The sequence below is a fragment of the Anoplopoma fimbria genome, chromosome 4, assembly GCF_027596085.1.
Source record: "Anoplopoma fimbria isolate UVic2021 breed Golden Eagle Sablefish chromosome 4, Afim_UVic_2022, whole genome shotgun sequence".
Lineage (NCBI taxonomy): Eukaryota > Metazoa > Chordata > Actinopteri > Perciformes > Anoplopomatidae > Anoplopoma > Anoplopoma fimbria.
The window spans coordinates 6,784,427-6,854,905 of NC_072452.1; the positions used below are offsets into that span (position 1 = coordinate 6,784,427).

At 43.2% G+C, this 70,479-nt stretch overlaps 6 protein-coding genes across 6 annotated transcripts; 5 read left to right on the forward strand and 1 right to left on the reverse strand.

Annotated features, from left to right (window-relative positions):
- Positions 1 to 323: 323 nt before the first annotated feature.
- On the forward strand, positions 324 to 8,961 carry LOC129090525 (terminal nucleotidyltransferase 5C). Its single transcript, XM_054598173.1, has 5 exons — positions 324 to 548; positions 2,956 to 3,270; positions 3,616 to 3,915; positions 6,404 to 6,951; positions 8,832 to 8,961. Exons 1-5 carry the CDS (start codon positions 324 to 326, stop codon positions 8,959 to 8,961), a joined length of 1,518 nt encoding a protein of 505 aa, XP_054454148.1.
- A 6,531-nt stretch (positions 8,962 to 15,492) lies between these two features.
- LOC129089816 (non-histone chromosomal protein HMG-14A-like) lies at positions 15,493 to 19,063 on the reverse strand. The gene is made up of 6 exons (XM_054597184.1): positions 18,678 to 19,063; positions 17,689 to 17,721; positions 17,471 to 17,500; positions 16,755 to 16,802; positions 16,529 to 16,648; positions 15,493 to 16,420 (listed from the first exon to the last, which is right to left on the reverse strand). The coding sequence occupies exons 1-6, from the start codon at positions 18,690 to 18,692 to the stop codon at positions 16,373 to 16,375; spliced, it is 294 nt and encodes a 97-aa protein (XP_054453159.1). The 5' UTR covers positions 18,693 to 19,063; the 3' UTR covers positions 15,493 to 16,372.
- Positions 19,064 to 19,762: 699 nt separating this feature from the next.
- On the forward strand, positions 19,763 to 29,986 carry sh3bgrl (SH3 domain binding glutamate-rich protein like). The gene is made up of 4 exons (XM_054597180.1): positions 19,763 to 20,031; positions 26,788 to 26,973; positions 28,665 to 28,745; positions 29,137 to 29,986. Exons 1-4 carry the CDS (start codon positions 19,987 to 19,989, stop codon positions 29,170 to 29,172), a joined length of 348 nt encoding a protein of 115 aa, XP_054453155.1. The 5' UTR covers positions 19,763 to 19,986; the 3' UTR covers positions 29,173 to 29,986.
- Positions 29,987 to 31,203: 1,217 nt separating this feature from the next.
- On the forward strand, positions 31,204 to 34,055 carry si:dkey-237j10.2 (uncharacterized protein LOC568721 homolog). Its single transcript, XM_054597178.1, has 2 exons — positions 31,204 to 31,465; positions 31,674 to 34,055. Exons 1-2 carry the CDS (start codon positions 31,297 to 31,299, stop codon positions 32,333 to 32,335), a joined length of 831 nt encoding a protein of 276 aa, XP_054453153.1. The 5' UTR covers positions 31,204 to 31,296; the 3' UTR covers positions 32,336 to 34,055.
- Positions 34,056 to 37,233: 3,178 nt separating this feature from the next.
- Positions 37,234 to 44,193, forward strand: LOC129090526 (sodium/hydrogen exchanger 2-like). Its single transcript, XM_054598174.1, has 13 exons — positions 37,234 to 37,477; positions 38,914 to 39,136; positions 40,396 to 40,636; positions 40,715 to 40,965; positions 41,059 to 41,276; positions 41,401 to 41,597; positions 41,694 to 41,783; positions 42,406 to 42,476; positions 42,679 to 42,813; positions 43,053 to 43,149; positions 43,249 to 43,362; positions 43,703 to 43,766; positions 44,000 to 44,193. The coding sequence occupies exons 1-13, from the start codon at positions 37,234 to 37,236 to the stop codon at positions 44,191 to 44,193; spliced, it is 2,139 nt and encodes a 712-aa protein (XP_054454149.1).
- Positions 44,194 to 44,863: 670 nt separating this feature from the next.
- LOC129089814 (transmembrane protein 182-like) lies at positions 44,864 to 48,794 on the forward strand. The gene is made up of 5 exons (XM_054597181.1): positions 44,864 to 45,031; positions 46,382 to 46,505; positions 46,809 to 46,907; positions 48,107 to 48,244; positions 48,574 to 48,794. The coding sequence occupies exons 1-5, from the start codon at positions 44,864 to 44,866 to the stop codon at positions 48,792 to 48,794; spliced, it is 750 nt and encodes a 249-aa protein (XP_054453156.1).
- The last annotated feature ends 21,685 nt before the right edge of the window (positions 48,795 to 70,479 follow it).

A 70,479-nucleotide genomic window follows, 5' to 3' on the forward strand; every position in this document is an offset into this window, starting at 1 on the left:
CAGTGTTTCACAATAAATGATCCCCAGAAACCAGTCAGCACATTCAGGTTATTTAGTTAAAAGTTCCCTGACTCAGTGCTGTATTTTTATTATTTATTATTTATATTTTAACACACATTGGAGTTGTGTTACACCTGTTAACTCCCCCACACACACACACACACACACACACACACACACACACACACACACACACACACACACACACAACTTCCCCAAAGCCTCATTGTTGTACTTATGTGTGTACACTCACACACACACACACACACACACACACACACACACACACACACACAGTCATGACTGAATGACGGCAGGTCGCTATGGAAACTGCGTTACGCTCCGGGCGGCCGGAGGAGAAAAACAAGAGCGCGAGGACTCGTTCCAGCCTCTTCATTTCAGCACCACGCGAGCTCCTGGACAGCGCCCGGATGAGCTCGCGCACAGACTCCAGCCTCGCATGCCTCTCAACGTGGGGACGGAGCCGCATCAGCACCGAGAGAGACGGACCCACGTGCAGCGGACCTGAAGCTCGGAGGACGCTCGAGGTTTAAGGAGCCTCAGCAACAGGTAACAACCTGCACGTGCAAAGTTGGATCATGCACTTTTTTTTACGTGCACGCGCGGAGTTTAGGTTAATTGCACTCACCTGGTTTCTCAGGAGTGCGCGTGGTTATGAGATTAAAGGAGTCCAGCAGGGCTCTGGATCAGTTCCAGTATATTTAAGAGTAGTATTATAACATCCAGTTATTTGTAGGAAACAACTTCTATTATTATTTTACACACACCTGCTCTGTCAATGCACAGGTTTGGCAGTGACGTTGTACAGAACCGTGACTCATACATCATTTAAACAACATGTATGGTCAGCAGACATCACATTGTATAGGGTAACACAACAAACACTGAGTTATCATGACTGTTGAAGTGTATGGAAGAGAAAAATAAAAGGTATTTTAGATATATAGCACAATATCACTGTATATTAATAATGGAAAAATAAAGAAGAAACAACCAGAGCTGATCTGGCTTCATCTGGAGTTTTCTTTACACAGGTTTTCCTGTAGCCTTGTTATATACCAGAGACATAACCTGACGTTACGGAGCACATCTGTGTGTGTTTGTTGTTAGTTTGGGTCCAGAGCACCATGAGACCCTCCGAAGCCTTTGTGTTGGGTTTTCAGTGGCCGTAGATTATGTGCGAGCTGAGCCGATACGCCTGGATGAGTCACTCAGGCTGCAAGTTTGCAGAAGAGTGCTAAAGGGGAGGGGTGGAGGGGTGGAGGGTGGAGGGTGGGGGGGGGTAATACAGGGACAAGCTGGAAAACAGTCCCGCAGTGTCTCTCTGCCTCATCACATTGTTTCATATGAAAATGTGTCAACACCTGGGACTGTGTTCATTGCCTCTGGATGTATGACGCTCTGCTTTAAGTTCACCTTGTTGAAGTGTAACACTGAGAGACGTCTCCTCCACAACAGATTTTTAGGAGCTTTGTGTTCTCAGACTCAACTTCTTTGTCTTCTGGTAAGCACACTCGGTTCCTTTTTTTAATTTTTATTTTTTTACAGCGAGCAGCACTTTACTCCGTAGCTTCACAGATGCTACGGAGTAAAGTGCTGCTTCAGTAGTTGTTCAATTGTGTGCGACATGGAATAGAAGATTAAAAATCACTCCCGGTAATAGATAGTTTGTGGTTATTACAGAGTATTGCTCTCTGATGTCTGACAAACTGCTCCCAGAAAGCATCCCATTACTGCTCATTAGTATCCCAATGTTTACCCTGCTGGTATTGACAAATCATAGCAATCAGTAGCATTCAGCTGCAGCACTGACTGACATCTATTGATTGAAGCAAACAATAGATCATAATGGGCTGGTGTGAACCACGGAGCACAAGCACTCACTCTCTGAAACACTTCTACATGCGCCCCTCAAACACACACTCAATCATAGAACAGAGACTCTTCTGACTGACTTGGTTAGGCAAATGTTGTTTGGCTTATTGGAAAATATGTCCAGTTTGTAGGAGGTTGATTGATGGAGTCTGGATAGCGATGGTTGGCTGCGTGCGTAACTGCCAGCAGGATTACACACATGAAAGCCAAACAAACATAATTGCCTGATATTAAATTCCACTTTGTTCCATGTTTTTTAACAATTTGCATAGGGGTTATATAAACGCCTGTGTGCACTCACACAAATGTGTGCTGGAGTTTTTGTTTGTAATGAACACAAATCATGTGCTGCACACGTTCAAAAACAGATGTGTGTCTTTAATTAGTGACGTTGGTGTGATTAATGCAGTCTGCTGGTGATGACTCATTCAGCTTAACCCTTGCTCCTCTGGTGGAAACAATCAATAAACAAAGATTTACTCTGCCTTTACAAGTCATTATTATGACTGTTATCATTATGGTAGCATAATAGTAATACATACTATTATTGTTATTGTAATCTTATATTATAAGTACATTTTCATTGTTAATCCATGTGTGTTTTTAAAAGAATCAAATCAAATCTGACTGGCGTGGAGTGCAAAGAGAGGGACAAAATGATGTGATAGAAGTCTTGAGTGGTAAATAATATAATGTGTTTCAGATTCTGTGGTTCCAGTCAAACTCTCCCTCTTAATTTGTTATGATCTGGTTGAGCAGTGGAAAACTATTTATGCAAAGCTTATCTACGTGGACGGCTCCATGTGTCAGCTTGTCAACACAGCAGTTACATTAGCATTGTGGGAAAGCTGTCAGCCAAGCTGTGACTTGCAGACAGCAGACTGACTGGGGAGTGTGCATGTGAGTGGGAGAGAGTGCTAAGTATGTTTGTTTGTGTGGTTGTGTGTGTGTTTGTTTGTGTGTGTGTGTGTTCTGACAGAGAGAGAGTTAAACACATAGCACCATTTGTAAGGGAGTTGTAATAAACTCTCATTGTCGTCGTCCCCCCCCTCCCTCCAGGGCAGCAGCATGTCTGAAACTAAATCCAATCAGCGGTTCCACAGTCTGAACGCTGAGCAGGTGGAGGTCCTACACCAGGTTTTGTCAGAGGCGGTCCCAATCCACGGCCGCGGGAACTTCCCCACGTTGGAGCTGCGTCCTCGAGACATCATCATAGCTGTGCGGGCGAGGCTGCAGCAGCAGGGAATCGCAGTGCGAGATGTCCGTCTGAACGGCTCCACCGCCAGCCACGTTCTCGTCCGAGACAACGGAACGAGCTACAAGGACCTGGACATCATCTTTGGAGTGGAGCTGCCGAGTCAGGAGGAGTTCCAGGTATGATCACTTTACCGCTGGGTTAGGACAAACGAAGCAGGTAAACGTAACAAGAGTAGAGCAATTGAGTTCAATCCTCTGCATTAGCCAGCATTCATTCTGCTGTCGAGCACAGCAGTGAATCTCTACTACCTCTAGGGCGTTGCAGTAATGGCTTTTGTGTTGCTTTATTGATAATGATGTTATTGCAATCCTAATCCAAATTTAATTGTAGAACCTTGTACTGCTTTAAATATGTTTTAGCTGCATTATACAGAAATAGTTCAAAGATATGAGGAACAAAAATGCACTTAGGTTGCAATCATTCGTCGTAGGTGTCATGTTGTTGACCTTTCCTCCTCCCAGGTGATCAAGGAGTCAGTGCTGGGCTGCTTGCTGGACTGCCTACCTGCTGGGGTCAACAGGGAGCGGATCAGCAGTGCCACAATGAAGGAGGCCTACGTCCAGAAAATGGTCAAGGTCTTCAACGAGCACGACCGCTGGAGCCTCATCTCCCTCTCAAACAACAGTGGCAAAAACCTGGAGCTCAAATTTGTGAGCACGCTGAGGCGGCAGTTCGAGTTTAGCGTTGACTCCTTCCAGATCATTCTGGATCGTCTCCTGGAGTCCTACATGCAGCAGGAGTCACAGCACAAACAGAACACTGTCGATCTTAAGGGGCAGCCTGCCTCAGAGAATCAGAATAAAGACTCTTCCTCTCTGCTCAAACAGGCCACTGCTCCAGAAACAGAGAAGTCCTCTGGTAGAGACTTGTCCAGCAAAGAGGGGGCACACATCAGCCAGACACAACAGAGAGATGAGGTGCACGAAAAGGAGTCCCAGACAGAACTCTCACAAGAAACTGAACATTCAGACCAGACAAAACACTCCGAAGTTGAAAAGGACAACCAAGTGAAAACACCTGTGGAGCAGAAAGAAGCGTCTGAAAACAAAGAAACCTTTAATGAGACAGACTTCTCTGACCCGACATCTCCAAACCTTTTGTCAGAAAAGAGACAAGCCTCTGAGAAAGCTGAACCACCAAGTCAGATTGAACTCAGACACGAGCCAGAGCTCTCGGACGAGTCTGAATGCTTGACAAAGGTAGAACAGTCAGAACAAACCCAGACCAGCGATGACCAACAGGCAGCACAGTCAGATCACAAACCGCTCTCCGTCAAGAAAGAACAATCCAACCACACAAAACCTCCCGATGAACTGAAAGGACTCACAGAGCAGACGGGGCACTCCGAACCGCCAGAAACCTCAAACAAAACCCAGACGGAGTCTCTGAACCTGCCAGAAGAATGTCACAGTACAGACTCCTCCGACTGTTTCAGTGAGGATCAGAGGAGCGATGAGGAAGATAAAACACAACATGTATCTCCACATTCAAAGACGGAGACGCAGTTGGCAGATGAAAGACAAGTAGAAACAGACATCGGCGAGCGAGCTGACAGAGAAAATGAATCCGAAAGAAGTGAGATGACAGAAGAGATTTCGGCATCAGAAGCAGAAAACGTAGAAGACACACAGGGTATCGATTGTTCCTGCTCCACCTCTTCCATGTCGCTCACACTTCACAACACAGAGCCCGCCGGCACAGAGGGTGCACTGGAGACTCACAGCACATTACACCCAGATGAAACCCTTAACGCACTTGATGCCGTCAGCCCTCAAGACACTCAGGATATTTTACCTGCACCACCAGGCCTTGTTTCTGACAAAAAGACCTCCTCCTCTCCCTCTTGTAAGGCCTCAGAGAGACTGTCTCACATGGTGATTCTCAAACACTCCTCTCCCAAACCCCCTCGGAGGATGTGTAGGAAGGTAAGTCCCAATGCCAGTCCAGTCTCCGATAGCGAACCTGGCATAGATCCTGGCCTAGATCCAAACCCCTGCCCCAGCCCTGAACCGGAGATAGATTTGAACCAAAAGCCAACAGCTCCAACTTCAGACCCAACAACTACCCCGACATCCAGTATCCCTACTGAAACAAACCCTGGGTCTGAGCCCGACCCTTCCTCTAACCTAGACCTTACCTCAGCTCCTGATCCAGCCCCTGATAAGATCTCCACCTCTGCTGTGGATACCATGTCTGCTTTATCTCAAGAGTCCCCTCAGCTAATCATGGAGAGCTGGTGTGAGTCAGGTCTTCAGAGCCTAAAGGAGACGCCGTCTACACCTGTGGCTCTTGATGAGCAGAGCCAGCCTTCCCCTAGCAAAACCGTCCCCGCACCCGAACAATCAGAGCCTCTTGACTCGGTGGCGGCGGCGGCGGCGCAAGCTTCACAAACCGACGCATCCGGCTCAATCCCCCTAGAACCGCCATTTACCTCAGAAGTTGAGCTCAGTGACGAAGACGAGAACAGGGAACCAGGGAGCAAAAAGGTGGACTCGAATCAGCCAAAGGGCGGCCCACAAGAGACCACCCTTAGTTCACCCTTTTCTCCCAGCCGTGTGAGCCCCACCGTTTCCTGTCTCACCCCTCCTGTGCTGAGTGTTTCCCCTCCCTGCCTCACTCCCTCGCCCCCAGCCTCAGCCCTCCCCCATGTCCGACCCCTCCCTCTCACTGCCTCTCATCCCCGCTGCTGAACACCGTCAGCCCTGCCACCAGCGTTAGCTCTCCACCCCTAAGTTTCAGCCCTACCTCATCCGGCCTCAGCTCCCTCCTTACCTCACCCCTCCTCTCCTTGCCCTCAGCCCTCCTCCACTCTGTCTCAGCCCCCCGTCCCCGTGCCTCAGCCCTCCTCTCCTCTGCCTCACTCCCCCGGTGGAGTCAGAGGACCTTGTACCTCAGGTATCTTCAGACATGGAGCCTTTGATACTGAACACAGGCAGCGAGGAACAGATTGAAGAGTCCTCCCCTCAGCCAGGAATTCCTCCCCTACAGTTGGAGGATAAAAAGGAGCAAGATCATATCTCGTCGTTGCCCGGGGTTGCAGAGCCAGTCTCGTTTCCAATCACCATCCCGAACTCCACCACACATGTGCTGCCTCACTCTTTGTCTGAAGGCCCAGGGGATTCGACCTCTCCAAATGCCGACAAAGCACCCAGCTCTGTGCCTGAGAACAAAGAGGCCCCTAAGGTGACCGCAGTCATGCCTGAACAGAACAACCCTCCTCAGGCTTCTGTCTCGGTCCCTGCTGTCGAGGTCCTGGCAGAGAGCATGTACGGTGACTTTGAGGCGGCCATGGACCACCTGCGCTACCGTCTAATCGCCACCAGGAACCCCGAGGAGATCCGAGGCGGTGGCCTGCTGAAATACAGCAACCTGTTGGTCAGGGACTATCGACCAGCCAGCGAGACTCAGATAAAGACACTGGAGCGCTACATGTGCTCGCGCTTTTTCATCGATTTCCCTGACGTGCAGGAGCAGCAGAGGAAGATCCTGTCCTACTTGAAGAACCACTTTATCGGCGAGGAGAGGAGCAAGTACCAGTACCTGATGACGCTGCGTCGCGTGGTGGATGACAGCACCGTGTGTCTGATGGGGCACGAGCGGCGTCAGACCCTGAACATGATCACGGTGCTGGCCCTGAAGGTTCTGGGAGAGCAGAACATTATCCCCAACACAGACCATGTGACGTGCTTCTACCAGCCCGCCCCGTACCTGGCTGATCACAGTTCCCCCTATTTAGCAGAACCCAGCTACTGCAGCTACTACATCCCCCAGGGGGGATCAACCCTGCTCTACCAACCGTACCCCTTACACCTGCACACACAGACTGGACTGGTCTAAAACACACACATAATCACGCAAAACACACAATCGAAACAAAGGGAAGATGCTTTTCACAAGGAAAGAGCTGGAGAATGGAAATACTGTATAATCCAGGGATAAACTGTTTGGTCTATAATAGACCTATGGGGGTGGGATTGAGTGGGTTTTTACAGTAAACTCCCTGAGTACTCTGTAAGGTTCTAATATGATTATATGTAATTATCTGGGCTTTGTGGGAAAATAATAATTCTTCCGATGTTGTTCAAATTCCAGAAAATGCTTTATGCACTGCATGAGTCATAGCCCTTTGGTCTCCACGGGAAACCAGCTGTGCTGTTGACATTCACACACATGCACGGACACATGCACACGCACACACACACACACACACACACGCACACACACACACACACACACACAAAACTCACACGTCCAGGTTCTTGAATTCTTGTACACTCTTTTCATGTTCTTACTGTGTTGTTCTTAATGGGTTTGTTCAGAATGTGGACCTTGCCTGTGGTTGATATTGTGCATGGATAAATTAGGACTGTTCTCTCACTGCCAAATACTGTGTGACTACTATGCTTCTTAAACTGTTTAATGTATCTTTGTTAATCCTTTACTGAAGGGATGTGTTCCGAAAAAAACAAAACGAAATACTGAGGGACAATTCTACCAGTGTGTACAGTGCTTTCATCAGAACACACACGTACGCTCAACACACACACACACACACACACACACACACACACACACACACACACACACACACACACACACACACACACACACACACACACACACCGTATACTGTACGCACACAGAGTTAGACAATGCATGAGTAGCTAAATATATAGATCACATCCTGAAGTCAAAGCAAAGGCTTTTAATTTATTAAGAATCAATCTATTTTTGCAAGACTTTCCAAGAATATACTCAGTGGTGAACAGACTGGTTAGCTCCGACAGAAAAACGCCAACAACAATGCCTTTGCAATAGACTGTACAGCGTATTGATTACAGTATATCGTGTGCGGATACACTGCATTGTTTTCAGGTCAACTGTGTTAAGATGTAGTGCTTGATTCCTTTCCCCTCGTGGAGTCCTTTCTGTAATCATGTGAAGTACTGTATCATCTAGTGTTGATTTTGTTTAATTCTAAAGTTTACTCTGTGGAGCTGGTCAGGTTACAACCATCTTTGGGTCATCTCCAAACATGGCAGACACAGCTCTGTCCAAAACGAAAGGGACTGCATTGAAACTGGCGTGACATCCTCGAATTCACGCAGTCAGAATCAACATACAAACAAGTCCAGATCCACCTCAAACCTGTTTGAATCCCGGTTCAAAGCCGCGCAACAGCAACTCTGACCAAAGATGGTTTCGGTAGGGAAATCAAGTGCCTCAATGTGAGACATCATCGGCATGTCTTTATCTCACTGCACTGGGGCTGTTAATGGGGTGGGCCTGGGGCTGGGTCGGGTGTGTGTTCAGTTGTTGACCCCTGTTATTGCTGCCCGTTTTGATGTCTTATTTAATGTAGTCCTTTTGTTGTAATTTATTCATGTACGTTTTGATAAAATAAAGGGGAAACTCAACAAACCTTCAGAAATTGAATTCTTTCCAAAGAGACTTTTAAGACAAAAAGAACCACAATACTTTTTTGGTGTCGTTTTTACTCAATTCTCATCCTCACTCCCCCCCCCCCACCCAGCTTACGTCTCCTCCCTATGATTGCGCTCTGCAATGATCCACTTAAGCGTGACCGTCATATCACGCCGGTGCCCAGGAAAGCCACCCAAAGCTGTGAAATTTCTGTCTGCGTGAGGCCTCTCGTCACAAATCACCTGTCCCTCAGATGCGTTTGGACCCAAATGACGCACGGCCGACGCAACACAGCGGCCTCAACGACGTGTAAATGTGAGGGGAGTATGGCGTGGCGAGGTGTGAGACTGAAACGGGAGACGGGGGAGGAGGAGGGGGCCTGAGAGTGTGTGTGTGTGTGTGTGTGTGTGTGTGTGTGTGTGTGTGTGTTCATGATTGCGTGTGCGCTTCAGATGGGAATACATGTGCAGAGGCGGCATCAGGTGGTTCCCTTCTCCACCGGGTAATTGAAGAGGCCTCATATAATGAAACAATAGAGCTCCCTCCTTACTCCCACATTGCCTCCATCCTTTCCTCCCACTTCACCCCACTGATAAGTCATGGCCACAAGGGGAGACCGGGGAGGGGGGGCGTCTATTTCCACAGATGTTGAGAGAGGGGACTCGGGTGATGGCAGGTAGTGGCACGGTCACACATCATCTATTTGCACACACACACACACACACACACACACACACACTGTAGGCTTGCATTTGTGTGCGCAAGCTTGGAAGCGTGTGATCTAATAGGGCCTGTATCAGCGTCTCACAGACCTCTGAGCCACTCTTGTCCACTCGGGGCGGGGGGGTTTCCATAGAGACAGAGACGGGCTGTGCGGTGGGCGCGGGCGGAGAGCATGACGGAAGACAGGGAAGACCCACACAAACCGAAATGAGGGGGTGAGAGATAAAAAAAACAAAGCACAATGGAGAGAGAGAACAAAAAGGAAAGGTGGGTGAAATGAAAGAAAGATAGTGGAGAGGGAGAGAGAGAGAGAGAGATGGATGGATGGATGGATGGAGAGAGCTGAGGGGGAGACATAAAGCAACGGACAGAGAGTGAGATGGGAGGGGAGAGGTGATAGATAAAGCCAAGAGAGAGGAGCAGGGGGGAGTTTATGGGGGAGAGCGTGGGAGGTTGTCAGGCCTTCAGTCACAGGGGAGTCACTGTGAGGCGGCTGCAGTGACGGCAGCAGTGATGCTAGAGAGCACATGCACACGCACCGAGCCCCGCGTGCACACCAACCTTGCTAATGTCCCGCCCACCTGTCCGTCCTCAGAAAAAAAGAGAACATCTCCCGCACATCTGTCCCTTTTGTCTCTCTGTCTCTCACGCGCCCTGGGCCGACACATTTGATCGGACCATCTCCTCCTCAGGATCCCTTTTGTTTACTCGCAAACAAGTGTTTTTATTTGTTCTGATTTCCACACATGCCTCAGCAGTGTGAATGAACACAAAAGCAACAGGTTTCAGGTTAGCAGAGCAACATGTCGCTCAATCTAAAGAGCGAGTCGAGATTATAATGGCTGGCTCCCTTCATCTTGTTGTCCAAATGAATTCCTCCGTCACTTTCTGTCCATTAACAGACCTTTTAAAGTCTAACAAGAGAGTTATGTTTGTTGAAAGATGGGCACCTGCTCTAATAAAAGCACTTATAATAGAATAGAAGCCAGAATCATTCATGAGTGTTTTACGCTCCTTTGCAGACAAGTTTATTCTCTCTATCTGACTATCTGAATAAACACATGATGTCATAAAATGGATCCATAGTATTCGCCATTCATCACTTTTTTTTTTTTACTGCTTTTCTTTTCATTCACAACCTCCTCATCACCCTCCTTAACCCGCACCACCCACGTCCTCCACCTTTCTCCTCACAGCCCCCCCAGCCCCCACCCACTGCGTGCCTCCCACCCACCTGCTTCCTTGACTGCTATGACTCAGTCCTCTACCAGCTGAGGGTACAAGAGGATAAAAAACCCTGGATGATAAACAGCCAGGAAAAGCATTTCAACTCAAAGAAATAGAACAGTTGGCACCGCAAGTGGCTGCTGCATCTTTAGTTTCTTATGCCACCCACCACTCTCACACTCACACACCTCCAATCCCCACTCATCAGAATTACACACAGACTCACACACAAACACACACTGCCTCCACACTGAAACCGAGGAGCTCTTACTTTATCTGCTAAATCATCCTTAACAGCAACATTTGGATTGACATGCGTGGAGTGTTTTCAAAAATAGTTTTTTCACTCCTCTAGATAGAAGTGTGTGTCGTCACGACTCGAGTGACATGGATGGATGATTTTCTTAAAGGCGAACTTGCCAGAGACACGCCACACGCTGAGCCCGGATCAGTAAACCTTGAGGAGCTGAGCCTGTGGATCACAATGCTGTGTTACTCCACCTCACTTCTTCAACCCGTCTGTGCTCTTTTCAGGCTCAGATTGATCCTGATATAGTCACTGAGACATTACTCTGTTAATTATGCATAATGGTTTAAAATGTTTGAAATGTGACAAACATAACATGGCTTACATAACAAGAGATCAATCAGGCGGACAGAGAGGGTGAGGGACGCAAATAACAGCACAGCTGTACACTAAATATAGTGTAGATGTTTACCTATGTATTTTCTTTTCTCTGCAGAACAAGTACTTTTACTTTTTAGATTTATATTCAATTTTGCTGATCATACATGTTTGTTTGTTTACTTTTTGATTTTTTTGATGTAGGACTTTTACTTCTAATGGTATAATTAATTTAACACTGTCCCATTGGTACTTTTATGAGTAAATTAATAGTTCTGAGAACATGAGTAAATGCCCTCGTAAGAGTGATTCAAAATCGATCGATTATTCTGAATGAATAAAGGTTAATTGAAACAAATGAATAAATAAACGAATCCTCCACTATACTTGGGGTTATACATGCACTCTTGGGCCTTTGGCTTAATGAATGATGTTACATGTTTACCTTTTCTGAAAACTTTTAAGCTTGTCATTGTCTCTGCTCCCTCATTTTTCCTACTACAGAGAATTGTTGTTGTTGTTTTTGCTATAAATGACAAAAACCAGAGCCTGACATCATCAGCCAGGTCAGATGAAACCACTGATCTGCTTTTATGTGTGTGTGTGTGTGTGTGTGTGTGTGTGTGTGTGTGTGTGTGTGTGTGTGTGTGTGTGTGTGTGTGTGTGTGTGTGTGTGTGTATATGTGTGTGTGCCTATGCTCATGTTTGTTGGAGTGTGTGTGCATTTGTGTGTTTGGGGGGTTTGTACTGATGTTTATGCCTGTGTGTGTGTGTGTGTGTGTGTGTGTAATCTGTGTGCCACTGCTGATGTTTGCAGTGAAGCATGTATTAGCATGGGACTGGAGGAGGAGGGGTGTGTGTGTGTGTGTGTGTGTGTGTGTGTGTGTGTGTGTGTGTGTGTGTGTGTGTGTGTGTGTGTGTGTGTGTGTGTGTGTGTGTGTCTCTACACTGATTGACGTCACAGACGCCCACTCATTTCCATCTTGTCTGTGTGCGCGCGGAGCGAATAGATCCCCATCTGCATCCAGCTCTTCTCCCCCTGCCTGCTGCACACTCCCTCCCTCCCTCCCTCCCTGCCTCCCTCTTCCTCACCTCCCGGGTACTTTCTCCTCTTCTCCCTCTCACCCTGCCTCTTCCCATTCACTCGCTCTCGCACATCCCACCCCCGGAGGGCGCAGCCAGCCTCGCAGATAAACAAGGCAGTCGAACAACACAAACAGTTTAAGACAGCCAGACAGCAACATCCTCTCCGAGTGGCGGACTGGAGAGCCCTGCCACGAAACATCTGCGCGTTTCCCAAAGCATCGCTGAGGTCCTGTCTGCTGGGAGGACGTTTGACCATCACAACAAAACGTGAACGTGTACCTGTTGGCAACTTGTGTGCGTGCGTACGTGTACGTGTGCGTGCGTGCTGTCCCATCGCTCCGCGTGTGTGAGCGTGCCAAAGTGTGACGCTCTTTCCACGAAACAAATGCTCATCCACATTCAACACAGCTGGTATCCCTGGTGACGACAGGACATCATCCAAATCACTTCCCCTTAAAAGGTCATCCTCACCTTTTACGCACACACACACACACACACACACACACACACACACACACACACACACACACACACACACACACACACACACACACACACACACACACGCACACATACACACACACACACACACACACACACACACACACACACGCACACATCTTCGTAGTACACACATTAGAGGGTGTGTGCGTAAACCAACAAGCACGGTCGCTCACACACTCATCCCCCCACCCTGACCGGAGTGTTGTTGGATGTGAATGGATGAGGGGATGCGTGGGATGACAGATACGCGCGTGTTTAAAAAAAAAAAAAAAAAAAAAAAAAAAAAAAAGGGAAGACGGGGCTATTTTAGTCCATATATCATAACAGATACAGAGGACAGCAGGAGCGTGCGCACTGGGGGCGTTGCGCAAAGCTTTGGGGCAACAACTCCCTCGCGATTACTAGACAGTAAGAAAAAAAAAAAGGGGGAAAAAAAAGAAAAGAGAAAAGAGAGGATGAGGCGCAGACGAGCAGGCAGACCGGCAGATGGTCAGACAGACAGTTAAGCAGGCAGACACACATTCAGTGCAGGCAGCAAGCGTGCACCATGAGAGATAAAACAATATTTTAGTAATTAGCTCTTTGATATCAGAATGCCTTGGGGAAGGGGGGGGGGTGTACTGCATCTCGGTATCAAAGCCACTTAACGAGTCAGATGGTTGATCACAGCAGACAGGATGAGTGGACGGATCAGTGGAGGAGGGGTACGAGGAAAGAAGAGGAAAGACCACCGAAGAAACTTTCTGTCTGATCAATAATATATTTTTCTTTTCCCCCCCCATCAATAGATCTCACACAGGAGGACGCTCGTGGTCCGATGGAGAGAGAAGTGGCTCTTCATCGAGCCGTCGGGTTCAGCACAGGTTAAATCAAACAGAGGATGCTGACAGAGGATTAAGAGAAAGTATGAGGGGAGATGTGAAAGAAAGAGGATATGGGATGTTTGTTTAGAGGGCCTGAAGGGATCCACTTCAGAGGAGCCTTTCCATGATGGAGCCTGTGGTCTGTCTCCTATTATTCATTGATCCAAACTAATGTGCCCCGGGGGGAAAATTCAATATCACTTTTAACGTATTGGTTGCTAAAATGTAAGATTAATCAAAGCCAGACGGGATCAGAGCTCCTCCTGTGTCTGTTTACAGGAGCCAACTTAAAGGCAAGGCCGCCATCTAGCGGCGGCGCGGCGCAACAGCGCTCTGCACACTCTCTCTCACACACACACACACACACACACACACACACACACACAACAAATATATCGACAAAATGGAGCCCGTTGCTCGGCCATGACAATGCAGGTCAGAAGGGGCCGCAAACAGCTGCACACAGTAGCGGGAGAAAGCCAACAGGGCGTCGCGTTTGTGTGGAGAAGGCCGGCAATGCTTCATGGGTAAAGGAGCACCCACAGGCGCTCTGTGGAAGGGAAGGCCTGCAGCAGTCACAATCAAATCCTAGTTATTTTGCTGTCTTATAGAGGGGCATTGCAAATAGTTTGCACCATATGATCAAAAAAATAATAAACCTGCATATTTTTTAGTGCACATCAAGTGAGGTTTTGGCCTCGGCAAACATTCACACACTGCTAATACTGTAGGCAAATGCCCACACACACACACACACACACACACACACACACACACACACACACACACACACACACACAGACACACTAATCTTAGAAAGTAGACCCCTTCCTACTGTGTTTGCCTAATGGACTACATTCATTTCCTCTCATCCCTGCTGCTGCTGCTGCCAGGCCCCCTAACATGAACTGATGCACGCAGCCTCGTGTACCCATGGAGCTCTCCTTATGATATGCTGCTGAATAAATCTGTGCTGGCTTTGTGTGAGGGTTGAGGTGAATGTGGGTCACAACGCTCGTGCTTGAGATTCACGTGGAGTTAAATCAGAATGTGTGATGCCTAAAGGGGGAATGAAGACGCTGTGTTTTCCCTCAGTGGGTGTAAACCTCTGCACCGTTACTTCCCTTCTGTCTTCTGGCGGCTGCAAGACGGTCGGATAAAAGGTGCAGGCTTCAGCTGGGGCCTCCAGTGTTTCGTTGAGTCTTTTACTTCAATGATTCACCAGGAATGGGTGAATCATGGAGGGGCAAATGTCTCCCAGGCAGACAGACACACACTCTCCTAATCAGAGTCTTAAAGGAGTGTCCCTACTGTTGCTGACCTTTTGACCTTCTCATGGATCTGTGGGATCAGTCCTGATGGTTTGAATCCTCGGCTATCAAGTAACCAACTACAGTTGAGTTTGGAGGATCAACAGATCTGTGTCCTGCAGCAGCAGCCTGAGAGGAAAGGATGGATTTGTCTATAGTGACATCACTCAAGAGGCTCCTTTTCTTTAGTCGCGAGGTCACAGCAGCTGTCTGAATCTTGTTTTCTGTCTTGCAAGTTGTTAAAATCAATGTAATGGTCTGAATTTATATCTCTCTCCATTCAGATTAACACACAAAAGCTTTTATGTGTGACTTTTACTGGAGTTTAAAGGCTACATTATAGCTTTCAATTTTTCTGTCCGGATTCTGATATTGTTGCATTTACTTACAAAACGAGCCTTGCACTTTAAGGTCTGGCACCCTGAGCTGTTGAGCTGTTGACTCGAGTTGTCAATGCATGCTTGCAAATCTCCCTTTTTTTATTTTTTACTTTCAATCATTGTGGTGTAAATGTGCGAGACTCCAACTTCCATCGCTCTCTGCATCTTAAGAGAAACAAACTCGGGACACGTGATATCGAGGAAAATTCCCAGGACTTGTTTTTATTAAGAGAATTTCAGAACATAAGAGAGGGACCAGACACCTGCAATTTTGTCAGAGAGGGTTTCCAAATTTCGATTGTTTAAAAAAACCAGAGTGTTTAGAAAAGCTGACGTGACAGCGTGGATGGAGCGGGAGCTGTTTCACACGCAGGGTCGTCTAGGAGACGGGTCGGAGGCAATCGCTGTTCCCGGAATGTTTCACATGTTCGTCTTCCTCTTTCTTATGGACAACACGCTTTTTTTTTTTTTTTTTTTTTTTTTAAAACACGAGTTCAATGGAAAACAAACAAACAAACAAAAAAAATTAAAACAAGAGACAGAAGCAAAAAGGGAACTCACTGCACATTTAGAGGTCTAAAAGAAATCACCCACATTAACATGGCTTAACCGTTAATATAACATGGATAAAGGCTGAACTGTAGGGGGAGGAAGGTCTAATCTGTGGAGGAAGAAGAGGGGAGAGACTTGGGAAGATGGGGGCGAGGAGGAGAAAACACAGGAATACACGACTCACGACATAGCCAATCCGGCGAGGGGGGGGAGACACACACTTTCTACACCAAACAAGCCTTCAACAATCATGAAATGCCATTTAAAAAAGATTTTAGTGTGTTCATCTTGCTTGCAGACACTTGATATGACCACTGCATAATCAGCTTTGCTTTTTGTGCTAAAAATCTGTACGGATACTTATAAAATCATTGATAAAAATATTCCTCTGTTAACAATACGCCTTGGAGGGAAACCATGTGAGAGACTTGGAGGGGGGCTGGCTGGTTGGCTGGGGGTTCAGAGGGAGGGAGTTAGGGTGGGGGTTTGTAGAGGAGGAGGAGGAGGAAGCTTGGGCAGTGGTGCTACTCGGACTTGGCCTCCTCCTTGGCCTCTTCGGGGGCTGCCTCCACCTGTGGGACAGAACAGACAGGTCAAGGTCAAAACTTTTTTATGGCATTTTAAGTTGTTGCCGCACCTGTACGCCTGAAATAACCAGCGTTTCCCCCCCACCCACCCACCTCGTTGGTCTTGGCGTCTCCATTCTCAGAGTGGTTTTCCTCGTTGGCCTCCGCCTCTGCGTTCTCCTTCGCCTTCTTGGTCTTCTTGTCCTCCTTCTTGTCGTTCACGGCCTTTTCTTTCTGCAGTGACCAAATAGACAAGCTGTTAGTCTTGCTGTTCACACTCTCCAATGTCTTTAGCTCTGGGACGCGTGTTGATTCAGAGTTTGGTGTTAGCGTGTCTTACCTTTGCTGCCTTCTTGACCTTTGGTTCCGGCTTGGGTGGGATCGGTCTCTGTGATGGAGAGGGAAAGGCACAGAGATTGAGAAACAGCTACACATACATTACCGCTTTCTTTGCTAATTTGACGATACTAGAAGAGTTTGGTTTTTTTTAAAGGCGATGAATCTAACTCTTTATGTTCCCAACAATGAATATTCTTTAATGCACAAGTTGTCTGAGTGTTTATAACGAATATGACCGTCCCTAACTGGGTTAATTAAAGTTATTGTACAATATTAATACACTAAAAATAATCATTCTGAAGCACTCCATTATGCCCACTATTGTCTTTTCATATATATTGTACTAGCCCTGTACTTTTTAATGACAAAAACCTTTATAAATCATGTTTTATTCAAATAGTAAAGACATAATATCATCTTTAAGATACCACTGACAACTTAATACAATACTTGAATAACCTTAACTAATTATTAAGCTTTATTATGTAAAATTGATATGTTTTGAAGTTTAGTATTAGTGTGAATCAAATTGAAGTGTATCTTAAGAAGAAAACCTATTTCTATACCTGTTCTTCTATAAAAGGCAAAATATTGCTTTATTTAACTGGTAATACATGTGTGTAACGACTTTTAAGCGTTCGAACATGACTCGCATGTTTTTTGACAGAATGTGTAAATGTAAATGACTTGGCTGAGTTTCTCTGTGTGTCTCCTTACCGATGATAACCGAAGTGATCTCCTCTGGGGCTGAAACAGAACAAAGAATGTTATCACTGCGCTTTTATTTGGATTTGGGCTACATTCAGTAAACACACAGTGGAATTCAATAATAGTTCTTTTTTTTGTTGATAATGCCCTCACAGGTGCCACACGATGATGAAAATTCAATTTTAATCACATGTATGTGGTGTTTATTTACATGCACCCCCTCTTACCTCCTCCCTCTCTCCTCCATCTGATACTGCTGTCTGAAAAACACAAATACAACATGTTAAAATTGTGGGAAAAAGTAAAATAGCACTACTAAGAGATTAAATGGTGTTTATACTAACAAGAAACAGTTGTTAAATGCTTCCAGTGCATTTTACGGATAATTATAGACCTGCTGAAAAAACTTTTTGCTTTCGCGCCAAAACAAAATTTTATGTCACATACAGGTGATTTTAAAGGCTTACAGCCCAGGAATGTGGTGGTAAAGCACTGTTTCAGTAATGCTCTGCAAGGGCTCAACCATGCGGGCCTCTGGAGCCTTATTTTGAGGGGCCAGGCCCTGTTTCTCCCTTTCTCTCCCCCATCTCTTTCTCTCATTCAATGCATGAAGCTCAGATTTGAAAGCTGGCGCGGGAGTCTCTGAGAAGGGGGAGGGACCTGCTGCTGCTCACTTGCCCCCCCTGGCGGCAGAGGCGCGCCACCGCAGCCATTCGGGACTATGAACAAAGAGGGAAAATATACATTTTTATCAAAACGCGACGGCGAGTGCGCGCTTTCGTGGCCAAAATGCAAAGTAGAAGCACTGAAGCATTTTCTGGTGCCACTTTTCGCCGGTTTGGTGTCGAAATCGCGATAAGTGGAGCGCTTGTTCTCGGTAGGTCGGCGACGAAGGTGGACAAGAGCTGCAAAGCATGGCTGCTGCTTGTGCTTTAACTGCATGGAGACCGAGAGACACTTCTGACTCCCCAAAGGACAGCGGCTCGTGCGAGAAAACGCGATTTAAAGGCCGTGTCCGCGCGGGAAAATATTCATTCTAACGCATAAAAAATGTACATTATATCTAGAAAATAGGCAAAAATTACCAAGGATATACAGCGGATATACATTCCGTTATAATTAAGTAATGTCTCGGAGGGATGTCTTCACAATCATTTGCAATGCACACACAGCTGATCCCCCCCTTCAAACTAGTGCGGGCTTCAGGAATACGTACCTTTCTCTTGGGCATGTTGAGCTCGTGGAGGTGTTCTTACAAATACAACTAAAAACAGTTTTTTCTCAGTGGGTTCAGTGCATGTGAAGACGAGCGTCTCCCTTATGCTCGGCAGTGTAGTAAACACTGGAACAGAGAGGCGAGTGGTTGAATGGGGGAGGGGTGCGGCTACAGGCATGATTGATAGGCTCCCGGCCAATCAGGTGACGCCATTCGGGGGCTGCAGAACACTTGGAATTTTTTTTGGAGCCGGTGATGTTCAGGGCTCTGTGCGAATGGCTTCATGCAGGAGAGAGAGATGGGAGGAAGCCCTGCGAGAGCGAGAGCGAGAGGGGCTGCGCTCGAGGACAGGTTGCCCTCGTCCAAGTGCGCTACAATGTATCGAGAGGCCGCGCGCTACAATGTGCCCGAAACCCCTGCACGCGCCGCTCACTACAGGCCCACCGGGGCGGGCCGGAGACATGCCCCGGTGGAAAGCCGCTCATCTCCCGCTGGCTCGTCTGAAAAGCGCCCCGGTGCTCACATCTGCAGAGGAGAAAATACATTCAACATAAAATCACTTCCATGTTTCTGTCCAATATGGCGCCCACTCCCCTCCGACACAATTTTTTTTTTTTTTTTTTTCCTTTTTTGTTTGTCAGTCGGCTTTCCTAAATTCATTTCAGAGGAGCCTCGCGTCGTCGGCTCCAGACGCCTGCAGGGGGCCACAGAGCCCGTGTTATGGATGTGAGAGCGAGGCTGAGCTGCTCGTTACACAAAAGCACCAAGAAGTGTTCAAAATCACAGAGGGTTTTTATTATAATATATTACATATGCATGCATATATATACACATATATATATATATATAGTTCACCCAACATTCAATCACCATGCCATAATTAAGAGGGACACCTGCAACAATGCACGTGTGCACTGTTAAAAGGGGACAATGAAGAATGACCCCCTTTGCAGACAATATTCAGACAGCATCACCCTGTTGTCTTGGCATCATGATAGGCCCCATCGCCCCCTCTGAGCGTGCTCTCGCCCTACAGAGAGCGAGGGGACTGTGCTGTGGAGGGGGCGGGGGGAGGCAGAGCGCAGAGGCGGAGGAGGAATGTAAAACCCTCCATCCAGAGCCGAGAGCAGCAGCATTTGCGCAGATAGTCTGCGCTGCCTTCGACCGACACGCTGCGTTTCAGCCGGGAAGAGGGGAAGTTTGCTGTTGTTGTGTTTTTTTTGTGCCGCTGCTAAAAGCGATCCTAAAGCGAGGAGCAGGGTCGACCTACCGCTGCCTACCGGACTCGTGTCAGCACCGGGGATTTAACATGGTGATCAAAGTCTACATAGCAACGTCCTCCGGGTCCACTTCGGTAAGTAGTAAAAAAAAAAAAAAAAAAAAAAGGATGGCATGGTGTATTGATGTACATGTGATGTTTTACCGGATTCATCTGCAGCATCCAGCTTCTTGTTGGACAATAAAAGAAATGCAGCTGAACTTTCATTGAACTCACTAACTGATGTCCATCCTCAATAAACATGCTGACTCACCTATAAACATGCTGTTCTACCCTCCTCAAGACTTTGGACACATATGGAGCTTCTCAGTGTCCTTTCCTCTCTCTTTATCCTATTTTAACTTTTAACTCACACGCTTTAAGAGACAGAGGGGAAGTTTAAAAGCTGCCCACTGAGCACATCACCTCTCAGCTGTGGTTTGTCTCTGGGTTTCCTGAACTCACAGTTTATGGTTTTTGCAGCTTGAACCAGGCTGACAAACAGGAAATGTGTGCAGCAACAAAAATAACATTTAAGATGCATAAATGTATCTGAAAGGCCCTGGTGCCAGGATAGGTTGGCTCACAGTCTTTGTGTCTGACAGGAGGAGGACAGAGTCCTGAGTGTTGCCTTCACTGTCCTGCAGGTCCAGAGGACCACCATCATTCTTGCCAGTTTGCTCAATAGTGGAGAGGAATGATGGTGATGCAATTCTCCAGGGCCCCTTTTTAGACGTGCAGCTGCAGACCAGGAACACTTGTGCTCTGTTTCGGAATTATTGGAGGTCTTGATTTGTCGGAATTTGCCGTTTACTAGCTTAAGTGCACTAAAGCTTCACTTCCGACTAATCAAATATAGTTTGCTTCCAGCTACTGCACGCATCTCAACATAATCAGTGATATTACTAGCACCCACTTGGTGCTTGTCAAAGTCTAGGAGGTCACTAAAACATTTCACAGTGCAAAATTGAAAGTTTATTCCGATGGAAAGGGCCCTTTTATTTAAAATCCCACGCTAAAGTGACCTAAATTAATTTCCCATGACACATTTAGGGTTATTTGTGCTCATTGAGCAGCAAGTATCACAGTTCACACACATAGGAAGTGATTAAGTACATTTCCTTTTTCAGCTGGGCAGCTCTTACGCTTTTACAGGACGGCAGCTTCCTGTAAAGGCGGAGCGGTCTGAGTTCAGAGCCAGCGATGCCGTCGCTGTGCTGGAGCCTGTCTGGGAGCGATGCATTACCTCTCATTGATTTGTCTTTAGCAGAGTCTGCTAGAACAGGTGGACAAGCTTATGTCCTCTTAAATGGTGCACATACTCTTTGTCTCCAGTCTACATCTCCTGTTAGGGTTAGATGAAAAACAACAGTGTTGCTGACTGAAGCAAAGTGTCATAAACACATTATGTCTATATTTATTTTAATCCACTTTGCTTTGGTAACCATTTGTCAGGATTCATTTAGTCTCAGGAGATGCTGTCACATTACGGAGTTTGTCGGAACTACTCCATGTCTGATTGACACAGTATTGATGTTGCAATATCTCTATGCCATGTCTGCCTTTAATGGAGCTGCCGAGTGACTAAACTGTGGTCGAAATACTCAGCTTACAGTTCTATGGCATCAGTAACTACAAAACAATGTGATTGCATTCCTCTATCCGGCAGTGTCTGCTGCTGCATGAATCACACCAGTCTAGTTCAGCATGTGATGTGAGAGGAGCCACAGCCAAAACGGATAGACTAGTAGGAGTATTTATTTATTTATTAAAAAGCTAAGTTTAAAGCTTTTGCTCCACTGAGAAAACGCTATCAGGTCAGAGAGAGAGAGAGGATGTAAAATCATCCAGAGGGATGTATCAGATTCAGCGCTTGACGAGCTACATTAGTCAGCATTATTCAGACAGATATATTTCCTACAGACACAAAGTTCTGTTCCATTTCAGTGCATATTTATAGATGTTAATGCAAATTGATTCCATGCAGAGTCTGATCATCATAAAAGCCAAAAGTTTTACATAAATAGTTTTTTGTAGCGTCAATGCTGGGAAACATCTGATGAACCAAGTGTTTTAAGGTTTAATGGACTGAACAACCACAAAGGTCAGATGGGAAGTAGAGTACAATGTGGAAATGGCAGACACTGAAGAACTAAGGCGTGGCTCCCATCTGCATCAATGTTTTTTTATGTGTGTGTCCATTGGCTTCCACAAACAAGTGTCTACTTATTGCAGTCCAATAATAGTCTCCAAAACACGCTCTCTTTGTGGAGCTCTGATGCTGTAGTTTGAGTATAAATATAACATAAACGCCTTATGATATAATGTCATATAACAAAAGGCCAAAAACTACAGTTTGCATGTTATCACTGTGCGTAATCAACACCTTTCTGACAGGAAAAAGGAAAATAATAAGCTTAAAAAAGGATTAATTCAGGTATGCTTCTTGTCACAGTTAGTGAGAATGAGTGTCCCTGAGCGAAGCACTTATTGCCAGCTTAGCTCTCCCCTGACCCCTGACCTCTGCTAGTCCCTCGTGGAGGGTGGTACCCCTGCAAACTGAATGCAGGCTGACATCATCGTCTTTTCCACCCAGTAATGAGAAGCAGCATGTTTGAGTCACCTAAAAGAATGGTGCTGCGAATTCTCCAGTGGGACTTCTATTGTTTACAAATATAAAGTCCTGCTACATACCCATAACCTCATGTTGATCTACGCCGTAACAAACATTAAAGAAGAAATAACTAAATATTTGTACATGCAGTATATTTGAGAGAAAAGTACCACTTGGTCTTGTTTTAACTGCTCCTTAGGTCACATTCAGGATTAATTTTCTTATTTGAATACACATACACATGTAAATGCACACCCGTACTGGTTCATCTAGCGTGCAGAGGAGAAAACATTGGCCAGCACCACAGCACATTTACTGCCCCATTTCCCTTCATGCACTACACCGACACTATTGTACAATTTCCTCATTGCCATCATAAATCTGCTAAGCATCAGTAACAAGTTGAATATTTATTTTACTGGTTTGTGCAGTATTGTTCACGTCCAACTCTTCTGCTTGCTGCTCTTCTTCCACTGTGGGTTTTGACATTATGGCCTGTAGGTCAGGCTTGAGTTTGACGGCTGCTACAGGGACTCAGTTAGTCTGTATAAAAAGGTTATTTTCTGGCCTTTGGCTGTTGTTTCACCTTCAGGGCAGCACTGCAGGAACCCAGCCAAGAGCAGCAGTGTAAGGCTCTTTTCGTAACAACGTTGTATTGCTGACTGAGCTCAAGATTGGGTGGAGGCTACTGTTGCTGCTGAAATTCCACAGAGCGTCCAATTGTGATCTAATCAAGACCTTTATCCCTAACAAACACACACACACAAGGCCGGGGGGTTGATTTGTGTTTCCTTTAGTCACGGCTGTGGATTTTGACTGCGTTCAAACGTTGGACTCCCGAGCCAATAGAATTGTCATATAGTCTTCTCTGTGAAGATAACGGTTGATAACATTCAGTTTAACTGACTTTACCTTTACATGTGAATGCATCGTACACAACTTGACCCCAGCCCTGAGTAGACATCACTGATTGAATCAGTCTCCACCGCATTGATCCAGGTCCTGTGTTTCTAGATACAGGCCTCCCAATCAATGTCCGCCATTGTCTGGCAGCTGTTAATGCCAGAGTCCTGTCTTTTTCAGGGATTGATTAGCTCTGGACCTGATCAATTTTGATCTGATCTCATGGCCCTGTTGCAGCTCTTGCATGATGATGATGTGGAATGTGAACCAAAGACCATATGTTGCAGATGCCCTCTCCACAGCTGTGTTTTATTGCTTCTTTGCCTACTTGGGGTCAAACAAAAATGAGCCATGCAACTAAAGATATGTGTTACCGTAACATGTCTTATAAGCCTTAAATATACTCCTTTATGACTTCATATTTTCAATAGTGAATACCGCTTGTGTTGCTAGATGTTTACCCAAATGCAGTATTGCTCATCTCAGACATGTTGTGGACACATTGAATCATCTAATGATTGCTACACTTCTGGGTGTGGCTTTTCTTTTGGAATTTCATAACACATAAGTAGAGTGCCAAGTCAGGGCTGGTAGAATTGGTATCAGTGTGCATGAATCAAGTGTTTGTTTAGTGCAGTTCCTGTATCAGAGTACTAAAATCTAAATGTGAAATTAATGAGTCAATTAACCTGGCAACATTTTCATAATCCAAAGTTATGGCATAGGAGTTTACAGTCACGCTAGCAGCTCTGTCTCTGTGTGTCTATCTGTCGATGTTCAGGAGAGCTTCTGAAACTAAAAGACTCATGGCTCTTAACTCAAAGTTCAATTGAGGCTTATGGTGATTAGTTTTGCAGGTATTTGGTCATAAACCAAAGAATTGGAAAAATTATTAGTCTGGGGATAGCCAAAATTATGTAGTATAATCCTGTACAGTGAATGTAGAGATATTTCACAGGATAAGTGAGAACTTTGAGCTACTGCTGGCACTATTAAGACAGTAAGGGGATTGTCGACGATTACTCCTCTGGGGATCATGAATGTCAGTGCAACAATTTTGTTTAACCCATCATATAGTTTTTGAGATAAATGTCAACCTCATGGTGGTGCTAGATGAAATGTCAAGGAACCACTAAACCCAGTAGGATTCATCCTCTGTGGACAATGAATGTCGGTTCTATATTCCATGTCAATCTATACATAAGTCTTAGAGATATTTCAGTCCAGTGATCACATCCACAGAGTCAGAGTTACTGCCTGATCCAGGTCCAGACAGAACAAACAACACAGAGACAACATCTCACCGCTTTTGCATTTTGATTGTCTCGTGTCAGTTTATATTTGCATACCCCAGCAAGCAATTTAGCTGTTGTGAGAGAAAGCAGGGATTAAGGAAACCAATGCTTAGGCCCTGCCAGTTGATTGTCTACAAGTCTGACACCGACTCACTCTCATGTCTATTTTATGAGGACTAATCCTCTATCATTTCAGAGAGAGAGATAAGCAGTGACATGGCAACGGGATAAGAGTAGTTGTTTATCACCACACCCAAAGGCAGAGCCCGCCTGTTTTCTACTGTATTAAAATCACCAGGAGCCCCACTAATGACTAAAGGGGGCAAAGCTGGGAGCTCTCACTGTGCAATTAGAGTTAGGGGCAGATGGCATGAGGCCAGTCTGCCCTACAAATTAATTTCACTTGGCAACAGTACAATGCAGGCTTCTTGGGTAATGGCCAGAGTGCACCAAAAGAAAGGGGAGAAAGTGGATCCTTGTGCTCAACTCGTCACTTTAGCAGCAATTTAGGATAAAGTAAGTTTACTTAGTTAAACAATGTGTATGCTAATGTAATTCAAAACGGAGATGGAGCAGGCTGTGCAGGTTCTTCCTGCAGTAGGAGGATTGTCTGTGTTTAGAGGCAGAGAGGGTTAAAGCAACTCTGAGCTCATGGCGTTCCGCTTCATTGCTTCGTCCCGCGCTGGTTCTCCGGAGCAGGTGGGTTAAGAGCCGGCTTTAGGACTTTGGCCTCGGGAGTGCAACTGCCATTAAATGATTCAAACTGCACCAAGGCTAATCTGCCAGCATTGTCAGCGCCCTCATTTCCATGCCTCAGTGTTGTTTCAGCAGATGGCTGAAAGACAAAAATCCACCTGTCTGGTCTGAACACCATGAAGCTGGGAGGAGCCCTCACACGGAGGTGCCCAGACTGACAGCTAGACAATAAATAGATCATCATCCATGGATCCTTGTATTTTTTTTACCATGGTGTTGGCTTAGTTAGATTTTTTTTTTTGTTTGTGTTTTTTTGTGTGTGTGTGTGTGTGTGTGTGTGTGTGTGCGTGTGCGTGTGTGCGTGTGCAGCTGAGGCTGGATGTGCGCGTCTCCTTGCAGCAGGCCTTATTTGGCTCGTGTTTGACCAGTTACCTCCTCCCGAGTCCCAGAGGAGCTCTTGTTTCCGTCTGGCCTTGTAGGGCCATCCTCCCTCTCACACACACCCACTGAGCCCTCATTGGACCACAAATTCATATACTAGAACCACACACACACATCCATATAGATAGGGGCAGAATCAGGGACAACACATTTCTGTCCTTTCTGTAGCTTCTTTATCACCTCGCTGTGTGTGACAGAACAACTAACACACTTGTCACCGCACTTTAAAAAGAGGAGAGATCCAACAGAGTGTCGTTCCTGATTTTCTATTTCATGCTGGGACGTAGCGTTGGTTATCTACTTCGTTTTGCAAAAAGCAGGATGGACCAATTTTTACAAAGTGTCATAAATGAGATGTGGAAAATAATCACATCTGCATGTAAATCCCACATAGTGAGAAAGATGGCATCTCCTGTGTATGGACTGCCAACACTGTCTTCCTTTGTGGGAAACATGCTTTATTGTGTAAAAGTGATAGGCTTTGACAATTTGTCAAATTAAAAGTATGCAAAGTGTCACAAATGCTTTTGAAATGGTTCTGTTTTTAAACAATAAAGTGAGGAGGATGATGGGAGTCCAGCCTTGGGAGTTGTCCTCCTCCTCGCTTTCTGGCAGATAAACACAATCTATCCCTGCTTAGCCTTGCCTGAGTTCACCCTCTTCAATACGCTTGTTGTATCACTTCACTCACTTGTCAGCAAATGAGAGGTAACTTAGTAACAGAGCGGCCAGAGATCTCTGTAGTGTAATGTCTCACAGCAGAGTAGAAGTGCACTCTCACAGCAGACTGATGGCAGTATGGTGAACCGAGGCCCTTATGTTTCCTCATAAGGCCCAAAGTTACCACACGTCTAACTGACAACTTCCTCTCTGTCGCCCTCCCTCATCTACCCCCGCACGCAGATTAAAAAGCAGCAGCAGGATGTCATGGGCTTCCTGTCGGCCAATAAGATCGTGTTCGAGGAGTGCGACATCGCGGCCAACGAGGGCAACAGGAAGTGGATGAGAGAGAATGTTCCGGAGGAGTCCAGGCCGGCTGCGGGGAACCCTCTCCCCCCACAGATATTCAACGAAAGCAAATACTGCGGGGTGAGGCGCACATGCACACAGACACTCTGAATTATCGGCATGTGATTGTTCATGAAAATACAGTATCACTCTGATGGGTTACACACAGAGCTGCAGCTCATCACATCACATCATCAACACCATTATGATGGTGGGTTTTGAAAACAGATTCTGATGGTTTTAGACTAAATAGGTTTAAAACTGATCTAATCAACATTTTTATGTTTACCATAAATCTAATTCCTATGTGTGATGTGAAAGGTGTCACGCATAGTGACACACCCACAGATAATTAGCACTTCGCTCATTGTTTTGGTTTTATGGCCTGCATTTACTGTTATAGTGCACTCTCACGGCTCTCATCAGTGTCTTTTTCCAGCAAACAAACTGAGGTTAAAACCACTGTACACTCCCGAGAGTATTCAGCAGCTAAAGAGCCTGATATAAACTAAGTTGGTGGTGATGAGAGCTAAAAGGAGATTGGATACTGGATTTAACAGTTGGACAGAATCAGAATGATATTGTTGCTCTGTGTCTGTTAGATTCAGTAAAAAGGAGCAACAGACACATTAGCAATTAGGTGATAATATGACAATGTTAGATTTCTCCGCTGCCCCAAGTGGCAAAAAATAAATCTTTACAGTATTTAAAGGAATAATTCAGCATTCTGGCAAAAGAGCGCTATAAGCAACAATTAGATCAGTCCATTGACTTTGAAAGTGGAGCTTCTGAGCTAAGCTTAGCTTAATTACTGGGAATTGAAGGACACAGCTAGCCTGGCTCTCTACAAAAGTAACAAGATCTGACTAAAGCCCACACTATATCTGCACAAAATCAGAAGTAAAAAAACCAACAAGGTAGCAGCCGTCGATTTACTGCAACTTTTTCAACTTTTTCACTTTGATTGTTGTGCAGACTTAACAAACATTATATGAAGTATTTAATGAGCTTTAGAGGTGCTGGTAGGCAGACTTCTTTACCTTTGGACAGAGCCAGGGGAGCTGTTTCTCCGCTGCTTCCACTCTTTGTGTTAAACTCTGTGGTTAAGCACAAACCGTCACCCCGCTCCGTCTTCATTATTAACGGTTAAGACTGATATTGGTCTTCTCATCTAACTCTCGTTAGAAAGTCAATAAGCCTTTTTCTCAAAATTTCAAACTATTCCTTTAAAAATCATGTGAGGAGATAAAATGTACAGCACTGAACATCATCATCTCTCCTGTATTAGCAGATGCTAGTTTACTCCCATCAGACAGACAGTCATGCTGTGCAGCTAACGGATAGCTGGAAGTGAAGCTGCAAAAGCGGGAAGGGTTGTATTGAATGTCACAGACAAAGACAACAGCATTTCCAAGGATACTTTCAGCTGTACCGCCCCTTTACAAAAATATGTTTGTGTGTGTGTGTGTGGTAGCAAAAAGGAGTGAAAACAAAGGAGTGAGAAGGACTGAGGGATCAAGAATGAGAGCGACTGCAGGCAACTAAACAGTAAAATGGGTGAATGTGTTTCCGTGTGGGTTACAAACACAATGACCTCCTATCAGACCGACTACCGAGGCCTTTCCCTGGACAAATAGCACAGCCCTAACAACGTCTGATTCAGATTGTCGCCCTCGGGGCACTGATCCAAGGCCTGTTTCACATTATCATTCCTCGGGTTGGAGTTGATCGATCTGCGACTAAACTTATCTCCCTGTCTTCATCTTTCTCAGGACTATGAGGCCTTCTTCGATGCCAGAGAGGACAACGCCGTGTATGCATTCCTGGGTATGACCGCTCCCCCTGGCTCCAAGGTATAAGCTGATGATCACGCTGATATCTGTCCCTTCTTTGAACTGCATTCCCTACAGCCATATTTCCTGTAACACCAGCTTATGAGCCTAAATATATATTTACCCTAACAGTGTGATGTCCATGCAGAAGACACACACATATTACATAATACATCTGTTCCTGATATCCTTACACCCAAGCAGGCCTCTTCTCCTTCTCCTCTCAATCTCTCCTGCACACTGGCGCCTCCTCTGTGCCACAACAGGAGCTGCAGGGAGGTGTGCCAGTTACCATAGAAACAGAGGGGTTTTCCTCTGTGCCGTGGCAGGAGATATATAAACCATTATCCTCCATTTTAATATGTCTCTCCCTCTTCTGCTCCTCTCTCCCCCTCTGTTTCTCTCTCTGCAGGAGGCCGAGGCTCTGGCGAAGAAAGCACAGCAGTAGCAGCTTTACACTGTTTCTACCTGAGACCTAAACCCAGATCTGGACCCAGGCGGACCAAGAACTGATCCAGGAGGAAAACAAGCAACATTTCAGCCGGCTTATAAATTTGTGATTTACTTTTTTGTTTTCTATAAATCTGTGTTCAGCTGTGCCTTGTCAGCTGTAGTGAAAGGAGGTGCTAAAGCAGAGCATTATGGGTATCTACAAACAGCTCTGATTCCTCCTATTAGCCTCAGCCCGCTAAGCCTATTGGCCTAACGACATGTCAATCAACCATTAGCATAGCAACGCGTAGCTTCCTTTTTGAAAACACATAGTTTGACACAACAAAATGTACGGCCCTTTGAAAGTTGTAATACAGATTCACCGTTTGGCCAACAGGACATTATCCATAATACTTTGTCCTCATTCATTTCACCGGTTCAATTAGCATAAGTTTCATCTGTCGTATCCTGGAAACATGTTTTGCTACTGCCAATCACGTCATCGCCAAACCTGCAGCACCTTGTGTAAAAGTGATCCATTACAATCCCATTCTCTGTGTCTGGATTTACTTTATATGGTCTTAATGCTGTTTAATAGCAAACTTTTTTCTACGTGATGATGTATGTTTAAAAATGACAACACATGCCAAAATTACGAGAGGGATGTGAAATGAAGCCGTTGTTCTTTTTTTATTTGCTGTTTTTTTTTTTTAAGGGAATTGGATCGCTGTTTTGCCATCAGCATCCTGTTTCACATTGTTTTGGTAATCCCGGTGTTTCACAATCTTCTTTAAAATAAAATAAAAATAAGACTGCAAATAAAACCACAAGCCTGGCTCTCAGTATTCCTTGGCTGGTGTCCTGAATTAAGTTTCAATAACGACAAAGTCAAACAAATCTGCCTTGTAACATATTTTATGTACGATTGATGATTTTACAGTTGCTGTTTGTGAAGAGAAAGCAGGATTTGTTCTGAAGAAGTCATCACTCATTGAGTTACTGAATTGCAACAGATATTCCTCAGAATGTTATCCAACCGCTCAAAGTGCTTCCCAGCAGTTTTAAGGTCTCTGTTAATTTCTTGAGTATTTCCATATTATGATATTTTTAATCCCCCCACATTTCAGTCAAATAGTGTGATTTTTACATAACTACATTTATGTGACAGCTTCAGCTTTTTAAAATTTTACATAAAATAACATAAGACTATAAGATATTAAAGAATAAAACTGCGATAGAAGAAGTACCTGCATAAGGGAATCCCAGCTCCCTTTGTCGCGTCTAGTTTGAGCAAGATCTTTGAATACAGTGAAGATGATTTTTCTAAAAGGGGAAGACCAGTCGTTGATCAAAGCCTTGTTAATTAAATAAATAAGAGCTGTGACTAGTGTGTGGGAATCCTTGTATTGATTTTTTTGTATCCAGCACCTATCCCACTGAGGTTTTGTGGATGCACACACAGGAGTACTCTAATGCGTTAATGATTAAACCAGTGGATCCTGATATTTTTTCACTTCTAACCCTCTACAAACAGCGAAGTCTGGTGGAGGCCTCTTGTGTTGTTCCACCAAAAAGGGATTTCCTCTCCAAACTGCTCAGCTGGTTTCATTTAAACTCTAAAGTCTCACAAAAAACACAAAGGTGTGTCTTTTTTCTTTGTGTAGCGTAACGTCTTTTTCTTCTCTTCCTATTCCATTAATCGTCTCAGGACTCCTCAGATTTATCATTTGACCCTTTGGACGTGGCCCGACCCCTAGGTTGAGCACACTTATTGTACATAAAGTAGCTCCAACTTAACCTGCTTATGTACACACTTGTGCATCAGTATAAACAGTATAATAATGTGATATATCATTATATATCAGTCACAAGGTGATTAACTCTTGATTTTCTGAGCTTGAGTATAAATGTCCTGTTCTGTTTTTCTCTAAACTGTGATAAGCAGTTACCGGTTAATAAAAGGAAGTATGCAGTGTGGGTGGAGGGGCCAGTTCTCAGTTGCAGAAGTGAAACAAGTGAGTAGGTCTTAACAATATACATAGGAAATGATACCCTGCCATTTGCACACAAGAGTGACAATCATAAGGAGCAAAGGCGGATGAAAAAGAGACAGAAGAGAGAAGGATAGTCGTTCTGTGCCATGTTGGCCGAAGGTTTTCTCAGAGTGCTGTGTTACAGGGAGGAGAGAAAGTTTGCCTCTGCTTCTAAGCTGAAGAAATCGCAGGCACATGCTCATTGTGAGGATCCGTTCAACTGCCACGTCACAGACTCAAACCCTACGGACCTACAGACAGATTCAGCCCAAGCAGGTAAAAAGCCTTATAAAAATAACATGCAAACCAAAGCCAATGATTACATTTCCATACTGGTACTAACGTCAACTTCATGATTCAGTTGCTTTCCTTTTACCAGCATGTTCTTACTTTGTGAGATGTAATATCTCTAATGCTTTCCTGCAAAATATCCAAAAACTTCAAACCAACATATAACAATAACCAGTTTACTTTCTGTTATGAGGTCCACACCAGGTGGAACTAGACCCCGCCAAATGCCAGAGACTGAATATGGTGCGTGATGGTCCAATGGGCCTCCTAATCCCTGGGTGTCCACAAGTCCTCACTCTGGACCCTGACTATACGGTTTGCTTGGACAACTGCAGCCTCCTGGAACAGTATCCTGACCTGCAGGTGGCCACCATCCCCCAGCACGCTCTCTACGCTCCTGGCCCTGAAGCCTTCCGTCAGCCAGAATGGGCGGCCCAACAAGGACCACAAGGCGAGCCTTACTTGTCCATTCCAGACCAGGGTTATCTGGTTATGGGGCCCAGTGTGAACATCAGCTTGGATCTGCCCGGGTCAGGCTTGGAGCCTATGTCTAACTCATTGCTGAATGGGATGCTGGAGAAGCAGCTGGAGGAGGTGTACATGCAGCATCTGACTGACAACTTGGCTCGATGTAACTCCCACCTGGGGAACAGCCTCCTGCACGGCCTTGTGCCTCCGCCTCCGCCCAGCAGCAGCCAGCCTCGGGGGCCAGACTCACTGGAGGCCTGTCTGGAACAGGGAGAGGACAGCAAGAAGATTAGTTATTTGAGCACCCAGAACTTGGTTCCCTGCTCGTCCAACTTCAGCTCCCCTGTGCTGAGGATTTCAGAGGCTGACAGTACTCATCTGCAATGAGGGCAACCTTGCAAACACCCTGCAAAAGTATTAAATGTGATGCTCAGCTAGGACTCTTTTGCTTCTGCACTTCTTTACCTCCAAGTGTACACATACCCACATGCAACCGGGATCTGAGAACAAGTACAATTCAGTAAAGGATTGCAGGCTTTTATTTTTGTTTACCTATATTTACACAATGTCTTTGTTTACTTGCTTGGTGAAATGACACGTCAAAGGTTCCTGCTCTCATGTGCCATCTGCTGTTAGGTTTGAGAACTACACCATCTTGCATTTACCTGATGAATGTTTGAATTCATTGTATTGATTAATGCATGGGCGTGTGTAAGGTATTTATTATTTGAAGCAAAGTATAATCCAGCCGAAGATTATAGATCTATCCTGTACATTGAAGTTGCCTTGTGAAAATAGAGATGTAACCTAATGTAAATTAATCAATCTGTACTTAATGAAGTAAAATAAGATTTAAATCAACAAACAGGCTGTCATTTTATAATTTTGAGTTTTAGGAAGTAATTCTGCTGTTTTAATTTGCTGGTATATTTGGTTTTATATTCAGTATTTGGCAAAATACTTCAACAATGTTTTGTTTTTCAAGTGATACGGCAGTCTCTCAATAATCTATAGATATATATTTAATATATCTAATGGTTAAGTGAAATTTGTATGATTACTTTAATCTAAGGCAACTAAGGTACTTATTTGAACTTATTACTTCTTTGTCATTTCATGTCCCAAAATCAATTAAGACAAACAGCAATATTACAAAACAATATGGCAACATCCGGCTTTAGTTGAGACAGTTGGGATGTAGATTGTTTTGTTGTCTTTTAAGGTGTTTCTGTTATAAAAGCGTTGATGTTTAGAAGTCTGGAAATTAAATAACTACAAATTGGACTTTGTAAAGTGTTTATTGTTAAGGTTTACTTAAAAAATGATATAAACCTGCCAGGAAAGTCAAATTGAATTTCAATGGACCTTCTCTAAACTGTCTTGATGATATAAATTAAATCTTGATGCTCTGAATTCCAAATTAGGATGACAGTTGTGCTTGTGTGTAAACTGATGCTAACTTTACTGTCTAGTATAATTGCAATAGCATGAAATGAATTGTGGGTCAGGGTGTTTTGTTACCCTTTAATGTGAAGCAATATGATGATGCCAGTAGTAACTACCTGGCCTTTTTCCATGAGTTTTTGACAACGTCATCCCTCACATCACTTTATGTTTCTGTATGAAGCCTTCGCAGGACTGGATACCTGTCCCTGGGTCAAATTTGACCACATCACTGTAACACTGCAAGTATACCTTGTAAGTTTAAGTATAAACCCTGTAAATTATTTCAATTGTGAATGCATAAAAATTGACAGTTCTTGCCCTATAAATTGCTTCCAAAAAAATCCAATGATGTGTGATGATGGTGTGCTTAAGTTAGGAGCTGTTCATCACAACCTGGCAGCCTCTAAAGATCCACCAGCATGAACTGACAAAGCAAAAGGCTGAAGATTTATGGTGCTTTTGACTGCTTCAGGGTGATTTGTAACCTGTGAAGCACAAATCCTAACCATTGGGCTCACAGTGAAGGTAACGGGGATCCATCAACATGAACTAATACACTGGGCTTTGTGGAGGCTGATTCACTGATCTGTTAAAAAGAAATAAACAGTTTCTCTTATTAACAGATTTGCGTCCACGCTTTCTAGTTAGGCATTGTTACATATAAACAGCCTCTATCCAATACAGAATTTAATACAGCACAAAAATACTGCAAATATTGCAATTGTAACCTGGTGTGAAAGAAACCGGTTGAAATTGAAATAAATGAAGGTATACACAGAAATACTGACTTAAGTTTAAACTTGTTGCTTTTATTTCTGTAATTAGACTACTGGGATAACTTAGTCAAATGTTTTGTTCCATACATTCACATCACGGATGTTTATCATTGGCTTATCTGCATCCCTTACTAACATTAACAGAAAGTTTCGCAGTGCATTTTACTATGGTGTGTCAATATCAAGTGATGAAAGGGAAAAGTATTTGATGTTAAAGTGAGTTTCTCAATAATATCCACCATATTACAAAAAAATGTGACTTTCTACCAATGTGGAGCTTTAATCACTTCACTTGCCATGCTGTTAGAGATAATTAATTATTTTAGTATTTTTGATTTAAAATGGTTATCTACAAAATGTAGTGTAACCCATTGGAAAATAGTTGCTTTAACGTTTAGAATGATCTGCATTCACTGACGATTACTTCTTTTGACTAATAACGACATCTTTTATCCTTTATTTTATTCTGTATTTAATTTATTATTTAGTTTTAGTTAACAAAATAATGCCATAACCTTATGAATAACATTATATTGACTTATCATAGTAGAAAACCACAGGTGTTACAAATATTACTAACCATGACTCTCCTTGGTTATTCTGATACTGGTCCTTATGTTGGCCTTGATGTCGCGTCAACGCGGCCACCATATTGGTACAGGGAAGTACCTCCTAATGCATATCTGTCCATCAAGACCGTAAATTAGCTTCTCAGTATCTTTTTCATTTCTTACAGCAGGATGACAACTGCTCCACCCTGCTTAATCTTTGCTAAGGTGCTGGAAGTATCAAAGAGTCCTTATTTCTAAGGTCCAAACTGATGAATGAGACATCCCCAAACTATATCTATGCTCTGTGTACAGATTTGTCTCTTATCATCTCTTACTGCATTTTAATAGAATTGGTTGTCATTATATAATTTTGTTCACAATTTTGAAAATAAATCTTGAAATATGCTTTAATTCGGTTTCAACCATGAACAGCACTTTCTAACTTTATTTTATAAAATGCTCTATAAATTATGTTTATTATTTTTATGCTTAGCTCTAACAACCTTGAGGCAAAAGTATTTCCTTATATAGAGGAATGAAAGCATGGCAATATGCTGATTGCATTCACCTGTCAATTAATGATTCTGAATCACTCAGCCTACGAACGGACACAAACAAAATTGGCCGGTGTTCATATGTCATGACTCCCTACAGTCATTTTCCATGCACACTGTTTTTACTTCCTTGCTTATTTACTTATGTTGTGCGCAAAGTACAAACATTTCGTTGCACATATTAGTGAGTGATTACCTGGCCTTTTTCTATGAGTTTTTGACAACGTCATCCCTCACATCACTTTATGTTTCTGTATGAAGCCTTTGCAGGACTGGATACCTGTCCCAGGGTCAAATTTGTCCACATCACTGTAACACTGCAAGTATACCTTGTAAGTTTACGTATAAACCCTGTAAATTCTTTCAATTGTGAATGCTTAAAAATTGACAGTTCTTGCCCTATAAATTGCTTCCAAAAAAATCCACTGCTGCAACAGGTGGAAGAAACGGAGACGGACAGAGGAACATATGCAGGAACTGCAAAGTGTGCACCAAATGTAAAAAAACATCATCCAGACTAAAGAGCTGGATGAAGTGGAAGATTAACAGTTTTTGCCAAGGAGATGATGGCTGAGCTCAGGGAGCCCAAAAAAGAAAGCACCATGACTGCTACATGGGGACGGTTGCCCAAACGTACCAAGAGAGAGCTAAAGGAGTGCACTGACATTTACAGAAGTAAGATATTCCACTGAAAACAATTATAACTCTTTTTTTCTTACAATTCATTTTCATTCTTCTGCTGTAAGCAATTAAGCCATGATGTTGCTCTGTAGCACACACTCCTACTTTACTGTTCTATCATACAAACCGTATCCTTTTGTCTCTTTAATTGTGTAGGTTCTTGCATGGCTTGACCAATGACCTATTAAACCTCTGGATGGCCCGAGCGTTCCCTCCTCCTCACCAGAGCAGCAAAAGTAAAGGATGAAAAAAAAGAGGAAAGAGCTTTCTAAGGTGAGTTACACCTCAACAGTCAGCTTTATATGAGCGTGTATTGCTTTCAGGGGTTTTCATTAGTGTTTGTATAAATAACTGCTAAGCATCAGCATGTTAGTATTGAGAAATATTGAAGTTAGGATCAGGATTCTAAGAATCCATATTTGATCATTGGTCAGGAAAACTAAATTCTCTCAACAGCGTTATAAAACATCACACCTCTCTCAGTGGCTCAGTGGTTAGCACTGTCGCCTATGTGGAGTTTGCGTGTTCTCCCAGCGCTGGTATGGGGTTCCTTTCGGGATTTGCTCCTGTTTCCTCCCACAGTTCAAACACATGCATAATATTTGCCAGTTGATATGCAACACCTATTTTATGTCCGTCCTGGAAGAGGGATCCCTCCCCAGTTGCTCTTCCTGAGGTTTCTCCACTCTTTTGACTTATCCAAATCCAGGGCCTAAGGATGTTTGAAATACATTTCTGAAATGCTGTGATGTTCACACGTGTGTGTGTGTGTGTGTGTGTGTGTGTGTGTGTGTGTGTGTGTGTGTGTGTGTGTGTGTGTGTGTGTGTGTGTGTGTGTGTGTGTGTGTGTGTGTGTGTGACACCTGTGTGTGTGACAAAAAAGGGCACCTGCATAAAACAAGTGTCAAAAAGCAAAGGTAATGCAGTGCCACATAGTCCGCCCTTAATGCTGGAAGCCTTAAATGAACATTTCTGCAATATAAAATGAAATTCATAGTGATTATAGTTACGCTGGTGTCATATGTAATCTATTGATGGTAGTAACATCCTTCTAATCCACTCAGAGAGTGATGTCCCCGCCTAAGCGTGTGTGTTGAGCCCTGTTCAGCTGCTAGCTCAGGGATTCCTGTGCACATTAGGGGCTGCATGAGTTGTTGAGTTTTTGTTTTGTGTGTGTACATGTGTACATGTGTGTGTTTGTGTGTGTGCTGCTCTCCCTCCCCCTAACTCCATAACCACTGTCCCATTCTCTCCCTTTGTCCCAGCATGGCTGTATGATGGCTGCCCTGTGGACTCCCTCTCTGCTGCTCTGTGCCTGCCTGTTTTGGCCCCAATGTTTGGCCCTGACTTCTCCATCTGAGCTTCGTAACCTGCCCCCCTCGCAGGGCTTCAACAGCAGCGATGGCAGCCTGTCTGTGGATCAGCCGATGGCTCTCAGGGTCTTCAGCGTGGACTATCACCATGTGCAGGCTCCCTTTGAGATTGTGCTGTGGATCATGCTGGCCTCACTGGCCAAGCTGGGTGAGCTTCAATTGCTCTTGTGCTCAAACATGAAAAGCCAAAATTAGATACGAAGCTACAGGAAGAGGTTAGATGTTGTTTGAGGGATTAAATCTGAAGTTAAATGAAGCTGCTGCTTGAGTTTTATGTCACTGTATGTATGAGTTACTTTAGCAACTACTGTAGGAGTAATGTAATCCAAGTTGTTTACCATAATCATTATCATTTTTCAATTTCATATTTACATATTTACAATATAAAGGCACACAGGAACCAAAATGAGAGAATCTCAAAGAGAACCTTCTTCTCAGACCTGACAACCTTTGCAAATTTTGCATAGCAGTCACACATTTTGAAATCAAAGAATGCTGGTAGGAGTTCTTACTTAAAGGAGAGTTCAAAGAGGTCAGTTTTTTTTTTCTTTAAGACTTATTAAATAAAAATATAGCCAAGCTAATCGATAGACATGGGATCATTGTTTCTTCTCCTACCAATAAGCTCTTTACTAATGAAAAATGATGGTTACCTCGTACAATAGCTTTTAAACCGACCATTCCACACTGTGTTGGCCTATAAATTGCTGCAGGAGGCCTTCATCAAATTCAAATTTGTCCGGCCACAGTTTCATAACGAATCAAAAATGATTATTACACTTCTCAACTGGTGCGGAGCGACCTTCTCTAGTTTGGTTTTTAAAGTCCTGTGATGACAGTTGCTCGGGCTACCTCCGTGAGCCTCACATCACCCTTCAGCCAGCCCTCACTGCTTCCCTTGGCCTCTCTCCCCCTGCAGGGAGTAACAGGGCACCACAGACGGCAGACTGCCCTTAGTGCTAGTTGGGATTTTTGGAGTAATGTATGGTCTATATAAAAAAAAAAAATGCAAAAGAAGATGCATTCAAATACTGATTTCCATGGCAACGATCAAAGCCTCAAATAATTCATGTCAGCCCTATGAAATGTCATTATATATTGAATATATAAAGCTAACTCAAGAATCCCATTAGTACCCCGCTGTGTGCATATTATATATGTGGGGCGGCGTAGTGGAGAGCAAGGTAGTTCTCCATTCAGAGGATCGGTGGTTCGATACCCGGCTTCGGCAGTCGATGTGTCCTTGGGCAAGACACTTAACCCCAAGTTGCTCCCGAAGGCTTGCCATCGGTGTGGACTGGCTGTTGCATGAATGTTAGTTAGAGTCTGATGGTGGCACCTTGCATGGTAGCCTGTCATCAGTGTGTGAATGGGTGAATGATATATTCTACTGATTGTAAGTCGCTTTGGATAAAAGCGTCTGCTAAATGAATGTAATGTATATGATATGTATTAGCTTTTGGTGTAGCTCCAAGTCTGTGCAGTCAGTCAGAGTGTAAAAATTGTTGCAGCTAAAAAAAAATCAAACATGGTTGAATCCAATTAGCATGACGCCCTTTTATCTTCTCTGTCTCTAACCTCCAGGTTTCCACTGGTCAGGTCGAGTCCCAGCAGTGGTGCCAGAGAGCTGTCTGCTCATCATGGTGGGCCTCCTGGTTGGAGGGGTGATCTATGGCGTTCGCCACTCTGCTCCCCCGACTCTCAGCGCTGATGCCTTCTTCCTCTTTCTGCTCCCGCCCATCGTGTTAGACGCTGGATACTTCCTGCCAGGGAGGCTGTTCTTTGAGAACCTCGGCACCATCCTCTGGTTGGTACACGCTCAGTGTTGTTGGTCTGTTTCCAGAATGTGCAGAATACACTCACACTGTCTGACCCCTTTTTCACATATTATTTGAGTTTTTTTCAAACATTCCAAATATCTCTGAAGAACAGGAAAAAATATAACATATGTATAGAATGCGTAACATATTTTCCAATTAATAATAAATCATCAATGATTCCTGAAACAAGCTGATAAAAATGTTTAACATTTTATCACCAGAATTATCATTTATTTGTTTAAAGCTGCTAACATTAATATATTTAGCCTTGTTAGCAGCTTGGCTCAAGGAATGTCGTTGGTCAGTACACCACTTAAGTCACGACTGAGATTTCTCAAAAACAAACTGAAATCTAGTGCAGAAATTAAAATATCCCAGAGGATAATTCCTAGAGACTTTGGTCCTCCCCTGATTTATCATCTAGTATCACTGCCGGGTCTATAGGCAACAGTTCAGTCTGATTATATCTTTTTCTCTTTTTTGCATTTTTTACTTATTTATAATACCTTTACTGTGTGATTATTATTTATTATGATTGTTTTGATCTTGTTTTTCTACTTATTTCTCTTGGTGGTTCGTTTGCACTGTCCACTCTGCTGCTGTAATCCTGAAATTTCCCAGCTGCGGGACTAATAAAGGATTATTATATTTTATCCGATCTTATACTTTATCTTCCACATAAAATTGAAAGTTGTCTTTGGCACAGGTATGTAAGACAACACATACCACACAACAATACAAAAAAAAGGATGCATCCTAAACTCTGAAATCTAAGGACCCCCTTGTAAAAGAGATTTAAACTCTCAATGGGATAATCCAAGTAAAGGTTAAATAAAGGATTTTCCCCAGGGGACAATATTTTATGGTAGAAATGAATTAAAAACATGCACTTTCACTGGGTAAAATGACAGGTGTCACTGGCGGTAGGTCACATCAGCTGTCACTACATCAGCTGTTTGTGTGTGCTCGCAGTACACTTTCTGTACTGAGCCAAAGATTGTTTATGAAGTAAGAGAAGCTCTCTCTGTATCACTACTGTACAACAGCAAGTGGACTGAATGTTTTTTTTAGTCTCAAGAACACAGAGCGGGGTGAATCTTCCATCTAGCGTGACACCAATTTTTTGAATTCTTAGAAGAACATTAGAAGTGACCAAGTGGCAGTAACAGTAGGTGCTGAGTGGATTGTTTTTTCCACTGGCAAGTAAGTCCATTAAAACACCTGCTGATTGAGTACACATCTCCAGGTACGCGGTGCTGGGAACCCTGTGGAATGTGTTGGGCATCGGCCTGTCTCTGTACGGCGTGTGCATGCTGGCCCCGAGCTCTCTGGGAGACATCTCTCTGCTCCACTGCCTGCTCTTTGGCTCTCTGATCGCCGCCGTCGACCCCGTGTCCGTTCTCTCCGTCTTCCAGGAGATGCAAGTCAACGAACAGCTTCACATCTTGGTGTTTGGAGAGTCGCTGCTCAACGACGCCGTTACCGTGGTGAGGGCAGAGGTGGTCACCAGATGGTCTTGAAATAAAATAAAATATCTTGTTCTGATACATCTCTCTTCCTTCCAGGTGCTCTACAAGCTGTTTGAGTCCTTCCTCCGCCTGCCGTCCGTGTCGGGGCTGGATGTGTTGCTGGGAGGGTGCAGGGTTTTGGTGGTGGGCCTCGGGGGCCTGTTCGTAGGCCTCTTCTTCGGCCTGGTGGCGGCCCTCACCTCACGGTTCACCTCCAGAGCTCAGGTCATTGCCCCGCTCTTTGTCTTCCTCTACTCCTACTTGTCCTACCTGACCTCAGAAATGCTTCACCTCTCCGGTATCATGGCGTGAGTGCTGCCGAGTATCAACTTACACTCAGAGACCTCCTTTTGTAAACGCTTATCTTAATTATGTCTTCAATTTTTTCCCCTTTTCTGCAGCATTGTGACCTGTGCTGTGACTATGAAGCAGTATGTGGAGGCTAATGTGTCGGAGCGCAGCAACACCAGCATCCAGTACTTCCTGAAGATGTGGAGCAGCGTGAGTGAAACCCTCATCTTCATCTTCCTGGGCGTGTCCACAATACAGGATGTCCATATGTGGAGCTGGCCCTTTGTCTGCTCCACGCTGCTGCTCTGCCTCATCTGGAGGGCTACAGGTAGAATTAAAAATCTTTCCTGAGCTTTCACTTTTTACTACCAACGTACCAATAATGCTCTGGCCAGAAGCTTGAATATCAGTTGTCAAAGGAGAGGAATCAGCAAATTTCACTTCCTTTGAAGGTGTTCTTCTGCTGACTGCTGTGGTAAACAAGCTCCGGAGGAACACTGTGACCTTTCGAGATCAGTTCATTATTGCCTACGGAGGCCTGAGAGGAGCAATCTGCTTTTCCCTCGTCTTCCTGATTGACGACTTCCCAAAGAAAAGACTCTTCATCACAACTACCATCGTGGTCATCCTCTTCACTGTCTTTGTACAGGTGGGAGAATAACGTCACAAAGACAAAAGTTTCCTGTTCTTTCAGATAGAGGCTTTTGTTCTTTTATTAGTTGAGTTGTTTTTGTCTGGTCTCCAGGGGATGACTATTAAGCCTCTAGTAGAGCTGCTGGATGTGAAGAGGAAGAAGAGAGCTTTGCCTTCTGTCAGCGAGGAGATCCACAGCAGGGTGAGAAATGGCAGCAGGCACATCGAGGTGCTGAGCCTGCAATTTCGTCTGCAAGGAATAAAGCCCTGTATATGCATTATTAGTGTGTTGTATTCTAGGTGACATCAAAATAATCATTCAGGTGCCACATACTTACACATCAGCTATTTTTAAAATAATACAGATTTTAGTCCATTTTTCATTTATATAACATTTCAGTAAAACAAGGTAACACCTTTTTACAAACCAACATGATTTGCTATAATTTCATTTCAAAATGTGCACTATTTAACTTTAGACCTACACTTTATTAACTTAAATACATAAGTGAAAAATGATGTCCATCTTATAAGAAAAGATGCCACAGTGATGAGCTTTAGTTGTCCAGTTGACTCAGTGTTTCTTCAGTAACAGAAATTAGTCTTTCATGTTGCACTGGCTTCATGGCGCCTGTGTGTGTGAAAACAGATCTCCTCTGCTTCTCCCCTTTCATCTGTGAAAATGATTAATGGCACTTTCTATGCAGAAACTGTTTACTGATGATACTTTCTTAACAGACACCCACTTCAAAATAATTAATAGGCAGTTGTATGCAGAGGTAAAAGAAATCTATGACTGATACTCACATCGTGTCTCCTCTTAGCTCATTGATCACCTGCTGGCAGGAATAGAGGACGTGGTTGGCTACTGGGGGCAGCACTACTGGAAAGACAAGTTAGTTTTTTTTACATTTTCTTCAACCTTGTGTGTGTGCATGTGTTTCTCCTAAAAGTTTTTGCAAGCCCATAATAATAGGACCTGAAATGACCAGTAGGTGGCAGCAAATACATGCAAAAGTCCCTGATCATGTACCAGACAGGAATAATAATGTAAACTGGTTACTGAAATGTATTTTGTGTGTTGGTGTGTGTGTGAGATTTGAGCAGTTCAACAGCAAGTACCTTAGGCGTTTCCTAATCCGTGAGGATCACCAGGCTCGCTCCAGCATCCTCAGAGTTTACCAGGAGCTAGAGAGGAGGGAGCAGAGAGGAGACGAGGAGGCACCACCACTGTGAGAACACATATTTTTACTTTTTGTCGGCGACCCTGTGTGTGCTAATTCAAATCCATAACAAGTTCTTTTACAAGTTTGTAAGAATCCCTTACTGCATCTGCATCTGTTTAGAAGTCAAAAGTTACAGAATATCTCTGCCTACCACATCAATTCCCAGGAATCGTCCTACTGAAAACCCCAATCAAGCCACTGAGTTTTTGGCTAAATGGATGTGAATATTCCCACCTCACTTTTAGGGTGGACCCTCTCTCCCAGAGCCGCTCCCTCTTACCAGAGGAGATGGAAAGCATCAGGCGTATTCTCTCCAGAAACCTTCAAAACTTCAGCAACAAGGTAAATTCACAGTGTTGGTATTTTTATGAAGGGATCAGTGAACGTGGACTTTGTTATTTTAACCTACTGTTTGGGTTCATGAATAAGTTGTGACTCCAGCAGACACCAGCTTACAGCAGGCACAGTTTGCACCATTACGGCATCACGGACAAACCAAGAAAGCCTCTTCACAGACACCAGAGTCTGGGAGAGAGAAGCACAAATAATGCACAGGTAAGTAGTGTATCCATGTGAACACATAAACAAAATATCCTCAAAAATGTCTTGCAAAAAAGGTTTTATAATCGTCTTAGGATATCATTTCAAAACCAACCAATTACTGTTTGCTCTTACTTCTCATTTAAGCACTTTAAAAGAGAGTGACATTTATTTATGACAAAATGTGTCACCATTAGAGCTTTATTGAATTAAATGGTTTCATCGAACTGATTTACTTAAAATGACTTAAACACTAAATTAAGACTTGATATGATTTCAAATAACCTTTTGGCTTTTAGATTATCAAGCACATGGAGCAATCTATATGTTGTACTATATACTTCCATTGTGACAGGGGGAGGATGGAGAGTTCAATGGCTCACGCAGAGGGAGAGCAGGACTATGCAGGTCTCACACAGGTAAAGTGAAAGATATACATATACAAAAAAAACACATATTAAACTAAATGGGCAGTTTTGTCTCTCCGCTCAAGCTTCCAGTACTCACTAAAAACACAGGCTAAGAATATAGACACGTCGTAAGATTGTCTATCGTCTCTCCACACCCTGACCTTTGACCCTGACAACTATGGTGTGACTATTCTTTGACTTTGTTGGTCTTGAGCTCACTGCAGCCTCTCATCTCTTGACAGTTTGCTCCATGAGCCCGAGGCCTGTCCTCCTGGACCCATCAGCCCCAGTTCCTTCAGCTCAGACCAGAGGACCAGCTGATCCACAATCTCCTGCTGCCAGAGAGGAGCAGATCTCTCTGCAACATCAAGCACCTGTGGGAAGAACGCCAAAGAAACAACTCAGCTTTGTCCTGGAGAGCGAGAAGCAGCAATGAAGGCAGACCGTGAGAAGTTCAGACAGCGAGGAGAAGAAATGAAAACCAGTGAATTCAGTTATTCAAAAGTGATAAGTACCTCATATTAATTTAACCATATAATTGTGAGCTTGAGACTGGGTTGTTAAAAGGTTTCTGAAATTTCATGGATATTTTCCAATTAAAACGTGTAAAATGTATGAAATAATTCACCTTCTGGTTTCATCATTTTTTAAGTGTTTGCCAGCTCTGTGTTTCACCTCATGAACACCTTTGCTGGAGGTTGAAGGGTAATTTGCAGCTCTGGTCTAATACATTTTCAAAGTGGCGCTCAAAATGTTACACCCACCTCAGAAATACCTTGCAGTCATGAAGGCTAACACTCGCTGTCCACATAACAAGCACACACACACAAACCAATCCACCGGTAATTTGACGAGGACAGGCTTACTGCTTCCTAAAATAACTCCTGCCCCCCCGCCTGACCCCCTCGGTTACTGGAGCTTCTTGTCCCCCACAGCTCCCAGCATGCCAGGGAGTGGCTGGGAGAGCCCGACTGTTTTCTTTTAGGTCTGGGGCTGGGCAGAGGGTGGCAGAGTGGACACCAGTGAGGAGCCGAGGAGTGATTGACCTGAAGCTGACTAAAAGCTGAGGAGAAGGAGCACAGTGAAGGCGGTTTTAGGCCGGAGTTATGAGGGTGGGAGCTGCGACCCTGGCTGGGGGGATATTTGGGGTATTAGGGACTCTGTGTTTCTTCCTTGCCTTTGGAACGGACTACTGGCTGGTTGCCAGTGACAACTGTGGACCGTATACATGGCCGACACAAACAACACTGACCCAAGATGCCAATGGGACTGAGGTAGGAGAGAAACGTGTGCACATATTGTATATTCACTAACACAAACCCTTGCAGTGAATGCAAACCTGACTGCTGTCAGAGTCGGTCAGTGACGTCCAACTAAACAAATGCATGTAATAATAGTCACAACATCACATGTGAGAACCACAAAATGCCCAACGTGGAATCTGATCAGACGCTGTGTACACTGCAGTATGCACGCGATGCCACTATAAGATATTTAAAGCTGCACCAAAATAACTTTTTGTAAAGTTGGAGGACTCACAGACCAATTCAATGCAGCAGAGATCAATGCATCCCACACTGACTTTTAGTTTGACTTAAGTGACTTTTAGTATGAGTCCAGCTCCCAGAACATTTGATCCTACATTTCCCATAATGCATCCAATAACAACTTTTTATCTATGTCTGGTTAACAATTCAATTCAATTCAGTTTATTTTGTATAGCCCAGAATCACAAATTACAAATTTGCCTCAGAGGGCTTTACAATCTGTACACATGCGACATCCTCTGTCCCGGAACCCTACCCTACCCTGGTTAACAATCTTTCAAGCATAATTTTATAAAACAGCTATATTTCTCCATAATGCTTCACGTGAGCACATCCATGCTTAAACAAAATGCTATATTAGCATGCTAACATTCTCGCAATGAAAATGTTAGCACACTGAGGTTAAGAAGATATTTATTCATTCAATGTTTTAGCATGGTAGCATTTGCCTATTAGCACAAAATACAAAGTACAGCTGAGACTGATGGGATATTCATTAGTTTGATGACATCATCTGAGTTTTTTCTCAGACTTGACAAAGAACCTCAAGAGCAATCATTATTGCTCTACACTGCCTGTGTAGTACAGCAATAGTCAGCTGATCCTCTTGTGAAAACTCGGTGCAGTGCCCCTTTTAATTTCCCAGTTTATTCTTCTACGCCACATTTTCTGAGAAAGTTCACAAAATGCAAAGTAAGGGGTATATTTATAAAAGCTGATCCCGGATGAACTTCTCCGCAACGCCACAGCACAACAGTCTTTCATTTTCAATAAAAGAGGACGATTAAAGTTGCCGTGTGTTATTCAGCGCCATCAATCATGTTTCTGACAAGCAAATGGAGAGTATCGCTCATGCTTGTTTCATAAGTCCCCTCTCGAAAACCTCACAGAGGAGCAGGCCATAATCAGAACCACGTTTGATGCCAGGGGACCGCTGAAGCACAGAACCACACAGAGCGGCTAACAGAGACGTCGTTGACAAAGCTGACAGACATTAAAATTCATCCATCTCCAGACATTTGAGGTTCCATCTCTCTCTGTTTCGTGTGCTGATGTCTGTCTCTCTCTCCCATTTAGATCCAGTTAGTTGAAACTGTCACATCTTCTCCTCCATCTCTCGCTCTGCACCACGAGGGCTTCTTCTGGCGATGTGGTTTTCAGGTGGAGCCCACAGCGCATGAAACGCTGGCCACTCTCTTCAGTATGTACGCATTCTAAGGCGGCAAAAGGTCTTTGTTGGAGTTTGTCCAATGTGGTTGCATGTCTCATACTAAGCAGTGTGGTCTGCTTGTCATGCTAACAAATGCAGGAAAGAAAAATGTCTATAATTTGGATATTTGACGGAATATATATTCAGGAGCAGAGCTTTAAGAATGTGTTGCCGTTTAGTTCGGTTTGTGTGTTTTTTTTGGCTTTTCTCTACATTGTTTTCTTTCACTCTGCTTGTTGTTGTTGGGTTTTTTTCTCAGCCATAAAATACTTTTCTCTCTTTTTTTTCATATAGCAAACCAGCCAGAATCCAAGGTGTGCATCTATGGTTACCTCTTCCCTCTGCCTATTGCACTTGGACAGGTGCCTCATCCAAGTTATGATGCTACAGCAGGTAACACAATCTCTCTAATCTTTACGATCAGGTGACAAACTAAAGGAAACAAACTGTACAAATAAAAGAAAGTGAAGGTGCAGGTGCTTTCATAAATGGCACATTGTGGCTTAATGAATGGCAGTGCCACAGACTTGAAGCTGTTCAGGAGTTTTTAGCTTAACTCAAACTGTATATACACACACAGGCACACACACTTTATGCTGTTGTGTCATGGCTTTAAAGAGCATAAATTACTGGGAAATAAGAGTACATATTTCTTATTAATCATCCATACAAATCAAGCTCATAGCTAGAATTTTAGAAATACCGAGATCATGGGTCAAAGTCTCCCAATGTAACCCCCACCCCACACACACACACACACACACACACACACACACACACACACACACACACACACACTGACACACACGTATGCACATTCCCAAATGAAAGTCCCTGCACTGCCAAAAATAAGAATCTGGTGGAGAAATTATTAATAATTTATATAGGTATTGGCCTAAAAGTAGTCATTAATTATTCAAAAAGTACTGCGTGTGTTTTTGTAAGGAATAGTTTGAAATTTTGGGAAGTACACTCACAATATTAACTTTCTTTTCAAGAGTTAGATAATAAGATTGCCACAACTCTCATGTATTTAAATATGAAGCTACAACCAGAAGGTGCTTAGACACAGTTAGTGTCACCAAAACTGTTTCCCAATGCTTCCAGTCTTTATGCTATGCTAGGTATCTCCTGGCAGTAGTTTCCTTAAGTATTTAATAGACACATATGAGAGGTAGGCTACCAATTTAAACTCTTAAGGCTGCTACAAAAACTGTCAAACATTGTATTTAACAGTCAAATCTTACTCCACTTACAGTACCAGTCAAAAGTTTGGACACACCTTCTCATTCAATGTTTTTTCTTTATTTTAATTTTTTTCTACATTGTAGATTAATATTGAAGACATCCAAACTATGAAGGAACACATATGGAATTATGTGGTAAACAAACAAATGCTCAACAAACCAGAATATGTTTTATATTTTACATTCTTCAAAGTAGTTGAATGAGAAGGTTTGTCCAAACTTTTGACTGGTACTGTAAGTTGGCCAAATTTGCAAAAAACATGCTCCAGCACCAAAACCACCATGCTAAATACACAGATAGGAAGTGTAACTGCTCTGATGGTGGCCTGTTTGTATGGCTTGCAGTGTTTCGGGGTTTCTGGACCGTGCTGATAATCCTTGGCCTGGTCGCAGCTCTAACTGGAGGCTTCCTCTTGGTCTGCGGTGTCCCCTTCGTCAGCCACAAACTGTACAAGCTGGGCGGCGCTTTCCTCATCGCTGCTGGTAAAATATAGTCTGAATGTGTGTGGTGTTTATGACCATGGTAGTCATCTGCAGCGTGAAATAGGCTGTCAGGGGAATAAGTGAATGCACAGACACAAACACATGTTGCAGCCATTGCTACTGTCAGCTGTTCATAACTGTCACATGACAAACGACACACAGGGCAGCAGATGTCCCTAAGTGGCGGCGTAGCTATAACAACAGCATGTTTAAACACTGCTGCCGTGGTAACAGTGGAGATGAGTTGGAGCTGCATTCCTCTGGTGTTACTCAGCAGCAGTGATAGCCTCTATCTGTGTCTCCCTGATACTCCTCATATCCCTCCCCAGCCTGCTTGTTCCTGTTCACGCTGCTGCTCTACGTGCTGTGGATGGAGGTGATGGACGTGAAGCGCTACGTCCTGCAGGAGCGTGGAGAGGCGTGTCCCAACGCGCAGGTGTCCGTGCTCTACGGCCTGTCGTTCATGGTGGCGGCTGCCGGCGTGCCTCTGGAGCTCGTCTCTGGGATGGTCTTCATGCTGGTGGGACGAGCGCTGCGGGCCAGCAAGTGAGCTTGCCATTTGGCCTGCAGGGGAAGAGAGGACTGACCTTTTTTTTATGTCTCGCACTGGGACTGAGCAGCACACATGTGGCATGTAAATACTGGCTGCAACTACACAATCAATATCACAGCACCACCCTTTGGAAGCCAAGTAGCATGCAGGCAGAGACACAGATGTTCAGTTTGCCATCACTTGCTTTGCTTTATTTCCATAAAACTCACTAATTAGGCCTACTATAGAATAATATTAGCACAATAAGTTTGTGTGAAATTTGCATTAAGGAGCAATTGATGATTATTTTTATTTAAACAATATTGAATGATATCCGACTGCCATTCAACAGATTTATTTCTTTGTTATTAATGTTACAATTTGTGAGTCCATAGAGTGCAAAGTGAGAGATGTATGAGTGAACCAGCTGTGTCCTCTGTCCTGATTTTGGCACATGATCAAAGTAGTCTAGCCAGAGCGAAGAGATGTGGGAGGGAAGAATGGGTGGATGGACTGGAGACAGAAATGGTTGGTTTGAAATGAGGATGGAGGATGGGGGTGAATCGGGAGAGCGTCACATATAAGGAGGGGGGGGAGAATTGGTGCTTTTAGGGGGCACAAGGGGGCTTTGAGAAAAACAGCTGTTTGTGGGTTTAGGTTGGTGTACAGCAGGCCAGCCACCTGCCTCCTTCACCCAAATCACATATCAGTCCCTTAGTGAAAATCTTCATGCTTTCTCTGTTCTGCCCGCTTCTGTTCTGTTTCTCACACAAACTTTATGATATTGATATGATAATCGATTGGCACAGACAAAATGTCCCACACCTTTAAATGGGAAGCACAGACTTGTACCGTAACTGCTACAATATTAAATCATCCTGCTTTTTCATTGGTCTGAATCGGCAGCGCGTGGAAAGAAGGGGGGGGGATGTGTGCTTCAAAGACCTCACTGATCAAAAGCATTAAAAACACATGTTCAATCACACACATACACACATGCTGTGATCTAACTGTCTAGAACACCCCCGTGTTAATTATTGAAATGTATCCAACCTATGTTGAGACATTGTAATGCTGTATTAGCCACCAAATGCTAAACTGCTCAACTGAGTTTTCCTATAATGTCAGAGGCACATTGTAGTCTTTAACATGATTGTTATTGGTAAGTTAACATGTTTTTCTTATGTCTGTAATGGTAATTTATGATAAACATGACAGATATATGATATATGGAACATTTTGTGTCATTTGTCTGCAACAGCTTGATAGCTGCCTTGCTTGGCTTGGAAACTTTTGAACAGTTTTAATGTCAATGAGACCTTCATGATAAACACATGTCTATAAACTTCTAAATAAATAACATCTCTGTTCATCTTTGAAGCTGTGAATTCTAATATTTGAGCTCAGTTGTAATCGAATAGCCTTTTTAACCACAAAAAAACTCCACTCCTGTTCTGAAGAAGCCTTAAAAAGTAGAAAGATAAATAAAGTGATAAAAAAACCAACCTGTAACTCAATCTGAAGAATCTGAGGTGTGCAATTTAAAATAGTACTGTTTGTTGAGAGATGAAGCTGCATACATTTAAAGATACAGAAAGAAAAACCGCAAGGAGAGGGATAATTTTCTCTTTACTGCCTCTGAAATCTCTACCACCATCTCGAGACAATGGAGGGAAATGAAATGTGGTTTGTGGTTTATTTAAATTACGTTTAAAATCTCAACAGCAACATGTCCCCCAATGCCTCACTTACTAATCCACAGACCTCACTGCAAACAATTATTCATTTAAAGTATTTTAACATTTTCTACTTGTCCCGATCTGTTGACAGCAAGATCTGTATTACTCTAACCAGAACATTGTTTATGGAAAGATCACATCACTGCTTTTCATATTACTCAATGCTTTAAACGCCACCCAAAAAATCCCTTTGACCTCTTCTGATTTGAGGTGGCTACAGCATATCAGCATCTTCTACAGTAAGAAAGATTAGGATAATTAGTTTTTTAAAGCAAGTGACGGAACAACAGCAATTGGAAAAGGCTACATCTTCTGATTGAAGTATATATGAGCTCATTTCAGCTGAACAATTTCAGTTTTATACTTTTATCGGTACAGAAGTGACAGTTAAGGTTTAACCCCTTAAAGGATGTAAACACGTCAGTTGGATTATAAGAACTGAAAGGAGTTGTAGTGCCATTTTAATTGTCAACACTAAAAGGAGTTGTAGAATCAGTTTCTGCTGAGACACTCAAAAAGGAATTGGAAATTTCAGTTGCGATGTAAGTACTGAAAGCATTTGAGGCGGCAGTGAGAGTTTAACAATGAAGAAAGAGGGGATTAAAGGTGAGCAATGAACAGCTGGTGTTACTTTTAATGCTTTTTCTCTTTCTGAAGTCGTACAAGTGCCAAAATAAGAATACTGAGAGCGACTGGCAGCAGCTAAGTCAAAGCCTATGACTTATAGTCGCCGATAGGCCAGCAGTGGTAAATGAGAGGCCAGTGGTGTGCTTGTCACTGACATTCCTACTAACTTACAAGCCATAAGTTTGGGACCATCTTATCCACAGCACTGCTGACAGTCCTGTATGCTTCTCATTGCAAAGTTTAAAGAGGCAGCTGTGCATTGATCTTTAATGGAGATGGGGAAGTTTACCAGTGTACAACTTCCCAGGCAATGCTGGCTCTGAGGATTGCTGAGAACTGTAGTGTAGCCTTCCCAGTGATGGGGCTACAATATTAAGTTCGCTCCTCTGGATTAAAAGTCACAGGGTAATTGAAGTTAAAAGGGAAAATCGCCAGAGGAGCATAACAAATAACATGGAAATCTGACATTTAGGTTTATATTTTTTTCATCATTTACTAGTGGGAATATTGGCTTGTTGGGGCAGCACGGTGATGTGGTGGCTAGCACTGTCTTCTCACAGCAAGAAATGCCCGATGCAAGACAGGCTTCTGAACCCTGCATTCGTCAATGAGCTGGGATCCCCCGCAACCCTTAACAGGATAATGGAAAATGAATGAATATTGACTTGTTGGTGGAAAGGTCAGAGGTCAACATAATCCTTAAATTCTTATTTGGGGTCCTTACTATTCACATCAAATTTAACAGAAATCTGGCAAACATTCATCTTTCATTCATCCATCTTCCGTAACCGCTTATCCAGTTAAGGGTCGCGGGGATGCTGGAGCCGATCTCAGCTGTCCATGGGCGAAGGGCATCTGGCAAACAGTTGTTGATATATCAAATACAGACAGCTTTGAATATCACCGTACTAAACCCCCACCTCTTGTGAGTGAGAAGTCAACAATTATGAAACAACATTATGAAATTTAAAATACAATATGAATGGAGCCACAGAGTTGTCTCTGTCTGTCTGCTGTAGATGGTGTATGCAGTGCACATTCAAAGTCTTACTATGTGAGAATGTTACAACATACCTTAAGATATTAGTTGTTTTTTGTTGATGCTTCGGTTAAATATTCATTTTAATCCCAAAGATGAAGTAAGATTTTTGCTGTTCCTGACTGTCTTGATTTGAATGTAGCAATGATGGATGGATTACTGAGCTGCCTACAATGTACACGCCCAAGGGCCCAAAGTGTCAGGGGCCGCCTGTTCTTCACCTATAAAATGTCTCTCAAAGGGACACGTACCAACCAGGGGAGACTCATAATGATCAGAAAGAAACATAAAACAACCCCAAAGAGACACAAAATTACTACAAAGAGACACAAATTCACCTAAAAGAGAGAGAAAACTCCTACAAAGCGTCACAAAATGATCACAAAGAGATGTGTAACGACTACAAAGAGACACAAAAAGGCAACAAAAATAGGCTAAACATCATTATGGTCTGTGTGTTTTCCCATTAACATCAGGAGGATGGATTGATGACCAAGTACTTGTTATGGCTGTTAATCCATGCAAATTGTACTTTTTTCAGACTGATTAACAGTTGGTCCACTTCACTTAATTCATGGTTTTGCCGAGTTCCCACAATCAGCCAGCAGAGGGCCCTCCAGCTCTCCTCTTCAAAAGGAACTTCTCCCATGCATGGAGGGACGGAAGGGGGGAAATAAGAAGGAGCAGTGAGTGAAAAGGAAATGAACGTGAAGGAAAGGAAAGGAAAGGAAGCAATTACTGAGCTAGAACCCCGGCTTGTTCAGCAACTGTGGCTCCTCCTAATCATAGTTAATTAACTCTTATGTCTCCTCCCCTGTCATCCACAACAATGGAAACACACTATCACTTCATTTAAGGAAGGAATAATCTTGCACTTGAAGTGTCAGCAATTACGGGTGTTATAATATTATGCATATGGCACAGTGAGCGTCACATGAATAAAGAAAGACATGACACGATAATAAAGTAATAAATGGTTTGCAAATTAACCCCAACAGACCCAAGGAACCCAACGAGCATACGTCTTGTTGATTAGGGGTAATGAGTGTATGTGTGTCGTATATACGCGTGGATGTATAATGCGCAGATCTGTATTTCCAGGCATGGCACCATTATACGCTGCTAATTTCCAGTATTTGCTAAAGGTCCCATGCATGTGATGTGTCAGACGGGCAAACAGCAGGATGTGGTCTCACACTAGGTAGGGCGGATTAACCCTACGTGGACCCCTCACCCCTCGTGTCCTCCGGAGCACCTGGACTGAACACTGGTGGGCTCTAATCCAGTCAAAGAGGGGGATACACTTGGTGAGAGCTCTTTCCTTTCTTTCTCTAACCCCCTCACTGGTGAGCCTATTACCTGATCTGTGTGTGTGTGTGTGTGTGTGTGTGTGTGTGAGCCCCAAGCATGGTGTGTGTGTGTGTGTGTGTGTGTGTGTGTGTGTGTGTGTGAGAGAGAGAGAGGGCCAGACGGACACAGTTTCTTCCAGATAAAGGTTTTTCTCCTGTCAAAAAAAATGACAGATAATAAGAGCTGATATGAGAGAATAGCAAGCCTTATGGCATCACTCTTGCTTTTTTTTTGTGTCTTTTGTACACTCCAAATCCCTAACACACACGCCCTAACACACACACACACACACACACACACTGCTAATCTGTATTGGGGGGGGGGTTGTGGAAGAGAGGGAGCAGGTGGAAGGATAAAGACGAGTTTCTGTGTGTTTCATTTTCTATTTTTGTATAAATAACTAGTGTGCTCTTATTAGAGACAGCCCCTTCCTTCCAACACCCCCCCCTAAAAGACACACGCACACACACACGCATATTACACATCACACATCACACACACACACACTGTTCATGCAGACAGATTATGTCTCAGACAGTCAGAGCTCCTGCCTTCAATTAACCTCACAAAGACAGGATCACTTACACACACATTTGATGTTAGCAGGAGGGAAACAATAAAGAGGTGTGTGTGTGTGAGTATGTGTGTGTGTGTGTGTGTGTGTGTGTGTGTGTGTGTGTGTGTGTGTGTGTGTGTGTGTGTGTGTGTGTGTCTGTCAGAGGTTGCCATGTATACAACACGCAGGCTCTACTAGACGTGATACAATAGTCAATTTATTAGTGGAGGACACATGTAATTTACTCTGTGCAAACATTCCTGTGTATCACCCACTTTGTTCAAACTGAATATATAAGCACATTCACAAGATGCTGTTTCTGCTACAACTGTAAAAAAAAAAAAAAAACTAACCCCCCCCCCAAAAAAAAAAACAGGAAAGGTAGAATGTGCCACTGTGCAGTCTTAAGAAATAACTACTGGAGGAGAAGTTAATAAAAAACAATTGTCTTTACATTTGACCGGGACATTTTATAGGCCGGTGAGGTGAGGTTCAGATAGCAGCAGTGCTAAAGAAGGCTACAGCGATGGCAAGGTGCTGCTGTAAATTTAGGATTTATTGGCACCCACTGATAGTAAGTGCTGCTATTTGAATGGCTGTTTGCGAAACACAACAATAGAAAACTGTTTATAAGTTGCTTCTACCAGTTCTTACACTTTCTGGTGTGCACAAACGTGAACTGCGCCATGACTGCGTTTGAGGAGAGACAGTCAGAAAGTGTGCGTCATTAGTCCTCTCACTGTCTGATTATGTTTATAAAGTCCCTCTAAAGGTTTTTTGCAGGGAGGGTCCTGGTGGGGTTGGAAGACAAAGACGCTGACCTTGTGGTCCCTGTGCAACGGTTCGCATTCAGATGTTAGTTGTGTGATGTCCCCCATGTCTCTATATGGACACTATCTAATAAAGCCAAATATTTCTCCCTAAAAAAGAGCCCTTTGCCCACCCTAGTGCTACATTTACATTGATTATAGAGCAACAGAGTGCAGTTTACGTTCCCCCTTTGTGTGTGTTGTCAGTGAAGCGTCTTCTTCATTTTTGCAGCCCCACTTTCTTGCTCAAGGCCGCAGCTCCGCACAGCTCCGCACAGCTCTTATACGGCGGTTACAGCTGATAAGGCTGAAAAAAACGACGGCTGCGGCGTGGAAGCGTAGCACCCACCCTATTGTTACCCCTCAGGTAAACACTGTAAGCACCTTTGCCGTTGTTTGCACCGTTAGCTGTGAGCTGCTGGCTTAGCCTGCGCCCTGTTGGGAGCCGTTGAGAGCCAATAGAAATGCTCCAAATCTCAAACGTTGCACATGTAGCTCATAAGCGGAAATGAAAAGACTGAGAGAACCTGTTAACTCCACTTAAAATGTAGTCTCATTTATAAAGCATTTAACATGTGTATATGTTTTTAATAGTTGTGATTTATCAAATGTATTTCTCTTTGAAAAATCTGGTTTGTCTATTCAAGATAATATACGGTGATGTGGAAATGACAGTGAAAATGGTCAAGAAAGTTTATTTACACACAAATTCTCAAAGTTTATATTTCTAAAAGTGGGTTCCCAGAAAATAGGTTTTAGAAATGCTGTCTTACGATGACAGTTGGTCCAACCGACTCTGGCACAGTGTAGTTATTATGTCAAACTAGCCATGTATAAGCTAAGTTAGCGTCAGCGTACAGGAACTAAACGTCCCCCCAAAAATGTCCAAAACCAACACAGAGCATCTGTCTGTGTGTTAGTGTTGGGGTTCAAAGGTCAGCGGCTGTGGCAGAGCTGTCTCCAGTAAATACAGCAGCGCGATTGATGTAGCACACAACATTAATAATTTTTTCTTCATTCACCTGCTGCTGATCTGTAGGGGAATGTAAAGCTGTTTTTTTTCCAGTCTGTGTGTTTGTGGCACACACAACACTACCTGGTTAGGACACACACACACATATACACACACAGATCAGTGTTTACACCCAGTGTAAACTCTTGTAGCTGACTGTCAAACAGACCAAATCCAGTGCAGATACAGTACAATCCATTTGAGGTAAAAAAAATAAAAACAAAGAGCTTTGAATGGAGACGGGCAGGAAGTGTGGACAGACAGAACAGAGGAGACGCTGCTTTGGGCTTGTGTCTCAACCAATGCTTTCCTTCTTCTCTACTGTATGTCTTTATTTTCCTTTAACATCCCCCTACACACACACCCACACACCCACACACCCTTCCTTCCCCCCCAGAACTTCTTTCATTTCTGCTGAAGGAGAGGAAGAGGAGACCGAGGAGAGAGGAGGGGGGTTGCGATTAGTTTCAGGGTTCCAGCCCTCTTGATTGGCAGCTGGCAGCATATGGAGCTGTGAGGAAGGTTTGCCCACGCTCACTTCTGAGGAAACAAATATTTGCCTGAAGGGGGAGAGAAAGAGAGAGAGAGAGAGCGGGTGAGAAAAAAAATATTAATTAGTTTGCAGACGCACCGAGAGATAAAAGTCGGCAAGACGTATCCATCAAAAGGCTGCAGAGTTAGCTGCAAAATGGAAATTTTCCCCAAGTTGACATATCCAGTAGGCTGCTGGCAGGGCTGAGGGGGAGAACACGTGCGCGCTGGGAAAAGCACCGAGGTGCACAACACAACAGCCCCAACGTGGAGTCTACATTAACATCTGTGCATACGTTAACATATTCTGAGTGGAATTAACATTTAGGCAGGCATCTTCCACGCTTGAGAAACATCTCTCGAGCTAGCCCCCTCCAATTATTTCTTAATTATCGTTCTCCACATCCGACCAGAGTTGTGCGTGGAGATAAAAATCCACACATATGCAACACATCAGACGCACTCAAAGTAAACATACAGATGCCAGTTAAGACGTGTTTGCCGTCACCACGTGATTCCAAACCAACATAGAGGATAATGGCTTTGTGAAGATATACATTCGGATTCAGATATATCAGTTATATTTGCTTGGAGTTGATTCTCTCACATAAACGCCTACAAGTACTGCTCTACTCTTTGTCTTTAATGGACACTGTCAAGTTTTACTGCTTTGCATCAAGGAATCTAGCAGAATGTCAGTGACTGTGTAAACAGTTTGAGTTATACAACGGGAAATATGTTTAATTTCCAAGATGCTAAAAATTTTAAATCTCATATCTGGAGCAAGGAAGGGTTTGCCAGGTTAGTTTAAAACATGAAAACAGATAGCTAAGTTGAGTGGAAAATAAATTGAAAATGTAATAAATGGCTTTAAAGCTCAGTAATAAGCATGGTATGTTGTTGCTTAAACAACGCACAAAAGGAAACGACCCTTTGTGTTGTTTACAGAGGTAATTATTTCTTGTTGTCACTGTGAGGTTGCTATGTTTGATACAGTTGAGTCTGCACAGAGACCAAAGCCAAAGACTGTATGCTAAGTGAAATTACAGTATCTGTCAACCTGCATTGTAGCCAAAGATGCAGTGGCATAAGGAAGTTACCATGGGCCTAAATGCATGCTATTTTGTCTGGAGCCTTAGTGTGCTCTTGTTATTCGGATATTCCATGAAATGGCCATCTCGTCACATCAAGTGGAGACTTGACATTTAGCAACATCAACTGACATATTACCCATCAATCCTCTTTGCGTATCTGTTTTTGAAGAAAAATATGAAAATACACTTTTATTTAGTTATAGTTTTTTATAGATTGCTACTGACTATTTTGCCCCTACAAAATAGCACCTACTGTGATATAACATAGGACCATTTCTCTGTGCCCCCCCTCCTTAGTAGAACTCCAACGTCTATATTTACGCCTCTGCGCTGAAGTGATGTGGCCTTTAAGATGGAGATATTCATCAATAAATAGCTTGGATGTGAATTCCTTTCTAAACTGCAGCAATTTGTTGGCTTTTACATTTCAGTTTGGAGCCACTGAATTCACTAATCAGCCCCCCCACCCTCCCAAAATAAGAAAAAAACAGATGAAAGAGACTTGCTTTACTTTGATACATGACGTTCAGACACTGACCATGGGATTCATGCGGCACTGATAAGGTAATTAACGGACTATGATAGTGTAATTAAGCAACATCTGAGAAGAAAGGCTGTTGGAGTGGCGCGTTGGTGTGGGCGCCCATCAAAGCCCGTGGCACTGCTTTAAAGGGCCCGCTGTCTGTGCACAACATTTGGTGCTAAGGTATCGACAAGGAAAGAGAGAAGGCTTGTTATGCCATTGAGAATTAGCTGACACCACCATATAACAGCATTGTGATGGAAATCAAATGCAATGCAGTCGTATAAAAATGGACGGAGATCATATCTGGGGGAACACAGGGGCAGTAACTGATAGCTCCATTGTTAGAGAGCCAAATGGTGTCTCTCTCTCTATCAGTGCTCGGTCTCAACAGATTTCACTGAATAAATGGAAGTTGCACGAATTCACTTAGGCATTTTCCTTGCTTTTGCTTAGCTGAGAATGCGTCTTTGTGGGGCTCGTCGTCGGGCCTCGCGGAGCGTACTCCCTACCTCCCCCCCCCCTCCCCCTCTCCCCCTCTGTGCGCACTGAACCAGCACAAATTCGGTTTTATTGTATTTGTTTGTTTATTTACTCTTATCTCTTTTCCATTTCAGAGGCTTCCTATCAGAGACCTGCAAACCTCAGAAGCCGAGTGGCAGGGGAGCCGTGGGTTTACATTTGTGTGTGAGTGTGTGGAAGTGTGTGTGTGTGTGTGTGTGTGTGTGTGTGTGTGTGTGTGTGTGTGTGTGTGTGTGTGTGTGTGTGTGTGTTTGAGGGGATTGGTGTAAAATTAAAATACAAATAGAAAGGAAACATTGGAATCATCACTTTTGTTATCGCTTGCTATACGGTTTATGGCTCCCACTGTTAACAAACTCCTCCAGGGTGATGAAACAGAAAGCGCTGAAATGTACTTACTTCATGACTCAGAGAATATTTTTTAAGTTATATTATGAACACATGGCGAGGCTGCAATGGGTGTGAAACTCATTTTAGGCATTAGATGAAAAAAACATTCATTGCATCCAACAATGATGAGTACCTTCACAGAGTTGTTTAACATATTTAATTCTTAGCCAAGTCAATAGGATTTACCACCTGATGTTATAGAACTCCACCTATCATACCTTATGGATAAAACTGATCAGTTTGAGCTTCATCCGTATTGGGTTACTAAGCAAGTGTTGTAGTTTCCTAACCGTAATCATACCTTGGTTGTCCTGCCATGAGAGTTCTTGACATTAGAATTAACAAAAAATGTTTTCCCAATTTTATTTAAGCTAAATGTTACATTGCATGGAACCAGAAGACATAGAGGACCATTTACAAACATGCCGACTGAAGCAGTTCTGCCTTGAACACACCTTCAAGTTTCCACAAGACTAAAGCATTAGTTACAATTTTGGAGGCGGCGCCACGTTTATTCCTATATAAGTTGCTCAGTGGTGTTTGAGGCAAAAAAAGTTTCACCTCTGAATATAATTCGGATGAAAATACCCAGGTCTCTCCCAGCGATGTTCTGCATTATGGGGCCCTTAACTCTGCCTACCAGCCCTCGGTCTAGCCTGGAGCTCATTCACATGAACGGAGGAAGGAAAATGACTCTAGATTCGACTATTAGTCTTAAAAGTTGTAAAACGCACTGCTAGCCAAATCCAGCTAGCCAGAGTTATTCCCCTTCCTGGCAGTCTGGGGGACAGTAATGCACGATTGGTTTTTACATCCTGACAGCAATAAATGGATGAAAGAAGCCGTTTATGTGTCAAGCGAAAGCCTAAAGTATGTGAGTACGGAGAGCTAGGTTGCACTGAGGGCTGGCAGTCTGGGTTAAAGGAAACACTATACTCGATTGGGGACAGTAATGCTCAATGAGGCAGCGGCAGGACTGGTTGATGGACCATCGTCGAGGGGGTGGGGGCAGGAGTCCTGAAGGGTGGGGGAAGCCTAAAGTATGAATTGGCCTTAAGAGTCTCTGCAAGGCTGTACTTTTGGCTTAATGTGAACGTGCGCATGCTAACATGCACACAGCGACAAAGCTAACGCTGATGCTGTTGTTTAGCAGGTGTCAAACTTACCATGTTCCCCATCTTAGTTTAGCATGTTAGCATGCTAACATTTGCACTGAACAGTAGCACTGAACATAAAGTAAAGCTGAGGCCAAAGGGAATGTAATTACTTTTGCAGTTATTATGAAATGACACAAGTGGAAAAATGCTAACAATCATTCTATCAGGCCTAAGTGGTCTAGTACCTTTATGAAATGTATTTATGTTTTGGGAGGAAAGAAGCATTTGGAGAGGTTAAGGAATGAGAGCAGAGGTCGCAAGCCAAATTCAAATAGGTGATAACATGCCACACATCTTAGACCACCAGGCCAAAGGGATAACCCTATTTTAAGGCATAACTTAAGAATGGAGTGCACCAAAATTAGGTTTCTTTAAAAGTGGACAATAAGTCGCCTGAAATCATGTAACAGCCATGCAACCTTAACTTTCCCCTCAGACATCAAAATGCGAGACCATAATTTTTTTAATGCTTTTATTTCAAAGAGTACTTGCAAAACGATCTGTTTCTGCTGGATGAATTGTCAACGTAGTGTGGGTGGAGGGCCAGAGAGAGAAAAAAGGGAGGGCTTTTTCAAATGTATCCACATTAGCATTATGTCCATGGCCTTAAACCGAATTACATCTGGTGCGTTCACATGCTCCAGGTGTTGTTTGTTTGATCGCGTCTATGCCAAAAGAAGAAGCCTGTGAGTCACAATGGGAGCATGACGGAGCACAAAGTTAACTTTAAACTAGTTTAACTCTGCGGAGATGAAGCTAACGTTCAACCCTGACAGGAAATCACATGACGTTATTGATAGAAGACAAATGTGGTTATTCTTCTATGTCTCAACCAGACACTTTTTGATTTGATTTTACTTGGAGCGTCCTCACACACTGGTGGTTTAAGACGGTGCCATAAAGAAGCATAAAGTCCCATCAATCACTGCCTCATTACCACCACCGACCCGTCACCCCAAGTACTTAAGCGTGTGTGTGTGTGTGTGTGTGTGTGTGTGTGTGTGTGTGTGTGTGTGTGTGTGTGTGTGTGAGTGTGAGTCTCTGGTCCACTCAGGAGGAGAGAGCGAGCGATCTCGCCAGGATCTGAACTGCCTCTTTGATCTCCCAAAGCCAAACAGAGGGAGAGAGACGCTCGCCCCTCACAGAGAGGATTAAATATCCCTGAGTCGGGACATCACAACTCCCTCTCGCCGCCGCTCCCCCTCCCTCCCCCCCATCCCTCTTTCCTCCGCTCCCTTTCCTCCTCCCGTCTACCCTGGTTATCACTGAGTCTCCAGAGGGGCTGTGGGGAGAGGAGAGCGAGCGAGGAGGAGAAGGGGAGAACAGAAAAGTAAAGGAGAGACTGTGCAGTTTTTAAAAAGCCAAGAGGACATCTGGGTCCACGAGGACTTTGACTGTTTCACCCACACAGGGTCAGAGTCTGGATAGGTCACCGCTCTGCCCCGGGGATCTCTCTCTCTCTCTCTCTCTCTCTCTCTCTCTCTCTCTCTCTCTCTCTCTGTGTGTGTGTGTGTGTTAGGTCGTCATAAAGAAAAAGTGTTTGTTTAAGAGAGTGGGGAGGGTGGAGGGGATGGAGGGACGTTTAAACGGCCACATGAAAGCTTACAGGAGGCCTGAGCTGTTGTGCTAAACCCGGTATATTCGGAGGTGCCCCGCGTTACTTCCGTCCCACACACATCTCTCAGAGATTCTTTCATTAAAGGCTTTTCCTTTAAGAGGGTTTGCTCCAGACAAAAAGTGAAAATGTGATTTACACTGCGTTTCAACAGGATATTACTTTTATAACAGCTAATGTACGTTTCCAAGCAAGAAGGCCACTTTAATTCTGTCTATGTTTATGTCGCTCTTTTTATTATTTTATTTCTCTTTAAAATGACTCTCTGTTTGAAGGTGTCGGGGTTAATATGGACGATACTTTGGCAACATATCACATGGTAAGAAAGTTACAGGTGATGGTGCATCATTCAGATCAGAATCGGTTTATTGCCAAGTACGTTTGCACAGACAAGGAATTTGTCTTGATGATTGGTGCATATTCTTCTGACAACCGAGCAATGAAATAAGAAAACCAAGGATGTAACTTAGAGTCCTGAGAGGAAAGACTGAAAACACTGCAAACATGGAATTATTTCTGGTGATCTACCTGTGATGGTGATACACTAACCCTTGAACCAGCACCAGCAATCTTTTTGGCACTGGTGTAATGTGGTATGGGAAGATTTGTCAAAGGAATAGTCAAAAAAGCGTCTGAAGTGGGACATGTTGGTGTTATAAACTGGAACTGCTGGTGTTATTTTAGATTTTATTATGATTCTGTCATATGTATAAATATATATATATATATATTAATATATATTAACAGCACTGCACAGCATATATTCAGATACAAAGTACAGATTAGTAGTGTAGTGAACTAACCGCTGCATATTCATTCACAGATAATGATTAAATGTTCAGTTCGGTATCAAGCATGTATCACTACACGACTAACACAGCACTCTTATCCATGTCATACAAAAACAGCCCACATAAGCCCACAGTATTCCTTATCTAGCTAATTATTAAAGCCAATTACTTATTATACAGAGGAGCTTAAATGCAAAAACATGGATGAAGAAATTGAAACAAGAAGCCAGATGATCTTCTGCATGGGCTTCCATTACAACCCACACATGGTAGAATACATGACTCAACCATAAATGAAGTATTTTGGAAAAGTCAAAGTTCTCTGTGGTACCATCTGTGTCTGAGAGTTCAGTGTAGAAAATAAACAAACATAATGAAATTACAACACACAGACCATATGACAAAACTGATGGAAGAGATGGATCCAGGAAGATGTCAAAACTGAAGCACATTATGCCCACAGAAGGGAGAATAAAACAAACAGAGAGAGACAGACAGACAGACAGACAGACAGACAGACAGACAGACAGACAGACAGAGGCAGAGATGGGTCTGAAGATGGCCGATCGCCCAGCACAGAGACACCTGAGGGAGAGAGAGAGAGACACAGCCGTGTTTATGGGACATAAGCAGCAGAGGGTTGTTGAGAAGCGGTGGCTTAAAGTTAATTATATTCTTGTCGGCAGGGCTACTATAGGCTTAAATGATACATCGAGACTGAGACCGACCTGCCAGCCGGATAATAAAAGAATAAGCAACAAAATGAAAGTTGAGGCAAAAAGATTGATTTTGAGTTTGGATTTAAAGGCCTCAACATCATCAGACTGTCTGGTGTCCATATGGTTATTCCAGAGGAAGGGGGCATGATAGGAAACAGGCCTTTTGCCTGGCAGGTGCCTTGTCTCTCACTCTGGGGACAGACAGGGGCCCTGAATTCTGAGAGAGGAGAGTCCTGATTGGGATATAAGGTTACAGGAGATCAGACAGGTAGGAAGGGGCCTGCCCATTTACAAATTCTGTAAGTCATCAGAAGGACCTCAAAGTCTGGTCTGACTTTGATCAATGCAATGAATAGAAAACTGGTGTGATATGTTCACATCTTCTAGGTTTATTTAAGACTCTCGCTGCAGGGATCTGAACCATTTGAAGACTTTGAAGTACTAGAACATGGCAACAAAACGTTACAACAATCCAGCCTGGATGATGCAAAGGCACAATTTAGGATCATCAGACATTGATAAAAGAAGAGCTGACTTTTAACTGTGTTGTGTAGGTAAAGGCCATGGTTTCTTTAAATCATGACAACTGGTGTTCTGGGTTTTGATAACTTTAGCCATAAAGGAGTTACAGGACTTGCTAAAACTCCACAACTTACATAAATGGTCTTATAAAAGTACTAGGCTTATAGATGGTGTTACCATACAGTACAATTAGTTAACTTCCCTTGTTGTTTTATTTGAATGATGTTGCTAACTTTTTAAAGTTTGATTATTGGCAGGCCAAAGTTTGATTAGCATCTCTCTTTAAACAGAGTCCTGAGCATTCAGTTTCACAGAGTGACCTGGTAAGTAGGCTACTTGATTGTCCCCTAACATAACAGTGAAGTGCGTGACATTCAGCACATCATGTAGCCTGATCCTGAAGAACAATGTCTAATCTGTAGAAAACCAATGAAAAGTAGAGAGGCTGTGACAATAACAATGTGAAAATTACAAGCAGTGTTACACTATGTGACAAAGATATGGTTCAGCATTTTATCAAATGGCAGAGTTGGAAGTAAGGAAATACATCGAGGCGTCGATATTAACATGGTTGGAAAGAACAAATTACATTTACTCTGGTCACTGTAAAAAAGTTTTTGACTTTTTGGAGTATATTTCTAAATCGGTAATTTGACTTTTGCTTGAGTAACTACTATTTGTACAATTTGTATATTGTGTAAAAAATTGTACAAATGTAAAAATAAAAAAAACACGTTACAAAGTCCTGATAAACTATGTGAGAATGGAACAGTTGAAATGAGATAAATCAGCTGCTGCAACAGAAGAGAAGCTGCAGGTGTGTCTGATGACGCGGGGGGGCGGAGCTTCATGTCCAGAGAGGTGACAACCCGGAAATGATACCTTATAAATGTTTGGGTTCAGGGCGACTTCAAGCACAATCACATTACTGATCATGTAGAGGTTGTGGCTATAATAAGAATGACTGTACCTCAGCATAGTGAACACTATCTCAAATCATCTTAATAAATGACTGATTTAATGCATCACCTGGAACAGGCTACGTGACACACCCACTAAGTTTGTGTGGAATGGGTATACTGGGACAAAGAGGCCAAGTGGACTGGGTATAATGGGACAAAGAGGCCGAGTGGACTGGGTATACTGGGACAAAGAGGCCGAGTGGACTGGGTATACTGGGACAAAGAGGCCGAGTGGACTGGGTATACTGGGACAAAGAGGCCGAGTGTACTGGTTAAGTCGTGCTTTCAGAATGAACGAGTGGAGAAGTTGAACCGGGAGCAGACTGTGGAGGACGATCAGACAGGTGAGCACAACCACACGCTGCTGAACTCTGCTGATGACAGCGTCAATGTTTATGTTGTTTACATGATGTCTGCTTTGGTGATATGTCATCACCTATACATTTAATCTACCTACTTTTTACTTTTATTTAGGCACATTATTGCAAAATTACTTTTACTTGAGCAAAATGTATTTTAAGTAACAGTACTTTTACTTGAATACAATATTCTAGTACTCTTTCTGCTTTCTCCAAAATGGCAGTAATAGTTAGTTTGCATTAGGAGACCTAGCTGCCCTTCTGGGAGAAAACCATCTAACCAAATGATTTTCCATTCCCTTCCTTTTTTTAATTTTACAAGTGCTGAAAAGATTCTTTCCAAATCTTCAGCTTTGTCTGAATCCTTTTAGCGTGAGTGTGTATGCATTCAACATACGTCTCTGTGTGTGTGTGTGTGTGTGTGTGTGTGTGTGTGTGTATGTGTGTTCCTGGACTATTACCTCCAGCTGAACAGAAGCGAAGGTCAGTGCTCTCTATCAGGGGTTAATACAATCACCATTACAGCTTCCTGCTGCGGAGCCGGGGCTGAGGAGGAGAGGGGATGAGAGAGACGGCTAGGGGCAAACAGAGAAAGGGGTAACTCTGACATGACAGTGACAAATTGCCTTGTATTTATTCAAATGGTGTAATGTGATCTTCCGGCTGTGTTGTAATGTGTGTCTTCGGTGTTTGACCCTGCTGATGAGGTAGCGCTAACGAGCTTGTAAAGAGGAGAAGGCAAGGTGAGCTGCAGACAATAAAGTTAGTGGACGCTCGACTGACAAGAACAATATTCAAATTAAATCTCATTTAATCACAAATCTAAAAAAACATAAACATTAAAACAGGTATTCCCGTGGTCAGTATTTAAATTTTATATAAATAAACTTTTAAAATATGAATTATCTCTGAATAAGTTACAAAGACTTTAGAGAGATATCTTATTCCTTTTTAATTAGATAATTTATTTGAGATATATACCCTTTTTGCCAGGTCGGGCAAGTGAGTCCAAAATCTACATGCCCGAAGTCAAACATTTTCATGTTTTATCCGCCTTGCTCTCAAACTTGCAGAAAACTTTGCAATACAAAGTTGGTGTTTTGCATGCGTCCTCTCCAAAGCCACCCAACTAAACTCCTGTTTTCAGGATAGGTGATGTGCTTGCGTGCACTTCGGCTCAGAAACTTTGTCTTTACCTGCCGCCATTTTCCAGAGATTGCCTGATCTATACTGTGTATGTGCAACTCTAAGGACAGATAAGAAGGAAGCGAGATGGCTCAAGTTTTCAGTTTAGTTTACAACATTTACATAAAACTACAAAAGTTGACCAAAGTCCAGCTATCCAGCTAAAATGTAAGATGGCTCACTCCTTAGCTTCTTCCATCATCAGCTACAGAAAAAAACAACAATGTTTTTCATTATTTTTAAATTGCTTGTTTTACTAACCGGACCTGGCATTTTATTTGCCCCTTATACTTTAGCCAAGTTCCCCATGTGGTAGGTTTGTAGCTGCGTTAGCCTTTACGTGTTTTACTGTTTAGGGAGTTGCATGTCAACTACATTGTACCTCCTCCTTTAAAGTATTATTATGATTATTAATAAGTAGTGTACAGGTCTTTTGTTTTTGAATTCAGTAGTTTAAAGATCATTTAAGCTACTTACATAATGTTAGCCTAATTTGACATTTTGGGGGTTCAGCTTGTTAGGTGTCTTACCAGGAATTGGATTGTGTCTCTGTCCATGGACTGATCTGGGACATGTCAGGTTGCCACAGAGGCCTAGAGGTACTGGTTGGTGGCTAGTCTCCACCAAAAGGGGAGAAAATGTGCCTTTTTGGTATCAAAAGTTTACTTTTTTAAAATGATCCATCTTCCTAGCAGGCCGCTGGTAGGCCTACCACCTCAGAACGCTAGCTGCTGAAGACCAGTAAATACCTCCAGAAAGTAGTCCGTCCGCTCGTTAAACCACAGTGTCTTGTTTTTTATTGCTATACATGTGTTAAATACTGAAGATGTGACAAGTGGGTGTGGAGACTTCAGAGCTGTTGGAAGACATCTTTGACGAAGTTTGGCTGCACTTTCTTTTTCACCAAAAACTGATAAGTAATTCACATTTTATTAAGAAGCCCAACTCTGCAAGTTGTTATTAACTAATAAATGCAGAAGGAGCATACAGAGTGACTTAACCAGAAAGTGTCTTTATAAAAAAATAGAGGAGACAGACCACTTTGCCAAACCCTGTGACATAACATTGAGACAGACATATTTCAGAGGACAGACTAAACAGCCAAATCTGGAAACCAGCCTCCGCTGGTTCTCTTCACTCTGCCCTCGGGGTTATTGACACAGACACCTGCAGGGATCCGGGAAGTCACACACCAATGAACACAGCCAACACACACACACACACACACACACCACACACACACACACACACACACACACACACACACACACACACACACACACACACACACACACACACACACACACACACACACACACACACACACAATGACACACGGAGCCAGCATGCTGTGGGTTGAGTCATGGATAGCTGAGGTCAGTGCAAAGATCTGGAGACTTTAGTGAGCAGAGAGGGGAAGCACCTGCTGCAGCATGGAAGAGAAAGAGGGGTAGATGAAGTAGCTGCGAAGAGAGTAGATGGATGGATGTGTAACTTCCACTTCATGGGTCTTGGTCTATCTTTAAAAAAAGTAACGTATTAATTAAGCTGAGAAACATTCAAGAAACTTAAGATGACAAGTGTATGAAATGGGTTCTTTGCAATAACTTACGTTTTTATTTGTCCCCCGCCTGTTTTATACCAGCTATAATATTGCTTACGAAATCCCAATGAGATGTCAAGAGTAAATAACTGAGTGGAATTGACAAAGGTCCACCGTAACGGCTTGAATGGTTTCTCTAAATAACCCAGTCTGATACTGTAGATATTTTAGCAGGCCGCAGCAAAAATACACTACTTCTATGTTTCTGTTCTAGCTCTGAAGCTACTCAAAGCAACATACTTAATCGTACTGGCTCTGTTTTGGCAAAGTTTTGCACATCGCTCTACCTCCAACCTGTTGTCAAAATAGAAGATACTCAAACTTCAGAAATTAACTGGGCATTAAGAAGGATGGTTTATTGAGTAGAACAAGTATTCGTAATCAAACATTTATTCAAGCTCAATATTTAAGCCTGATATGATTGGCAAAACAATATATTTTACATTTACATTTTTATAGGAAGACCTTAAATTCCTTGATCTAAATAAACCATCAAATTCAATTGCAAATGGAGTGTGGGCCATATATATAAATGTATGAATGTATATATACATGTGTGTGTGTGTGTGTGTGTGTGTGTGTGTGTGTGTGTGTGTGTGTGTGTGTGTGTGTGTGTGTGTGAGTGTGAGTGTGTGTGTTTTTTTGCCTAAACCTAGCTAAGTTTCCTGTGAAGATGGAGGTTTATTTTAATAAGACCATATGCACGTAACGAGCAGAAATAGAAATGTGTTGCTGGCTTTCATATAGGACAACGCACGAAAAATGAGGAGTAACTTTTCACAAGATATCATACAAACTTTTCTATGAGGACACATTGATATATATATATATATATATATATATATATATAGCTGTGTATTTTTCAGTCGACTTCTGAGTGTGGACTTGTTGAGCAGGTATAAACACATCTGCATTGAGACGACATGTTGCACAACACTTACTTTGAAGCATACTGAGGCCTTTAGTCAGGAGCTACTTGTTAGCCTCTTAGCCTCGCCTAATTAACATTTAGTTCCTCACTTATTCCCCAGTAACTACTCAGGAGTTTCTGTTGTCGTCCTCTCAGTGTAACAAAACGTTCCCTTCTTTTTCCTCCATTTCCTTCTTTTCCCAGTCCTCTCTTTTTCTCTCTCGCTTTATCGGTGCTCCAGGGACTAACTGACATTCACACACACGCTAATGACACCACAGGATTCGAGAAGCTCCGCTCTCCCCTCTCCCTCTCCCCTCTACCATCTCCCCTCTCGCCTCTCTCCTCTCGCCTCTCGCTCTCTCTCCCTATCTGTTTCTCCCGTTCTCATTCTTGCTACTTTTTCTCTTGTTCTCTCTTCCTGGGCAATTAGACAGAGGGAGAAGTCCCAGTTGGCTCGCGGTGGTAATCAAACATCTTTTTCTTGTCCATTTAACACTGGGATTAATTTCCTACAAGGTTAATTAAAGAGGCCCATCAGACAGAACTGATTATTGCAAAGGTTACTGTAGCACTGCTGCTCACTGTTTCCTCTGCCTGTGTCTGTACACACACACGCAATGTACACACACACACACACACACACACACACACACACACACACACACACACACACACACACACACACACACACACACACACACACACACACACACGCACTTAAATGCACATTCCTGTACATACATGTGCACCCAGAAGGCTAGAATGGAAATAGGATTAAATTGTAATTCTTGAGGAATTTAGAATTAGTAAATTATCTTATTTGATGTACTGTACTGTTTGGAAGTAAGGTAATGTTATTCTGATCATAAAGCGTGTCAACTGATCCTTATTCTATTGTCCAAAAGGCCAAAGGACTGGTGGTTTTATTTTAGCTCTGACAAAATACACTGGTACAATTGAGATGTGTGGATTTTGATGAAATGTGTGGTTGCTACCTTTTGCATTTTGGATGCTGGACTGTGAAATTATGGTTTAGGTTCAGACCCACAAAAAAAAAAGCACAAGGAAGTGGTGCCTAAAGATATGTACCATGTTTCCTATAGACCCCTTTAAAAAAAATTGTTTCTCTTTAGTTCTGAAGATGAATGATGAAAGTTATTTCTCCCCAACTATTTAAAAAACGTGTATCTAAAAGAGACAGAAAGAGAAGGAAAAAATGAGCATGTGTTCCCTAAGCAATGGTTTAAAATTTTACTTTATTAGTTAATTAAAAATGTCTAAAAAATAATCCATTAAGGATTTATTGATGTTAAACCGTTAAACCTTACCGCCTGTGGGTCAGACATTACAAACACAGAATGGGCACCCAAATATTTTGTTTCCAAACCCACAGAACTTTATTAGCTTAGTTAGCAGTTTTACAACCAACTATCTTCACTTGAAAAATGATCGTTTAAATTTAGAAACATCATGTGTGTAATTCATGTCTTCAACAGTTGACTACTGTACTTTTTTCCCCCAAATAGATAATAAATAAATAATAAATTAAAAAAACAAGTGACAGCACCTATCGTGTAAACATAATATAGCATCAGAAATAGCTTAATATCATGCTCATGCCCGTCAGCAAAAATGATGGCCTACTGCCAGCAAGCTGGTTAGCATAGCTTAGCACAGCTCTGTCT

Excerpts from the sequence above, each read along its gene's own strand:
- LOC129089816 (XM_054597184.1), bottom strand. Across the intron at positions 16,803-17,470 it reads GATCACTTCGGTTATCATCG|AGACCGATCCCACCCAAGCC; the intron begins GTAAGGAGACAC and ends TCTCCATCACAG. Across the intron at positions 16,421-16,528 it reads GAGACGCCAAGACCAACGAG|GTGGAGGCAGCCCCCGAAGA; the intron begins GTGGGTGGGTGG and ends TCTGTCCCACAG.
- sh3bgrl (XM_054597180.1), top strand. The coding sequence starts at position 19,987 with ATGGTGATCAAAGTCTACATAGCAACGTCCTCCGGGTCCACTTCG. Across the intron at positions 26,974-28,664 it reads ACGAAAGCAAATACTGCGGG|GACTATGAGGCCTTCTTCGA; the intron begins GTGAGGCGCACA and ends CATCTTTCTCAG. Across the intron at positions 28,746-29,136 it reads CCGCTCCCCCTGGCTCCAAG|GAGGCCGAGGCTCTGGCGAA; the intron begins GTATAAGCTGAT and ends CTCTCTCTGCAG.
- si:dkey-237j10.2 (XM_054597178.1), top strand. The coding sequence starts at position 31,297 with ATGTTGGCCGAAGGTTTTCTCAGAGTGCTGTGTTACAGGGAGGAGAGA. Across the intron at positions 31,466-31,673 it reads GACAGATTCAGCCCAAGCAG|GTCCACACCAGGTGGAACTA; the intron begins GTAAAAAGCCTT and ends TTCTGTTATGAG.
- LOC129090526 (XM_054598174.1), top strand. The coding sequence starts at position 37,234 with ATGGCTGCCCTGTGGACTCCCTCTCTGCTGCTCTGTGCCTGCCTGTTT. Across the intron at positions 40,637-40,714 it reads TCAACGACGCCGTTACCGTG|GTGCTCTACAAGCTGTTTGA; the intron begins GTGAGGGCAGAG and ends TCTTCCTTCCAG. Across the intron at positions 42,477-42,678 it reads CAGCACTACTGGAAAGACAA|ATTTGAGCAGTTCAACAGCA; the intron begins GTTAGTTTTTTT and ends TGTGTGTGTGAG.
- LOC129089814 (XM_054597181.1), top strand. The coding sequence starts at position 44,864 with ATGAGGGTGGGAGCTGCGACCCTGGCTGGGGGGATATTTGGGGTATTA. Across the intron at positions 46,506-46,808 it reads AACGCTGGCCACTCTCTTCA|CAAACCAGCCAGAATCCAAG; the intron begins GTATGTACGCAT and ends TTTTTCATATAG. Across the intron at positions 46,908-48,106 it reads AAGTTATGATGCTACAGCAG|TGTTTCGGGGTTTCTGGACC; the intron begins GTAACACAATCT and ends TATGGCTTGCAG.
- LOC129090525 (XM_054598173.1), top strand. The coding sequence starts at position 324 with ATGGAAACTGCGTTACGCTCCGGGCGGCCGGAGGAGAAAAACAAGAGC. Across the intron at positions 549-2,955 it reads AAGCTCGGAGGACGCTCGAG|GGCAGCAGCATGTCTGAAAC; the intron begins GTTTAAGGAGCC and ends CCCTCCCTCCAG. Across the intron at positions 3,916-6,403 it reads CACAGCACAAACAGAACACT|GTCCTGGCAGAGAGCATGTA; the intron begins GTCGATCTTAAG and ends CCTGCTGTCGAG.